At 42.8% G+C, this 71,403-nt stretch overlaps 1 protein-coding gene and 1 long non-coding RNA gene across 5 annotated transcripts in view; both read left to right on the forward strand.

Annotated features, from left to right (window-relative positions):
- Positions 1-12,063: 12,063 nt before the first annotated feature.
- Positions 12,064-39,816, forward strand: AZIN1 (antizyme inhibitor 1). Of its 4 annotated transcripts, none has more exons than XM_064476916.1 (13): positions 12,064-12,428; positions 16,604-16,741; positions 23,307-23,464; positions 28,569-28,766; positions 30,261-30,434; positions 31,228-31,400; positions 32,871-33,005; positions 34,395-34,476; positions 34,913-34,987; positions 35,583-35,745; positions 36,603-36,718; positions 37,043-37,257; positions 37,484-39,816. In XM_064476916.1, exons 4-13 carry the CDS (start codon positions 28,665-28,667, stop codon positions 37,593-37,595), a joined length of 1,347 nt encoding a protein of 448 aa, XP_064332986.1. In that variant the 5' UTR covers positions 12,064-12,428; positions 16,604-16,741; positions 23,307-23,464; positions 28,569-28,664; the 3' UTR covers positions 37,596-39,816. The 4 variants fall into 4 exon arrangements, with proteins under 4 accessions (XP_064332986.1, XP_031295287.1, XP_031295285.1 ...); XM_031439427.2 differs by having other exon boundaries at positions 23,307-23,452; XM_031439425.2 differs by lacking the exon at positions 23,307-23,464.
- A 27,138-nt stretch (positions 39,817-66,954) lies between these two features.
- LOC135318695 (uncharacterized) overlaps positions 66,955-71,403 on the forward strand; it is a 17,144-nt gene continuing 12,695 nt past the window's right edge. The window contains exons 1-2 of the long non-coding RNA XR_010376972.1: positions 66,955-67,087; positions 69,640-69,739. This is a non-coding gene — a long non-coding RNA (uncharacterized LOC135318695). The remainder of the gene's footprint in view (positions 67,088-69,639; positions 69,740-71,403) is intronic.

The raw sequence follows: 71,403 nt of genomic DNA on the forward strand, positions 1-71,403 counted from the left end.
ATATATAACAGGAGAGTAAACTTTTAAATTTTAACTATCTTTTAGCTCACAAAAATAGTATGATAACATTTTTTCTTTTAAAATATTATCTGTATAGTCTGGATATTAATCCCTTATTAGATATATAATTTGCAAATATTTCCTCCTATTTTGTGAATTGCCTTTTTATTCTGTTGATAGTGTCTTTTGATGCACAAAAGCTTTAAATTTTCATGAAGTCCAATTTGTCTGTTTTCTCTTTTTATGACTATGTCTGGTGTCATATCCAAGAAACCACTGCCAAACCCATTGCCATGAAGATTTTTCCTATTGTTTTCTCAAGAGTTTTACAGTTTTAGGTCTTTGGTCCATATGAGCTATTTTTTTTAAAACAATCTTTTTATTTTTTCTTTCATTTATTTCATTTTATTTGATTCTATTTTGAGGAGGAGGTAATTTATTTATTTATTTGCTTATTTATTTATTTATTTTTAGAGAGGTACTGGGGATTGAACCCAGGACCTCACATATGCTAAGCATGTGCTCTACCAGTTGAGCTATATCCTTCCCACCATTTGAGCTAATTTTTATACATGATGTAAAGTAAGGTCCAACTTCATTCTTCCTCAGGTGGATATACAATTTCCCCAGCAATATTTGTTAAAAAGACTGTCCTTTCCTCATTGAATGGTCTTGGCACCCTTGTTAAAAAATCGCTTGACCATATATTCAGGGTTTATTTCTGGGCTCCCTATTCTCTTCCATTGGTCCGTATGTCAGTCCTAGGCCAGTACTGTATTGTTTTGATTACTATAGCTTTGTAGTAAGTTTTGAAATCAAAAGATGTCAGTCCTCTGACTTTGTTCTTTTTCAAGGTTGTTCTGGCTACCCCCCACCCCGAGATTCCATATGAATTTTAGGATGGGTTTTTCTACTTCTGCCCCAAAAGCCACTGAGATTTTGAAAGCGAATCTGCAGATTGCTTTGGGTAGTATGTACACAGCATTTTGAATGCACTAATTGCCACTGAATTGTACACTTTAAAATGGTTAATTATATGTTATGTGAATTTCAGCTCAATTAAAAAAAAGATTGGGCAGTGACAGGTATGGGGGACACTGCATGAGGCAGCTGAAAGGCAAAGGAGGTTGTGATCAGAGGGAGGAATGCTGGAGTTGAAGACCCCAAAAGCAAACACTTTAGGGTAGGTAAGGGCCCCTGGAGTAAAGCCGCAAAAATGCTTGACAGCTAAGGTGATCCAAAGGTTGTCTACAAAGACACTGACATTACAAGAAGATTCAAGATTACAATTTCAGAAGGATACATGCCCAGCTAAGAATGGTGATTATCACTGGAATGGGGTGGGTATAGCTAGAATTACAGGGGAATTTTATTATTATGGTATCTTTTTAAGAAAGAAGAATTAAAGTTGTTTTAAAGTTGTAATAAAGGAAATTTAATTTAGGAAAATAAGACAATGAACTAAGTGCCTTTTTTTTTTTTCAAATCACCGTGGGAGTGGCAGGAAGGTGTTAAATGATACAGGCACGGATAGGGAGTAGGCATGCCAGCTGGCTTAATCTCTTATTTATTTTCAGAGTAATGGTCTGGCAGTAATATTGTAGAGCTGGGAAATGGCCAATCCTGCCTCCCAAACTTGAAGTATACGAGTCCTGGTAGAGTAAACACCTCTCAATTCAAGACTGAGGCAAGGGAAGCTCTGTTCCTGTATGATAGCCAGGTTTCACTTAAGGCAAGGAATGGGGAGTCAGGCTGGTGCCAGGGAAGGATTTGTTCATCATGAAATTGGGGTTCCAGAGAAAACAGAAAAGTGTGAGAAGGAAAGGAACAGCTGCAGAATGAGTGTGGAAAGGCACAAGGCAGCCTGGGGACCGGTGTTCAGGATATGACAGAAGACCAGAGGCATTTACATTTTAGGTACTTATGTAGTATGGGAATAGGTGGCTCAGTGAGGAATAGTGGCCTTAAGGGCCCAGAAAGACCTGTGTTGTCAAGATTAATAACAGTGGAACAGGCCTCCTGGGGTCTAAACAGGATATTGGACTTTAGCAGACCACTATGGGTAGTAGAATTTGGGTAGACAAGAAAACAACAGTAAGAAGTCCCAGAGGCAGCCAGTAGCATGGATAACTCAAGGACGCATGAGCAATCCAGACAGACTAAAGTTGAAGATTTGTGTGGGGGATTAGAAGGCTGGCTCCCAGGGGGTGGGGCTGAGTTCTGGAGAACCTCATAAGCTAGCAGAGGAGTCCAGACATGATTTGTAAGAAACAAAAATTCATTATGGGTTTTTATCAGTGGAAGGATGGACAAAAACCGCATTTAAGGAAGATTAATGTTAGAAATATCCATGCAAAGTGGACCAGAGCAGGAAAAATTGGGCTTGCTTCAGATTCTGCAATTATCCAAACATGATGTGGGGTAGAATTAGACTAGGGAGGAGAAAAAGAGATAATTGCAAAATAAAAACAAACAGAACTTGCTTTACATATGGGAGAGAGAAAGAAAAGAAGGGATTACAGTTTTTCAAAAATTTGAGCCTGGCTGAGAGTTGTATCAAGCATGGGCAGGGGAGACCTGAAAGAGGACAATAAGTTTAGGGTGAAGGAGTGGATGGTAATGAATTTAGGTTGGGATCCAGATTCCTTTGAATCTTACACTAAATGAGACTTTGCATCTAGATAAACAAATCTTGAGTTTGAGATAGACACAGGACATCCTAGAAAAAAATGTCCTAGAGGCAGCTGGCCACTCATAGCTGCACTTGAATGACAGAACAAAACTAGTGATACCAATTTTGGAGTCATAGGAATAATTTTGTCAAATAATTCTGTAAGAATGGATGAATTATCCAAGCGAGAGGAAACAGAGTGAGAAGACTAAAGACCTAGGAGGAGATCGCAGAGAACTGAATCAAGAGGCAGAAAAGAGCCAGGAATTTTGGCTTTGCTATTTCCTAGCTATATGAACTTGACAATATATTGATCCTCTCTGGGTCTCAGGCTGCAGTCATATCAAGGCTTGATGGGGTGGAGGTAGGGTGGGGGTGGGGTAGGATCTGCTTCCAAGCTCACTCACATGGCCTCTGGTCCTTGGCTTTGGCTGGAGATCTGGGTATCTTACCATGTAGGCTTCTCCATAAGGGCACTTACAACATGGCAGATGGTTTCTCTCCAAAAATGGGTGATTAAGAGAGGATGTTTAAGACAAAGCTACAGTCTTATAACCTAATCTGAGAAATAACATCTCATCACTTTTGCCAAATTCTATTCATTACAAACAAGTCAGTAAGTACAGCCCATATTCAAGGGGGAAGCAGACAGGATGGAAGAGGGCAGGGCACAACCACTCAAGTAATGACAGCAATTTAACACCAAAATGGTGGAAGATTCACCTCCTTGCTGGCTTTAAGGATTAAGACGTTTAACTTCTAGTAAACCTTGAGCTTCATTACATGCTCATTGTAACAGTGTGATCAAATAACATGCCCGCAGGCACCATGACAGCCCCAAGGCTAACCACAAAAGGCCAAAGAGTGGGCGTGGCCCAATTCCTGGTAATCTCAGCACCTTCCCTAGGGCAGTTAGAATGGTTTTACCTATAGGGGTGTGAAGCTACTGAGCCCATAAAAAGTGGTAACACCATGCTTAGCAGACTTTTCGCTCCCTCCTCTTTGGAGATGGCCCGCACTCTGTCTATGGAGTGTGTACCTACTTTTACTTTAACCTGAGCACCTAATTCCCACACCTCTCTCCTTGCCTTTCTCTTGCCTTACACTCTATGCAGTATGTTATCTCTCTAAATAAATCTACATTTACTCAATGGTGGCTCGCACTTGAATTCTTTCCTGCACGAAGCCAAGGACCCACACTTGGCGTGGCACATCCCAGGGGCTCAACCGAGACCTGGGACACTGCCCTCTTCATACCCCACATCCGTTTTCCTGCATTATCTCGGTTATACAAGGGTGTGAATACCAGGAGGCAGGTTTACTAGAGGCCATTTTACAGACTGTCTGCCATAATATCTAACATTTATGTTCTTAGACACTTATACTCGTTTCTTTACTTTTGTAGCTAGTTCACCTACATTGGCAATTCAATAAATACCGAATCCACTGCCCTGGCCACAGGCACAGCTGGGGCACAAAGAATGCAAAAACCAATCTTACTTAGAGGGAAAGACACAGAAATTTCCAGGAAGGAAATTATGCTTGCACTGATTCATAAAGAATAAACAGGAGTTTATCAGGAGACAAGATGGCCAAGGTAAAAATTACCCGATAATTATAATTTTGACTGTGGAGTTCTTACATAGTGATTTTAAAGCTGAGTGGAAATTGGCAGGCATGAGTAAAATATTTCATAATTTGAAAAATCTCCAATCTTATCAAAATGTAAAACACTGAGTGAGTCACAGGATTTTATCATTTGATTTCAAATACATCTTCAGAAACCCTAATAGTTTCACTTCATCTCCCAGAGCTTGATAGCATTTACAGAACCAGCACTCTTCAGCTTCATCTGTTTTCTAAAAATATTTTTATGAGCATACTGATCAACTAAAAACTTGCATGAAATAGTTCAGAAATTTCTTTAAGATTACAATTTAGAATGCACCTAGGAAAAACACAAAGGCTATTCTCCCATTTTCAATGCTATTATTCTTAAAAATAAAGCTGAAATTCTAGTTTTAGTATTCATTGTTCATCTTACTAATTCTGGGAACTCTGTGGGGCCTCCATAGTTGACCCACATTCTAGTACCTTCTTGCTTTCTTCACCTATACATTCAATATTTTGGATGCTTAGGGTGAGGAGTATGGCTGAACTTCAAATAAGCTGGTTTGGCAGTTTCCCAAAGTGGCAAAAATGACAGAACACTAAGGAAGTTTCCCAAGGGCTTCTCTCCCCATGACTAGGGCCGTCATTGTAGAAGAGGTACTCCCATATTCTTCACTGTTAAGTCTGGATTTACTCTCTGGGGCTGTCTGATCACCCAGCCTTTGGCCCAGTCTCATCCGACTCCCCCAGATCTAAGTAAGTAATGAGAGGGCAGAACAGTGATGGGCGGCCCTAAGTAAGGCCAACTCATCATATTTGGAAGAATATTGATTTTGCTTTTCTGACCATTGTTCTCTAACAAGTGAAAGGTTTGGTTCATCATTTTACTGTAGTATCAGCAACCAAATGTTGGATCCCAGTGCTTGACAGTCATGTGACTCTGCTGCCAGTGGGTACGGTGCCTGGGAAGCAAGAAGCATGCCACAACACAGACTCTCTGTGTTCAGTCATCTCCCACTCAAGGGCTGCTGCTGGCAGCTGGAAATTTGATTCAGGAATCAATGCTCTGTTAAGCACTATTGTTTTCATGTACAAAGAACAATGGCTGAGATTGTTTTTTCTTTTTAAACCACTCTTGATGTTATACTATTATAGTGTCCCTCGTTTTCTATTCCTTCACTCTCTTTGAAAAGCAAACACTCTTTTCTTGGTAATTAGGCACACAAATAAACATGAAACATTCTGTTTTTGTTTGACAGTTATCTCCACTTTCATGACTACAGTTTAAAAAAATACTATTCATTCCTCTCAAATTAGATACAGGCATTTTCTTTTTCTTTTCTTTTCTTGTTTTTTTCCTATTGTGGGCTATTGATTTCTGTGGGGAGGAGGAGGAATCAATAATGGCCAATCACAGATTTTAAAAATCCTAACTTTAGTATGAACAGGTAAAGAATTATAAAGAAATAGAACGTTTTAATATATTAATATGCAATCATCACATTTAAAGTTAAAGTAATGCTAAATTTTGCTGGTTTTAAAAAATAATATTTAATGACTAGAAATGAATATGTTTCACCTTTCATTGTGGTTAAAAAAGGAAAGTGTCTAAGAGGTCCCTCTTCCCCAACATCCTCCCAGGGCAGAAATCCCCTCTCTCTGAGCAAGTCCAGTGACAAGATAGCTTTCTGCTCTATGAGACAACCTAGGCATTGCCAGTTACTATATTGATAGGAAGTAATTAGAGGTCTATTGCAAGGCACCGTGCTGAGTATTCTGTGAGATTAAAAAAAAAATAAGAATCAAAATCCTTGCCATAAAGCAGCTTAGTATCTTGTTCACAAAGTTCAGACAATAATTACAATAACATAAGAGAAGAAATTAAGAAGACACAAACCAAAGCTTGTGGAAGCTTAAAGGGAGGAATGAGACAGCACATCTAGTCAAGGGAACCCACTGGTCCTAGCTCTGCCATCTGGACTGACACTGTAGTTTCTCTCGTCTACTTGTAGAGCTGGACGTAGTCTATGGATGAGTCCAAAGAAGCTGAGGGGCCTGAAGCTGGGTATTGGGCATTCAACATTTTTGGGTATGAATCTGGACCTTCTCTTTTTTAGCTGGGTAATCTTTAGCAAGTTACATTCTTCACTGTACTTCTGTTTTTTCATTTGTAAAATGGGCATTGTCAGAACTACATGAAAAGCTTTTTGGAGGGTTAAGCAGTAATAGAAAAGGCTTTAGCATAATGCCTGGCACTTAGTGCATTAAAAAATAGTAGCTTTTGCTTTTACTTTTTTTTCATTTTCCGTCTTTTTTTCCCCCCTAATCTATCTCTAACTTTTTTTATCATTCCTAATAATACATGGTTTTCTAGACCTTCTCACCTTTATGGCTATCCTCCTCCAAACTATCTAGTTTTCATTCTTCTGTACAATGTGCTACCTCAAACTTTATAACAAACCTTTCCCCCAAACAGAAGACTACAGTTGGTGTCTGATCAAAATAGTAAATAAAACTGTGACCTCCCTCTGACCTGTACTTTTATTAATGCAGCCCCAAATTATTGCATTCAAAATTTTTTTTGGTTTTGATTTTGTTTTTTAGCAATTCCATGCCTTTGTTGGTTCACGGCAAGTTTGTGGCCAACTACCTTCTCTAGGTACTATTCAGATAATGAACATTCAGGCCTCTCCTGTCTTGTGCTTGTGCAACTGATTTTCTGAACCTAAATGAAGATCTCCTCCTTTCCCTCTCCTGTGGAGGCCTGGATTCTTGGCTGCAAGTAACAGAAAGCTAGCTGAAACCAACTTAAATAAGAAAGACGAACTTCTTTGTTGGTATATCTGAAGAGCAAGAAAAATGGGACAACTGGAATGCTGACTCTCTCTTCTTCGTGATGCGCAGTGGCTTCATTTTCTCATAGAGATCTCTTTTGGGACCCCTATGCTGGCAGCTCCTGGCTCATTCTGTCATAACTTGAGCCACAGGAGAAATGATTCCCTCATCCAGTCCTCCTCCTTCCAACCAAGGAAAGAGTGATCTGAATCAAGCATGTACCAATCGTTATTGAGCTGCCTCTGCCCCCAAGATAGGGTGAGAAGTTGTCAAACCTTAAATCGGTTACTGTGTCCAGGGAAGCTACGGTTGAGAAAATGGTGGTTCCCAGCAGAATTCAGGGTATGGCAGGGGAGACATTCTCCCAAAGGAATGAGGAATACATTTTCTAAAAGAAATGGAGGTTGCTTAGAGTTAAGTGACCTAGCCAAGTAGGGCCAAGACAAAATGAAGGTTTTCAAACTACTATTAAATTATAGATTGTTGAATGACACAAAAAGCTTAATCATTTTTGTGAAATCAAGCAATTTATATTTCTTCTCCCTATTTTAGTAAAGAAAGAACTAATCTTTTATTGTCTTTACTGAGTGCACTTTTCTCCTTCTAGTTAATATTAGGCAAAGCAAATTTAGATTGATAAAAATGTTTATAAGAGAACTTGTAAAACTTCAAATTAAATGACAAAGAAATCCAAAAATTCACATTAAATAAAATGAACCCCAAGTTACTGTTACTAACAATCATTTACGTGCTCATGTGACAGCACTTAGGCTAGGTTATTTATTAAAACAAACAAACAAACAAACAAACAAACAAAAAAACCAGAGCAAACCGTGATTCAAACTGGACAAGAATAGATTTCAGAGCTCCTATTTTCTATGACCAAAAAGTTTAGGATATCTGCCAGGCAGTTGTTTTGGGATAGAAGAATACAAGCCTATCTTGCCATGTATTACCCAACATACAAAACACTACTATCTGGTAATGCCCGGCAGCAAAATGAAAATGAGGTTAATTTTCCAAGGATTTCCAAACTTCCAAGGATTAGATGAAAATATAAGGGAGCAAATTCATGGGTTATATCATGTTTATTCTAGTCATGCATGTTATATTTATTTGTAAAACTGGATCATTGCTTTGCCCTCTTACTTAGGTTTCAAAATAGTCCTCCTAAATTAACAGTGAGTAATCTGTTATTTTTCAAAGTAATAAAGATGTCAGTGTATTGCTTATGACTTGCTTATCTAAGAAATCATGCAAATACCAGCGAGAGGTAAAATGTTGACCTATATATTCAATGACATACAGAGGCGGTGAAATGAAAATAGAAAACAAATCTTTTCCCTTATACCTGGGTTTGTATCTGGGCTCTATCACACCTCTACTTGCCAGACATACCACTCTATAGTTCAAATTATCCTGTGGACAAAGATAAGGGTGATAGATGTGAGCGACTTCAGGTCAGTGCTGGGATACAGGGCACTTTGTCTGGAATGTTGCATTACCCTGCTGACCTAAATTTTGTGAGAAGAAGAATTAACCATGACAATAAAAAGTCTCCTTCCAAATAAAGTGATACCTCATCTGAGGTGAAAATCAACCTAGGTAAAGGAATTACAACTCTAAAAGGTTATAGCAGATTCTTAGCAAATAAAGGATAGCCCTTTATATCAATTCTGTTCAAAGAAAGAATGGTATATAATCTGAACTCTGTACTTAGCAAAGTAATTCAAAAACACTCATTTTTACTAGCACGTGAAAGTTATAGCAGCAGATTCCTGATATGAAAGTTAGGTTTTTGGAAGATTATTAGTGCACAAAAAGATGTAGTGGACAACTGAAATACCACAACATTTTAAAAATGTGAATGTTTTAACTATTCAAAACCTATATATTTTGGTTTTCTATATAAGGAGTACTCTAAGAATGTACTTTAGTAGTAGAAATTCTTATTAAACTCTCTTTAAACATTCTCACTAAATTAGGATTTTCTCACTCAATTACCATTGGACTCTATTTTGTCACATTTATATATGTGACTACAAGATATTTCTATTATAAACTAGTGTTTTTAGGTTTGCCTATTGTCTTTTGAGTGACTTTATCAACAATCTAATTTATTCAGGCCTTTATACCTATTGGCACAAAAGCAAACAAGTTTCAATCAATACATCAGGATGATCTAAGTGTAAATGGTATTATCTCATTTTATCTTAAAGCTCTCTGTTTAGTGATAATACTTTCTCTGGCACTACCTGTGTTTTTGTGTATGAGTAACCTGACTTGGCAAAAGAAACAAAACCTCAAACCCCAAGCACAATTAAATCTGCTGTTCTCATTAGGAAGATATCACTCTGTTAAAGTTACATACTATGTTGTCTAGTTCACTGCAGTACAGTTTTTAAGATTCAACTGTATTCATTAGAAGCTACCATATTCTTTAAATCTGAATAACAAATACTAATTGTGAGGGCACATAGTTCAAACAATAAACTGTTGAGTTGCTTTATGGTGTAGTCCCATACTCTCCCCTTTTCTAAAATCTAAATCACTGGGAGTTTACCCAGGACTTGCCATTTGCCAAAAACAAAACCCTCTTTTCAGCCCGTTTCTGGCATACGACATCCTGATCATTCATTTCATCTTAGAACATCCTCCTTGGATGGCTTGCCATTGTACTACTCTGATTTTCCTTCTGCTTCTCTGGTTGGTCCTCTTGCTGGCCTCTTTTCTCTCTGGCATTTCTCTAGGTCCTGTGCTTATATCCTTTTTCCTGTAGACCTTAACATTTCCTTAATTATCATGTCTGTAGGAAAGGATCCCAAAGTCACAGCCAAAAGGGCTCCAAATTTCCCCATTTCCAGGAGCCTATGAACCATCTTTACATGGGCATCTCATCAACAGCTCAAACTATGCTCAAAGAAGGCTCATCTTCCCTCCAAAATAGGTCCTTCTATTTCTATCTCTGTCCATGATTCCAGAATTCTCCCTGTTGATTACTTTGATATCCCCAAATCATGACACCTTCTCCTCTCCCTTGACATTCAAGATGACCTTTACCTGTTCTATGCCTTTTCCCTCCCATCCATTCTGAATCATCTTGTACTCTTCTTAACTGCTGTTAAGTCTCCTTCACTATTTCTCTCCCTTTCTATCTTCAATCGTGTTGATGCCAGAGTAATCTTTTAGAAGTATCTTTGAGTGTATCATGTCCCTGATTAAATGGTTCCAGACTGAAGTCCAAGCTCTGACCCCTTCTTGATCTCACCCTAACCCACCTTTTCAGTCTCATTTGCAACCATGCCCTATGTTGGAGCCAGAAAGCTCACTCACAGTTCTCTGCACTTCTCTCACCTATTTCCCTTGTCTGGAATATCTGCTGTCAAAATCATTTATTTCCTATGTCTGTAACGTCTGCTCTCAAAATCTATCTCTATGTTTCCCTAGCAGCCTTTCTCTCACTTAGCTGCAATCATTTCCTCCTTTACCAGGTTCCATGCAGCATTTGATCTATTTATCTGTCAACAATTTAGTTATTTTGTGTACTTGTCTTATTTCCCCTGCTAGACTGTAAGCAAGATTTCAAGTGGTGTATTCATTCCTAGCCCTCCTCTCTACACCAGGGGGTCTAGTAAAGTGCTGTGCTTATAAATGTTCTGAATTGGAAATGATTTTTAAGGAATGAAAGAGAAAATTAAGAGATAGCAGAGTGAAAAAAATGTAAATACAATAGCAGGAATAGATTTCACAGCTCCTGATTTCTATCTAATACTTTCACCCCAGGTTCCCCATTTCAGCGTTGCTACCTTTCCACTCAGGAATGCTCTCTCGCTTCCTTTTTAATTCGATGATTTATTAATCAACCATAGTGCTGTCTACAAAGTAAACAGACGGTGGGGAAGTATGAAAGTGAAAAAGTCAGGGTCTTTATTTCAAAAGATCTTGATTTTGATCTCGACGGGTGTGTCAATACACATTTCGTTTGTGCCGCTGAGTCTCAGTCTCAGTTGCAAGGCATTAGCCCGGGAGGACTAAAGGTTTCTATCAGCAGTGCGAAGACATCTTAAAAACATGAAAATAAATTAAAATCTATGTAGGTCGTCCTAGGTTCGCCAGTAAAAATGTTTGTTATAGAGTAGTAAAATTAAAATGACCACAAAACAAGACGTAAGGGGATTAAAATAATCCCCTGGTAACATCAGTAATGCCCTCTCCAACACAGGTCCTTCACCAATAAGGACTGGGTCTGACTGCACCAACCCTTTCAAAAACGAAGACATAAAAAAATTTCTACTGCACCATACTGCAACGTTCGAGCACTGGGGACATTCCCACGCGGTCACGAGCCTCTGCAACACCCGAGCTGTCCTGGCCATTAGGAACTCACTTCCAAAAACGAGCGCCGCATCCCGTGGGGGATGGAGTCTCATCCTGGGAAGGCAGTCCCCAGGCGTACCCCACAGAGTTCTCACAAAGCAGAGAGCTCTCGACAGGGGAAACTCCGAAGATCGCCCACACAGGCCGCCCTTCTACCCTCTCTAAGCAATGCACGCGTCGCGCCGCCCCTAGCCCGGGACTGCGATCCGCGCCGCGACCGCTGGGCCCAGGTCCTAAAGCGCCCAGGCCGGCCTCAGGAGCGAGCGTAGGCGCCGGAGGAGCGGCCGCGCAGGCAACACCGCGCTCCGTGCGAGCCACCTCCCTCCTTCCCCGCCCGCCCCCGACCGCGTCGCTGGGGAGCTATGGAGGGCGGGAAGCCGCGGGGTGGCGGGCACCTGCACCGCGGGGTCGCCCCGCCCCGCCCCCTTTAGCTCCCTCCGCGCGGTCTCCCCTTCTCTTCCGCCCCCTCTCTTTCGGAGCCGCAGCCCCGATCCCTCCCGCTCGCGCGGCAGCCCGGCCGGTTGTGACGTCCCCAGACCCCGCCCCCTTACTATAAATACTGGCGTCTCCGGTGCCGCCTTCCCACACTCTCTGGCTCTTTGCTAGGCTGCGGTGTTTCCTTTTTTTCGCCTTGTCTGCCTCTTCTCATCCTTTCTCGCTCCTCTGCTCTGCGGTGTGACGAGGCCGAATCCTCTCCCCACCTAGCCCTCGCCTTTCTTCTTGTACCCGCGCCGTTGTTCTATTTCTCTCCTTCGGCTGCCGCCGCCACTGCTGCACAGCTGGTGTCGGTGCCGCGTTTTCCCCCCTACGTCTCCCCGCAGCCTATGGCCCAGGCCGCCTTGGGTATTTCTGCTCAAGGTAACCACATCCCTCTTTAAAAATTCCGCCGAAAAAGAGAAGACGCTTTACCCGACTCTTTGGGCCGTTATCTCACGTGAGTACCGATCTGACGGGCGCGGGCGGGCCGGGTCGCGGGACTGGCCTCAGGGAGCCGCCGGGGACCTCGGGTTGGGCCCCGCCGCCCGGCCGGAGTCCCCTCAGCGACCCGGGGCCGGCCGCGTCGAACATGGCGGACAGCGGCGTGTGTGGCGGCTGCCGGTGCCTCGGCGGCGGCGCGGCGGCGCGGCGGCGCGGCGGGCTGGGGCGGCGAGCACGCCTCGAGCCCTCGGGCCGGACCGAGCCCGAGCTGCCGCGGTTGGGGCGAGGGGGCGTGTGCGTATGGGGGCGCGCGCGGGGGTCTCGGCGTCGCCTCCGCGAGGCGTGCGGCCCCCACCCCGCTCCCGTGGTGCATTGCTGTTTCCGGGGAGGGGGCCAGGCCGCAGCCCTGAGGGGCCTCGGTCCCGCAGCCGGGCCTTGAGCGGCGCCTCGCCTTAGCCTCCGGGAGCCCGGTGGGCGGTTCGACCGGCTGCAGCCGCCACGGCCTTAGGTTATGAATGGAGCGGGGCGGGCCCGTCGCCGGCCTCCAGTGACAGCTACGGGAGGAGGACGGGTTCTCGAGGGTGCGGGGAGTGCGGCCCCCCTCTGCTGGAGGAAAGTTGACGCCGCAAGGGGCCCGGCGGCGGGGAAGCCCCGGTGTCAGGTAGCGAGCGAGAGGCCTTTGGCCCCTTCTGGAAGCCTCGGGGCTGCTGCTCCGCCCCCTGCGGTGCTCCTGATTGGGCCGAGTCGCCTTCACTCACCGCAGCCACCTCCTGGAGCCCGAGGATTAGTCACCATGGCTTCGTTTTCCCGTCCGTGCCGCGATTCTTGGGCTAAGAGGGAGAGCGGTAGACTTGGGTGGCTTATCAGGTTCTATTTTGGCAGCTAACAGTTAATGATGGTGTCGTGTTCTACCCAATATATTATCCTGAACGTATGTTTCTTCGGCTAAGATGCTGGCTTGGAAACCTGAAACGGTTGGGGACACAGTTTCCAGCCCCATGATGTTTCAGCAGATTGAACTGGATTTTGTGGCGGCATATTGGATACATTAAGATGTTTTGTCTCCATCGTATTTCCACCGTTGAGCCCCCAGGTTGGATGGGAACTTGAGGACTCTTAGAAAGGGAGAGAGAATGAATTGATGTGTGATCAGGAAAGGTGGTTGTGGCCGAGCCTGGCAGAAATACAGCTAATGGCTGTAGGGCGAGGCCTTAACAGTCCTTTGATTTCTTTTGCAAATGTAGAAGAATGCAGATGCTGGTTATGAAGACAAATAAAGCCTGAGGAGTTTACATTTAGTAGAAAACATAGGCTTCTAATAATTATAGGTGATGTGGTAGGTGCAGCAATAAAGTGCCCTCCCTCTTGGCACTCAGGTTTAACTTTGGATTTTCAGATAGAAGGTGAAAGAATTGTTCCCTCCCCTAGAGTCTACTAATTTACATTTCGCTTTATTTGCCATCTATCTAATCCATCTTCTGTACATGTCAAAGTAAGTTGGAGACACCAGAACACGTCATTCCCTTCAACCTAAGTTTGCACACATTATTAAATAGAAAACTATTTTTTTAAAATTTTGGGTAAAAGTCTCAGAACAAAATGCACAGATCTTAAGTAATCGTTTGATGAGTTTTGACAGAAATACAGCCGTGTAATCCAGACCTCTCTTAAGGTGTATAACGTTGCCATCAAACTCAGAAGGTTCTCTTTTGCCCCTTCAAACTCCATGCCTCGCTACCCACAGGCAACCACGGGTCTGATTTTTTTTTAATTAACCGCTGATTAGTTATTTTATAGAACCCTATTCTAGAACTTACGTATAAATGAAATTGTACTGTATGCATTCTTTTATGTAAAAGGGTTCTTAATTCAGCATATTTTTGATAGTCATCCATGGTGTATTCATCAGTAGGTTGTTCTTTTAACTAATAGCCCATTATATAAATATCTTGCTTGATTTTTTTTTTTAAACAACTTGATTTTGGAATAATTTTAGATTTACCAAGAAGTTGCAAAGTGCAGAATTACTTCATACTTATCACCCAGTTTATCTCGTTATAAGAGGTGGTACACTTTTCAAAACTAAGAAACTGACTTTGATACATTATTATTATCACCTAAACTCCAGACTTTTTTGGGATTTCGCAAGTTTTTAATGTCCTCTTTCTGTCCTGGGGGCAGTCCAAGGTACCACATTGTTGTGCCACATAGTTGGCATGTCTTCCTAAGTCATTTCTGATCTGTGACAGTTTCTCAGTTTGGTTTTCATGTCTGACAGTCTAGAGAAGTGCTGGCCAGTAAAATGTCCCCCAGTTTGTGTTTGTCTGATACTTCTCTTATGATTAGACTGTGGTTTTGGGTTTCTGGAAAGAATACCCAGAGCACTTTGAAAAGTTATTGGTAAAGGCAATGTGAATTTTCAGAGAAATACTGATAATTTGGGGATACTATCACAATGATTGGAGGTCTTTTTATGACTTACCGGCCAACTGCTGACTCAGTTCTAGCTCTCCTGTGCTAGTTACCTCAAGAGACTCTAGCGAGAAACATTATCTTCAAACAAGGAATTTAATTACAATGTTGTACACAATCCAACTTACATACCATTCTAAATGAGAATTTCTCTTTTCCTGTATCTCCTTTTTCATTTAACATCATCTCTTGGTTGATCTTAATTGTACAAATGAACATTCTATTTACCCTGTATATAAATGGCCTTTTACCCCTTTTATTTTTATTAAAAATGTGCCTTTCAAGGTTTAGGGCCCTCAGTTTCCGACTAGTATCTTTTTTGTTAGGTAGAAATGTTTTAGAAGTCCTGCTGAAGAACTTTCTTGAATGTCTGAGAATTAATGTCCTGAACATTTCACAGCACTGCTGTTGCGTTGCACTGAATAGCAAAATAGCTATGTGTATATAGTGTGTGTGTGGAGGGGGAATGAAAATGTCTCACCCAGGATAATTTCCTATTCCTTTGGACAGTTGAGTATAAATTCTGCGTGTCTCCAGCATGAGTCAGCTTTCAGTTAATTTTTAAAATTACATTGATATGGGAAGAACTGGAACCTTTGTTTTGGAGCACTTACGTGGAGTCTAACAACATTATAGTCACTGTTGTGTGTTGGTATGGGTCCTCATCATCTATAAGTGTCATGTTAGCATGTGAGCAGATACCTCTAGTAGACTGAAAGAACATTTTATCTGCCCTAAGAGTGCCTCCATCCTAATTGACATAAGATACGCTGACAGTATACCTAAGAGTGCTTCTGAAATCTTAGATTCTTATAATTAAGTTACATCATTTTCCTGGTTTCCTTCTTACCACCTCTTTTCTAACAACTACTATCAGGTTGTATTACTTTAAAATAGTAATCACTGAATTACAAATAGAAGTATAGATGTAGTGGTTTAGATTAGAGGTGGTAGTCTATCCAGTCAAACCATAATAACTTAAAAAAAATTTCTAAAACTTATTTAGCATTTTGTAGTGCACTAAGCACGTTCACTCACATTCATGTTCCTACTGGTAGTAGGGTGACTTGACTTAGATCTAGATAGGTTAGGTATGAGCAGGAGGTAAATCTTAAGAGGTTACTTATCTAATACATAAGGCAGATCTCAGAAGTTACTTCACATGTATATATAAAGTATTAGCTAAGTCACAAGATGTTTATCATTTTGATACGTAGTAGGATTTTACACCTAAGTAAAGAACTTGGAATTTGGAGAGTAGAAGCAGTAGTATGGATAGTTTCAGACTACTTGATCATGCTAGAACATTATACATAGAAAGTCTTGAATACACACCAGGTTAGAGAGGGTACTTGGACATGATGAAATTTTAAACCACTTAGAATTTTTTTTTTTTGAGGACAAATAAAAGCAAAAATGAAGTTAGGAGAAGGCAGGAAACTGAGTAGGTAGATAGAGCAACTTGGTAAGATGACCATGACGTCAAATTCTGTGAATTTTGTACTCGGCAGCTTAGAAATGCTTACTACATAAAAGAATACATCGTACTGTGGTAAACCCTTTGGAAACATTATTTTGTGTAATACTACCTTAATGAAACACTCTCAAAACCGAAACAACTTCTGGTAGTTAGCCTTTAAGTCAATTCAACCTTCTTGAAGCCCAACCTAAAGTTTTAAAACATAGGAATTAACATAGTACTTTTATTTTCTTCTTTAGGGCGAACTTTCTGACCAAGTATACAACTATCCAGAGGGCCTAGGAGAAGTGCTGTATAGAGAACAGTTCGACTTCAACGCTGAGCCACCTTGGGAACCTAGCTGATGATAGGGGGGTTCCATCTCCTAACTTGTCCATGTAAGTATTTTTCACATCTGTGCAGGGGTTGGAGAGAGTCTTGAAAAATAGAAATAGAGTTCTTGTTGCTCTGTCTTTTTAAAAACCTGACATTGTATTTACCACTTCCAAGTACAGTGACCCTTAAAGCTCTTTTAAAAGTTTTGAAATAGCAGCATGATGGATACATTGATTCAGTTGTATGCATTGTTTACTAGTGACTGGATCACTATGTATTATAATAAATACATACTGCAGGCTAAGTTTCAGGAAATTTATTAGTCCACTTTTTAATACAAGTTGGAGAGTTTTGTTGTTGTTTTTTAAAATATGGGCAGTTGTAGAATGTGGCCATTTAACTCGGTGGATTCAAGTATTTGTGCTTAAAAATCAGAAAAGAAAAAATCAAAAGATTCTGCTCTCCGTTTCACTCACTGAAGCTCTACCCCAGAGCCTGGGATATGAGAGGTGAATCTTAGTTCTTGTTTTTCTGGTTATGAGCATCTTGACAGATACAATGTGATTTCTGGAGTTCATATTCTTTTTCACAAAGTGAGTTTGTATAATACTAATCTGGTGGAAAAACTGGTTGTTTTTAAGGGACTTACTAAGAGGTGATATGTGCTTGACTCCCAACTTGCTGCCTTCCCAAGAGATTTTTCAGGGATAGTTTTTGGCTATACTTCTGTGTATGGATTTGACTTTGAATTAAATCTCTGTGCAAAATGCAGTTTCACAGTAAACTGTTTGAATTTGTGCTGCTAGATTTGTGGTTCATTTTAAATTTTTATTTGTAGATTTCTTGCTATTAAAATTTGGGTTTTGGTATTGAAGTTTAAATGTTTTTAAGTGGGCCAGAGATTTGGAGGGAGTAACAAAATTTCAGGAAAGAGAGCTAACTGGAGAGTACGTTAAAGCAAACCTTTTCAACACAACCTCAAATTACAATTTTAGACTTTGTTTTCATAAGTCTAAAGAGAAAGGGGGGGACCAGTTTAAATAATAAGATAGATTTCTTGAAAGTTCTACTGACTTAGGAAGGTTTTCCCATATTGGCTCCTCCTAGTTATAGGATATTTGAGCAAATTGCTTTTTTTAATATCACAACTGTAAAATGAAGTTGAACTAAAACAGTCCTTTTAGCCCTAAACTGGTAGAATGATTTCTCTTTTATTGAGTGTTTTAACTTTCCTTTGTTAATGCAGTGTGGTCTTTGGAACAGTAGCATTGACATCCCTTAGAACAGAAATGCAGACTCTCCATCACACCGAAACCTGAATCAGAAATCTGTATTTTAACCAGGTAACTTGGATGCATATTAAAGAGATGTACAGTTGCCATCAGTTCAGTGCCAAGCCAATTGTCTCTTAATTTTTGTTAGTTGTCTATTCTATTTCCAACATATCTGAGGTTTCCTCCCAAGTTGGCTTGAAGACTTAAAACTTTTCTGAGTGGAGTGTAGTTGACTTCATAGTCAGGAGTAGATTCTAAAATGGAAATTTAAGAACAATCTTCATGTTTTAAGCAGGACCCTATTAAAAGATAAAGCTTCTTTTATTTCAAGTCTCTTAAATGGAAACAATTTTGCATTATGTTTAATATTTCTAGATGTGTTTCATAGACTTGAGAAACTATCAATTAGCTGATACATTAATGATTCTAGCAACTCAGGGAAAAGTAATCTTTATTTAGAATAAATAGTATTGTAGAACTCAAAGTCTATAGTATCTCTCCCTTTTTTGTGTATGGAGGTGTGATGAGGACGGACACAAACAGAAAATGCTAACAATTTTAATTCTGCAGGTTCTGGCAGCCAAAGTGACACTTATTATGCCAAGGTACAATGTATATTATGTTAAGGGATATTTTAGTTCTTCATGCTTTGCTGTAAAGTTAAGCGACAATCCCTTATTCATACAATTCTGAAATCTGAAAGTTATTTTTAAAAAATTTTTATAGCTTCCTTGGTATGACCTAACCTGATTTGGGAACAAAAAGTTGACCTGAATCTAAGCTGATTTGAGGCTATTTTTATTTAGACTTATCCCATTTAGTGCTAATATTCCTAAATCTTGCTGCAGAGATATTATGATGGGTGTTAACTAATAGCCTCCTGGAGAGTATTACATAATATAAAGTATATATACTAACTTACCATTTTAAAATCAGAAATTTTGAATTCAGAAAGATACCTGGCCCCATATGTTTCCTGACTAGAATTAGTAAAGATGGCAAGAGAAATTCTACATTCCAAAAATGTCCTTAGATATTGGTAGCAGTTTGGGATACTGGACATTGAAATCCTGAGGTTTTCTCTGGAGCAACAATAGTATTTGGAAAACTAGAAGTCGTTCAGTGAACTTAACACACTGGCCTTCGTGGAAAATGCTTGGTACATAGCATTGCAAAATGTCTAGTTACATGAGCTGTATTAGTTACATGAGATAGCTCTATTTGAATCATGTTATACTCCAGTACTTCAATAGAATTTCTCTGCAGGTGGTGTAAGCTCTAGGATTTGGCTTCAGAGGTAGGTTTCTAAATCAGGTAACCATTTAAATTTTGAGATAGTTCATTACATTAAGTGTTTGGAAACTTTGTAACTTGCTTACATAGTAAAATTTTTTTCTTTTGAATATGTGTGTGGTGTAATGTGTGAGCACTATAAAAATACCTCAACATGCTTAAACCAATAAGATCTCAGATTAATGAAGGGTTCTTATTGTGGAAATGTTTTTGAATGCTTTTGAAAAAATTTACTAGGCTCCATGTCTCAGTATTTTTTCCAGTGGACTTGGTTTTCAAGCTATTTTAGCTAGAGCTCTGATTATAATTAATAGATCAGCCTAATGAAAAATTTAAATACTGTTTCAGAATAAATTCTCTTCTAACCAACTACTTCTGTTAGCAGATCTGCTTTGATGAAGTCAGATTGAGTTGATTAGCACATCCCTTTTAACGTTTTGTATCTAAGAATGCAAAAGGCAATTAATGATTTTTTAAAATGGACTCTTAAATTTTTAAATATTCAGATTCTCTCTCTTGATTGTTAATATTTACGTATCCATTAATAGGGCCTGCCTTACCTAGATTGGGATTATTTTAGCTAGGGAAATAGAGTATCTTGTATGAATTTACTACATAGTGCTATTTCTTTCATGTTTCACAGTTAATTGTAGAAAAGGCAGGTTTTGGGCTCATTATGGAGACAAGTTTGGTAACTTAGATTCTGGGATGCAAGCAGATTCAACAGAACCTTTATTAATGGTGGTATTCTTTGACCACAAAGATGACAAAGATGAATAAAACTATCATTGAAATACACAGATTTAGGGACCAGTTGTTAAGGTATGTGTATCCCCTTGGCATGCATAGAGTTGCTTGTGTAAAATTGCAAAACAGCTTTCTATATAAGCCCAATGAGAATAATAGCATGTTAATGTATAAAACAGGGTTTAGGGGACCTGGTATTCTTTCTTTAGGCAAATTTAGATTCTTTTCTGGGAGGGCCAAATAGAATGGATAGCAGTGTAGATCATTTTTTAAAGGGGATAAAATGGTTTTTGCATTTATTATGGAAGATGGTCGAGCTGGAATACACAGAAGTCCCTACCAATCTGTGTATTCCATTATACTTCCTTTGCCAGAGTTGAGTTTGGGGTTCTTCCTCTCTGCCCTCAAAAAAAGCATTTTGAGACACTTAATTCTGATTAGGAGTAAATAAAAGTATTTTGTAAACTATATCTTATAAACTATAAAATCTAGGAAAATGGTAGGCTGCTGTTTTAGGCTGTCCATTGTGCAGACAAGCTTAGGAGGCCGTTGGAAGTGAAATGCTCTCACATTATGGTAAGGCCTAGAAAACGCTAATACTTTTGTCCTTCACCTCCATTCCAGGGACATCCATGCACACTTAATTAAGCAATTTGTCCCAAGCTAACTGAAACAGATTTGCCCATCCTTTTTTCTAATCCAATGAATAATGTGTAGAACATTATAACTTGAATAGGAAATATTGGTACAGCATACTGAGTTGCAAGGATTAGTCTGGTCAAACCCTATCTAGCCACCATGCAGTCTTAAATGCCTGTAACTGAGTGACTTGCAGCAGGAGCCAAGATGATAAACTGTTGGAATGCTCTACTCTAATTGCCTTTCCTTCATTATCTTAGGTAAGCACACATTTTATCTCTAGGATTTACTTGGTGTGGAGTTTTGTTATCTTTTGTTCCTTTACTTTCTAGTTTTATAACCTTGTGAATTGATCTTTGTTACCTTGAGCAAAGTTATTTGGAGGTAGTGGGGAGCACAATGTTTTTTGGTTTTTGAAATCTGTAATGTGTGGGGACGTGATCCTTAGACATTCAGTTGCTTGAGACATTTTGAGTGCTTGGGAACTATGTGTGGCTAATGGCTATTGTTTTGGACAATGACAAAGAACATTTCAATCATCATGGAAAATTCTGTTGGACAGCATCACCCTATGGTAATTGTCATCACCCTAGGATAATTATTATTGTGAATGTGATTAGTATTAGCCATATCGATCTTTTTTTTACTGCAAAGATTTTCTGATGCCCAGTTTATAAAGAGCTTCTAAATAGTATCTTTTTAGCTCATCAACTAGGTTCAGCATGATTAGCATGTTATTATTTGTCATGACCAAAAGTAGGGTGGGCTGTCCTAATTGTTCAACATAGGCACTATAAATAACAAGATAAATAATACTCAGTTGAGAGAGATTTGCTATCCTAAATTCATGAAGAGCACCTACGGGTCAATAAGAAAAAGCAAAAAACATGATAGGAAAATGAACAAAAAGCTTGAAAACCATTTTTCACTAACAGTGTAGCAGTTTCACTCCCAGGTATGTGGCCCTAGACTCCAGCACTTAGACTAGTGCTACCTAAACTGCTAGTCAGCAAGATAGACTCTTGTGCCTGAATGTCAGGTAACACGCTGCTTGATTTTAACTTGTGGATCAGCTAGTTTGCAGATGACAATGTGAGTAGTGCTGCCTTTTGGTACATAAATAATAATAAGAAATGACAGTGTTTTGTAAAATGGCAAAAAAAAAAAAAAAAAAAGAACCCATAGGTCCTATTTGGGCAAATAAACGTGGTACATCTACAAAGAATACCACGCAGCAATGTAAAATAAATGGACTTCAGTCTTATCTATCTGCATGAAGGAATTGAAACTGTAAGGCTGAGCAAAAGAAGTCATGGTAAGAAAACAATGATTCCAGTCATAGATCAAAACCAGTAAAGCCAATATTTTAGGGGCACATAGAGGAATAAAAAGATTAAATAACAAGAGAATGATGATTAGAAAAGTCTGAACATGCTTCTTCTAGGTACCACTGCTACCTGGTGAAGATGGTTAGAGGCTTCTAAGGTTTCAGCCTTCCTTAACCTGGTGTTTTATTGCAGTAATTGTAATACACACATGCTTTATATAATAGAAATAAGTTTTCTTCTTGGGGAGGTGGCAATGAGATTTGCCTGAAGGTAATCAAAATAGTAGCTAAATGCATTTGTTTTAAGGGTTATTTCTTGTGCTGCACTGGGAAAAGTAAAAAGCTTGTAAGGTTACTACTTTCTAATTATCAAAGAGATTTATTTATTTACTTCTGAACAGGTACATACTTCCTCGAGAAAAAAAATTATTTAGTCTTCACTTCAAATAGTCAAGACACTTTTTTTTTAAGGGAGCCTGATCTTGTCCCTTTCACTCACAAACATATTGCTATGAAAATTCTGTATTTCCATTTTCTCATTAAAATGTATTTTAGAATTGTGAATTATTTCATTGGGCAGCCTTTTACATGGGTATTTCAAACTTAGCCATGTTGGGCTTGTTTCCTTTGGGATTTCACTGCCCTGTTACATTCCCTATTCATTCTTGTCTATTTTTTTTTTAATTTTTTATTTTTCACCTTTAATATTATTCCTTTAGAGTTAGTTTTTTTTTTCAACTTTGTCACCTAAAAAAATAAAACTTAAGGGTGTCTATTGCCATTATTGGCTTACCTCTTAATTGTCAATTGACGTAACCCCTGTTCTGATTATCCTAAGTTCTCAATGTAGGTTATTATTATCCATCACTTATTTTTGATCCAGTATGGCAAGAGTTTATATGGTCTTATGATCATCACACAATTTCTACCTACCAGTTCTGGTGTGTACCTTCCTGAAACTACTTTCCTGGAGGCCTGCTCCAGATCTCATGTTTGCAGTACCAAAGTCATCCTTCTGTTCTTCTGGCCAATTATTTCTAAAATATTCTGTGTGGTAAGTAACATTTTTCTGTCAGATGTGGAATGTAGAGGTGACTCTAATAGCATTGTGTCTGTTTTTAAAGCTGTGAGCTGAGTTCTAAGTCATCAAATGCCAATGTAAAAAATAAAAGTGGAAATGCCCTTAGGCTTCTTCAGAGTAATAGTAGTGTAAATTTCAAAATATTTTAAGTTCTCGTTTTTAATGAGTAAAAATCCTTTTAGAAAACTGGTGTTGGTTGGGTTTCCTGCTTAGATGTCTCTGAAACAATACTCTCAACCTTTCAGCTCTCCCTGTTCTACTTCCAGGGAGGTCTTCACTTCAGAAATCCAAGACTCATATTCATCCAGCTTGGTGTCAAGTGGGCTGTTGCTGCCAGAATTATCTTGTGATTATTTGAGAGATGTATCAGTTTCTTCTGAAGTACAATCAACTGTAGAAGCCTTTGTAGCAGGTGTGTAACAAGGCAAGTGCCCAGCTGCTGTAGCCACTCCTCTTGGAGCTGCCCTCTTGATGACATGAGGACTCACGGCCTCATGAAAGGCTCCAGGGAGCAGTGTGCAGTTCTTGGGAGCCTTTTCTTTCCTTGGCAGCTTTTCATGGAAAATGTATTATCAAAAACACCAATATGAAGCTGTGAATAAGGAATGTTAAACAATTATTTTCTTCCCAGCTATGATGTCCAAGAGGAAATTACTTATAAAAATAGTATAGTGATTGCAGTAATTGTATTGGTGTAAAGTAAGCCAAGCTTTCTTTCACCATATATTAAGGTGTTTGGTTGTGAAAATAGCTTAAAGGCTCTTGTGGTGAGTAAGAGGACACATCCTTGGTAAAAATAAACTTCGGAGCTTTTGTTAAAAATAGGCTTGCTTTTAACTTCTAATGCATTGTGAAGAAACTCTAAGATTAAATAGGATTTTCTTAAGTTTAATGTAAGTCAGTGTTAAGCAGCAGTAGACAATAGTATACAGTGGTCCATAATGTGTTGGAGTCAGTATATCAGTCCTGTTTCTGATTTATAAGCCATAAAAGAAAAAATGGTGCATTGTCTTAGGAATTACACCCAGGATTGGAGCATGGGGGAAAGTTTATCATCACCTGGGTTTGAGTCTGCGTTCTTAATAGAGAGGTTCCTGGAAATTCCCTGTGGTGTGGATTGACTTGGTAGATCTGGCATACAGTATAGACTCTCCTTACCCCCAACAACACTTGCACACTTATTTTCATTCTGACTCCCTAGAACATGCAGTGTGTCATAGATTTTTGGCTTAACATTATCACCAAGTGACTTCAGATGCCTTTTAAACATTTTAGTCAAATTATTTCTTCACTTCAGTGCATTATAAAGCAGAAATGTAGAACATAAACCTTTTTTGCAACAGTGGAGCTTTAAAGTATTTTTGCTTACATGTTAAGAAAATTGCAAGCAAAGCCTTCTAGGGTTATGGTTATGAACTGCTTTTTAGGACTCTGAGATATTGGGGGTGGGAAAGACTCAATCAAGATCAGCCTACGCTTAGCCACCTGCTTAAACCTTTTCAGTTGTTCGGAATATTGGGCTTTCAAGTGACATTTCACTTGAACAAAGGGTTTATTGGCTCAAAACTCTGTTTCCTGAAGATTTTTTGTTTTGGATTCTTTTGAGGAATTAGTTTTTTCTAGGCATAACTTTTAATTTTTAACTGACAGTTGAGCTTTTTTGCATTTACATGTGGCTCACTTGTGTATCAAGGTTTGGGGCTACTTTTAAGGATGGACCATCTTTTTCAACACACTTCAGGGAGTTCTTTGCTGTTAACCACTCCAACTGTAAAGAATTCCCCATTCTTACAATCATCCTCGTCCTCCTGTTTCTCAGCACCTACTATGGGCTAGGAATTATGGGAATCTCAAAGCCTTCCCAGTGAGCATTGAAAAAGATGGACCAAGATAGAGCTCACTTATCTCCACATTTATATATAGACTTTATTAGTATCGGCTTTAGTCAACTATTGCAGTGCTCAGTATAGTTAAAGTAAAAAATACCACGTTTACATCTGTTTTAGTGGTTTCAGGTGTGTTAGTCCTGTAATCCTTTTTGTCTGATATTACCAATATAATACATTTTATTTTTCTATCACGGTCCTTTTGTGCGTCAGCTACAAATTGGTAAACTAACCCTACCGTTACCTCAGAAGTGAGACCTCCAATTCAGTGATGGTAATATAGCCACCCTGCATGCATTATAGCTCTCCTTTAGAGCAGGGCACACTTTTGCATGTTTTTATTCATGTTGGTAGTACAGTTATTTGTCAGCTGTTTTAGTTTGGTCCTCAATGTTTAAAATTATTTCACTTCTACAGAAGTCTAAAAATTTATAGTGATAGAAAACAGATAAATTGTTACCTGAGGTGGACTTGGGGGTTACTGCAAAAGGGACTGGAAGAAATTTATGGTAGTTGTGGTTACACTGGTGTGTACATTAGTCAAAGTAGGTCCACACTACTTACTGCATGTAAACTGTTGATAAGATAGGTGAAAAAGGAAAAAATAATTTCAAGTTTAGGGTTTACCTGAGAATTTAGACAAAAGATTCAGAAGGAACAAGGTTGAAGTGTAAAAAATAGTCATAAGAAAAATTGAAAGGCTATGAGTAGGCACAATAGGACGTTTTGGTACCATGTATGTTTATTTAAAGAATTTTTTTGTTAATTGGTACCATATGTGAATAAACTTTGTAGAGTTTATTAACAACTATGGGAATTTATGTGTAAGAGAAATGGTTAATTGATTATGGGAGTTTCATTAAAGCTCTGTCAAAAAGACTGAGAGTGGTATTGCATTTCCAAAAGAGGACCTGTGTTTTCTAGGGGACTGCTGGGAGACCAGTGTTTCCTTCTAACATATAGGCATACCTCATTTTATTACATTTGGCAGATATTACAAAATTACTTTTTTTTTTTAATAACAAATTGAAAGTTTGTGGCAACCTTGTGGTGAGCAGGTCTATCGGTGCCATTTTTCCAACAGCATTAATTTTTAGTTAAGATATACATATATTTTTTGCACACTTAGTAGACTACAGTGTTGTTTAAAACATAACTTTCATCTAAGACTGGAAACCAAAAAATTTGTGTGACTCAGTTTATAGCAATATTCATTTTATTGCAGTGGTCTGGAACTGAACCTGCAGTATCTCCAAGGTATGCCTATAATTTGGTCATCAGCATCTCTCGAGATAGCCTAATTAGTTGTTCTGTGCTGTAGTGTCTTCATCCATAAAATGAAATAATACCAACTTTGTGGTTTTAAAGGTTTACAGAATATTATATAAAGTATTTGGTACACTGCTATTAAAAATAAAAACTTGCGTTTAGATTTAGGCTAGTTTAGCAGGCAGTGGGAGTTGAACTTGTACATTAATTTGCAAATTGTTGGAAGGAAAGAATATTCTTATCCCTGTGTACTATTCTAGAAAAAGCTCTGAAGAATGTGGGCATTCAGTAGTTAAGATTGGACTGAAATGGGCCTGATGTTTTTGTAACTATTTAGAATCCTGATAGTAGAGAAAAACTAGCCTTTCTGTAGACCCTGTAGTTGTAGGAAATTGAGCTTCATCTTGTTCTGGCTTTAAAAGCTTGTCTTTGGGGCGGGAGTGGGTGGTGTCTATAGGTCAGTGGTGGAGTGCACGCTTCGCATCCACGAGGTCCTGGGTTCAGTCCCTAGTACCTCCATTAAAAAAACAAAACTAGAATTTGCGTTTAGTAGCAGTTGTCTGTGACAGTTTATAATTGATAACCCAAGGTTCCCTAGTAAATACTGCTATATATAAAGTAGAATATACTCTCGTGAGCTGAAGTACGAGGCTAAAGATCTTAAGTATTTTTCATCATTAATAGAATAAGTGATCTTTTTGAATGACTATCTTTTATCTTTCCTATTTGCTTTAGTGCATAGTTGAATATCCCCCTAAAATTGATGTTCTAGCTGGTCTTAACATTGCTTAAAATAAATATATATCCTCAAGCTTAAAATGTCTACTTTCTGGGCACAGATTTTTTTTTTTTTTTTTTGGTGGTGGGGGATTAAGTAGGTTTTATTATTTATTTTTAGAGGAGGTACTGGGGATTGAACCCAGGACCTTCTGCATGCTAAGCATGCGCTCTACCACTTGAGCTATACCCTCCCCTCTGGACACAGATTTAAATCATTTCTGGTATAACAACCTTTAGAGAATGTCCAGGCTATGATTTGAGTTTACTTGCCGTAAATATTAGGTTTCATGCAGATGTGCCTAAGTTAACTCCTTTGATAAAGTAAAAGTATCTTCACCTTTTGTAGTGTCTACCATCGCAAGAAAGAGATTTGCTCAGCTAAACTGAATGTAGTTGACTTCTTAGAAATAAAGCTGTTAGTGTTTTTAAAATACTGTTTGTGTTTCATGAAATCTGACTAATGCTATAGCTTACTGATGAGTTTGTTTTGGTGCAACCAAAAAGCTGACACTTTTGAGAAGGTTGAAAAGGAGTGTATTTTTAGGACAAGGGATGTTACCCAAGGTGAACTTCCAGCATAGAGCAGAGGGAGGGGAAAGGAGAGGAGGAAATCAAGGACACAGGAAAAGCTGTGCAGGTTTTAAAAGAGGTTGCCGAAAGCAAGTCTATGTCCATTGTTAATGTGGCAACCACAAATCAGTACCAGGCAATGAGTGGCATCCTGTCTGGGGGACTTGTTTTGTTTATGGACTTTCTTTGTGTTAAAAGAAATCTTTGCCTAAAAGTAACCTAAGAACCAGTGAATTCAGCAAAGAAGAGATGTGAAATATGTGTTGCTCCAGAGAACAGTGGGTAATCTGGAGAAAGGGGGAAGGTTTGTTTGGGGGAAGGATTGGATTTGGTCTGATGCCTTTTTAAAAATCAGAGTTCTTAGTACATAAATGGTTTAGGATGTATAGGTCTCGTAAGAGACTTAGATTATTAACTAGTTCCATTTTAATTTAGCTTGTGGTGGGATCTAGGCAGTCTGTGAAAGCTACTGGTTGTCCCCTCAAGTTGGCCTCCACTTTCACCCATTTCTACTACTTACATTTCATATGTACTAGAATTTTACTTGGAAGGCGGTTGTCTGCAGTTACCTGGTAGCACGCTGTTATGTGGCTGGCAGTGTATTGAAGTTCAGACTATTTTGATTTCTTAGCTGAGGATAGTTATTTCACTATCTTTCTTTACTTAAAATGAGTAAAATTTTATGTGTTAGGAAAGAACTACAAAACGAGATGAATAAAACAGACTGGGCCTGCAAATATGTAAATAAGGTAACCATGTTGACTTGTATTAAATTGTGCGTATGTGATGGCTACCTTCTCAAGAAATTGTCATATTGCGCTTGTTTTTAAATGTATGAGTACACATTTGCTTTACAGTGGGCACTAGAGGAAAGGATATCAATGATCCAGTGTTTCTGAAAGTGTTAAATGATCACAGATTGCTCACTAAATTAGGTACTTCTTATTAGCACACATGACAACTCCTACATTAAGTTTGACTAATGAAATAATACTGACTTTGAAATAACTTCTGTTTTGACAGTTTGTTGCATATTCTAAGGACCCAGACATAAGGCTTGGTGGCCCGTCTCTTGTTTTTCCTGGTTTATGACTTTCGGCTTTGTGGAATACGGCTGAGATGAAAGGATTTATTGACGATGCAAACTACTCCGTTGGCCTCTTGGATGAAGGAACAAACCTTGGAAATGTTATTGATAACTATGTTTATGAACATACCCTGGTAAGTGTGCTGTCTCACATTTTTCAAAGTACGGTGTTCACAAATTTCCGAATTCTAAAGCATCAATGCTCTGTTTCCAAGATCTTAATCGAGTAATAAAAGTACTTTGTTCAGATGTTGACTTTTCTAGATTGTCTTAACTTGACAACTCCCCATACCCCTTACATAGTGATGAAGTTTTCTTTCTACCTTTTTTTTTTTAATGCTTCCTGACAGTTCTTTCTCTGTGTGCACCTGACTCTCTTAATTTATATTTCAGATAATCTTGGTTGTGAATGTTCGCTGAGAATTTATTCTGAATGCTTATTCTCCACTCTCCTCCAAGTGTCAACTGATTGTTGAAGAATTGTTTTCATGTTACTGGTTTCAGTAATAGGATACCCAAAAAACTTCTCTCCTTCTTTTGACCTTTATAGATATGCTTCAGTTTCCTCACATACCAGCAAAATCCTGTTATTTTTCTCTTGTACTGTCAAAATTCCTTTTTAGGAAGTGAGAGAGAGTGACACTGTCATATTGTTCAGTCTATTCTACAGCCAAGCCATTCTAGTTTTCTCATGTCACTAGGAACCTCCTAGTGGAAGTATGGTGACCTGTCTCTTAGTCACTTAACAACACTCTTCTTGGGTCACAATGTTAGGGATGGCAGCTTGCCTTTTAAGGACAGGGTAACTTCAGTACAACTGTCCTTTATATGCTACACATAACCTGTAATTTCCAACATGTCTGTTTCCCGGTCAGTATGTTTCAATAATGTACATTTTCAAGTGATGTGGATAAAAAAGTAGAAAACAGTAATATCTTCATGGCTTTTCAAACAATATTTGAATATTATATATTCTAAATAAGATTATTTTGTCTGCCATCTAACATTAGGTAATTTATGTTCTGGCTGACATGCAGTCATCTCTCTATTCTTAGAGTAGCCTCAACTTTGAAATCATTTACTAATCTCTCCCAGATCCCTAATTAAAATCAAGTTTTCTTTCTTTTGAGGGAAGAATATGCTTACTAAGGTTTATCTGACATTTAGCATACTTCCATATTTTAAAATTTTGCCATCTCTGTGCACAGAGACTTAACCAAATGCATCTCTTTAAAAATGGGTTTCTTTTGTTACCTTGTTTTACTGTCTTTAGGTGCAATTCGTAATGGAGATAGTTCTTTTTGTTTGTTTTTGCATTCCTGGTTCTAATTGTAGGTCTATTTTAAACAGTGGAGGAAAGCATGGAGCGAAATAGGTCTTTCCCTCCCCTCTACTCAAAAAGTGAAATTGAGGCAATTCTGAAGTAGAAAGTCATATTTTGAGAAAATGTTTAGATTCTCCTTTGTTTGCTTGATCTATCTTAATTGGTCTTAAAAAGCATTAAATGTGGTAATATGTAAATGTTTATGTTGGCTCATTTGTGGAGGAAACCAAGGGAGTTCTTCCCTACTCATTATGATGCTCTTTTCAATAGCTCTTAATGTTTCTTTTTTTCAAAACCATAATAGACAGGGAAAAATGCATTTTTTGTGGGAGATCTTGGAAAGATTGTGAAGAAACACAGTCAGTGGCAGAACATAGTGGCTCAGATAAAGCCATTCTACACAGTAAAGTGCAACTCCACTCCAGCTGTACTTGAGATTTTGGCCGCTCTCGGAACTGGATTTGCATGTTCCAGTAAAGTAAGTCATTTTCATTTTGTTAAAGTGCAGCATTTCAAAATTGACTAACTTATGGTGACCCCAAACAGTAGGAGAACAATTGCAAGGAAATTTGACTTTTGAATGAGTTTTTAAACTCTTGTTGAAATTTGCAGTCTAATGGAAATCTACAAACTTTTAAGTGTACCCATGAAAGGAAAGTTTCAGTGAAATGAGACTTCATAATCTTTCTTTATCTTTAATCAACAACTTTTATTTCTCATTCTTAGCCTATAGCTTGCTAAAGTTACTTCCGATTACAGCAAGGTAATAGCCTAAAATACGGGATTTCTCTGATGGTAATTACAGGCATACCTCTGATGCTGCAGGTTGGGTTCCAGACCACTGCAATTAAGCTAGTCACATGAATTTTTTGGTTTCCCAATTCATATAAAAGTTATGTTTATACTACCCTGTAGTCTGTTAAGTGTGCAGTAACTTCATATCTTTAAAAAAAATACAACATACATAAATAATGCTGTTGAAAAATGATGCTGATTGGCTTACTCAACACAGGGTTGCCACAAATCTTCAGTTTGTAAAAACGCAGTGTCTGCAGGTTGCAATAAAATGAGGGGTGCCCGTATACCTTTTTAAAGGTTTTAAACAGAGTATAGTGTGGTAATCACTACCAGAATCTGAACTATGACATTATGTAATCCTAATTTAACCTTATATAATTTGAATTTAACCAAAAAAAAGATGTATAAGGCAGTAATGGAAAAGTAATAGAAATTTTGCCTTTTAGATGACATTGTTTAAAATCTATTTTTAGACGGAAATGGCTTTAGTGCAAGAATTGGGTGTGTCTCCAGAAAACATCATTTACATAAGTCCTTGCAAGCAAGTATCTCAGATAAAGTATGCAGCAAAAGTTGGAGTGAATATCATGACATGTGACAATGAAGTTGAATTGAAGAAAATCGCACGTAATCACCCAAATGCCAAGTAAGTATAAAACTAAGTACATGGGAATTTATTACTTAGGGTTTGGGTTTTTGACTTTAGCCTATAGGGAGGGGGGCATTTATGCAGAGCAGTGGTATATGTTGTAATTATTTTAACTTATTTGAAGTTCCAATATGGAAAGTGCTAGCATTTTATAGGCTGCCTGCGTCTGATCCTTCATGTGGAGTTCAGATGAGATAAGGGCATTTGGGGATATGAATTTATAATCTTTAATTCAAGGAAGAAAATTTGGTAGGATAGTCAGATTACGGTCACAGCTACATTTTCATAATTATTAATCATGCTAGTTATTTGTCATATTGGGAGCAGGATGTGTTTTGTTGAGCTTTTTTTCCTGGTTAGCTAAGGGTTTAAACTAACCTTGGCCATAGTTTCTTGAATGGCCATCCTTAGTGTCAGGAGTTTTAAGAGGCTAGTCCATAGATTCCAGAGATTTCTTTAAGGCCCATACCTCTCTTCAGACAGGACGTTTAATGATTTTACTCTTAATCACACATGCGTCCCAAGATTTTTTTTTTAATGGAGGTACTGGGGATAGAACCGAGGACTTCGTGAATGCTAAGCATGTGCTCTACTACTGAGTTATCTCCCTTTCCCCCACCAAGATTTTTTTTAATTAAAAACTTGTGAAAAATTTTAAGGCAAAATTCATGTTGTCATGCACTATCATGAGAACTTCAGACTATACTAAAAGTATATTAATACAAAATTGTTTACTTTTTTAAGTGAGTCTTTGTGTATGTTACATGTTTCTGAAAATGTGTTATCATGTCCATATTTTGCTAATGTCTATAATTTTCTTACTGACTTTAATGATATTCTTAAGAAAAATTGTCCTGATAGGATTTAAGATTGCCTAAGTCTTGATCATTTTTGTCTTGATTGTCATGATTTGGAAGGAAATAACCAAATAGATTTGAATCAGTAGTCTAAAAGGCTACTGTTGAGACACATTAACTTAAAACTTCCCAATTTTTTTGTTAGATGTATAAGGCTAATGAGAGGACTGTTCAGAATAAGTGGTAGAAGTTTAGTTAGCTAAAACAGTTCAGGTAATTTGAAACATTTAAAGCCCCGATAGTTTTTACTGAAAGACAACGATGGCATTGCTGTTCAATTTAGTCTTTCTAGGTGGATTTATGGACTGGTGGACTTCATTTGAAAGTAATGTCTTTCATTACAGAGCCCAACCTACTCTTGCTGCTACAAAAGAGTCTTAACTTCCTGCATTTTCCACATTCCCATCCTTGTAAGCGTCATTCTTTAGGCCCTAATTGCTAGTTTTTTCTCTATACAGGATTGTTTTTCATTAGGTTCACTTGATTCATCCGTCGCTGGATTTTGGAGCGCTGACAGCATAGTCAACACACTTCCTACAATCTTCAGGCCTCACATGTGCTGATGATGATGTAAACCAACTCTGCCCCAATCATCTTCCCCTTCTCTTAGGGTCTTACTACATATTGCAACAGAAGATAATATTGGAGGTGAAGAGGGTAACATGAAGTTTGGCACTACTCTGAAGAACTGTAGGCATCTTTTGGAATGTGCTAAGGAACTTGATGTCCAAATTATTGGGGTTAAGTGAGTATTTGTTTTAAACTTCATTTTGTGTGATAATCTTTGTCTTTATGCTTACTGATTTAGGGTTTCATTTGCATAAACTTCAGTAGATTCAATTTTCAGTTTAATGTACACATTTTCTTCGTTTAGGAAAATAAATATGCTTTATCATTCGTATTATTTTGTGCCTGCCCCTCCCCCACCCCAGAAAGAGATTAAAATAGTCAATAACAATTCAGTTAGTAATTTAAATCACCTCTTTTTAAATTGAATGCAGGGATTTACTAGCATTCTAATGAACACCAAAATGACATTCAACTTCTAAGTTGTAGATGTTATTTCATTTTTTCTTTTTCGTATCCTGAAACTTTTTCTCTTTTTTTTTTTTTTTTTTTTTTTAACTTTTTGTTGTTTGGTTTTGTTTGGGGTTTTTTAGAGGGAGGGAGGGAGGAAAGTAATTAGGTTTATTTACTTTTAATGGAGGTACTGGGGATTGAACCCAGGACTCCATGTGTGTTAAGCATGCACTTTATCACTGAGCTACACCCTCCCTGCTTCTCCTTTTTAATCCCTCAGGGGCACTTTAAAAAATTAGTAGACTTTATTTTACCCTCTCAATTTGTATATGTAAGGAAACTGAGACCCAGGAAGAGTTAATGATTAGATGATAGTTTCAGAACTATGGTCTGTCACATTTGGAGCACAAAGCTCCACATTTTTAAATTGTTCATCAAGATGGTCAAGAATCACTACTTTTTGAACTTCCTGCCTTAGTTGACAACATTGACAATATTTGAGAGTTCTCATATTTCAACTAAGTTTTAACTTTTTTTTAGTTAACATAAAGGAAGGTTGACTTAGGGTGTATTCTTCTGTGAATTTTAACATATTTGTGTAAACCACCACCATAATCAGGGTGCAAAAAACCATATTTCAGTTAAACTTACATATTTGAGTTTTTGAAAAGTATCACTACTGATAAGTCATTCTAACTTATCACTAGTGCTCAGCTGACTTGATGTTCACTTGTATTTTATTTCACAATAGATACATTTTATACTTTTTAGATAAAACATGTATCTAAAGATTTTGTCACCCAATTATTGGTGATGCTTGTTACTTTACCATACACGCATAAAGCGTGTTCCTATCTGATAGCCATGGAGCATGACTGATACCTTATTGTAAAAAAGATTGTTTATAAAATTATATTATCCAAACACTGCCTTTTCTAAAAGACTCATGCTATAACTTGGATGATTAGAGGCTGTGCTTCTAATGCTTTAAATATTTGGTAAGGTTAATGTGAATATTTTTTTGTATCAGTATGGTGAATGAGAATTGAAAGAAGTTATAGAAAGTGCTCTAAAACATGCTGTGACTTCAAATTTATTACTCTATTTCTTTCAGATTTCATGTTTCAAGTGCTTGCAAAGAATCTCAAGTATATGTACATGCTCTATCTGATGCTCGGTGTGTGTTTGACATGGCTGTAAGTTTTTCCCTTTATTTTAATATATGTATGTATATGTATAACTGAATCACTTGGTATGCATAAAACTAATATTGTATATAGACTATATGTCAATAAAAATAACGTTAAGTTATTTTGATATTTTAAGTCAGGATGTTATTTTAAGACTAAGATTCAGTGGTTTTCTACCTCTGAAGTACTCATTTGTGACATGCACATTTTTTAAAATGAGTGTGAAGGGATGATAAAGTAATTTACTTGCATATGTCTAAGGTAGTACAGACAACATAAAACAGTATAAATAACACTGAATTAACCTGCTTCTGTTATTAGAAAACAAAAAATGAAGGTCAGAACAGATACTATTCACCTCCCTGGTTGGGATTTTTTGAAATGTCCCTGTATGCATTATGATTTGGCAGAGCATTTAAAGATTTTCCTCCCCTTTCTCTAGGGAGAATTTGGCTTCACAATGAACATGTTAGACATTGGTGGAGGCTTCACAGGAACTGAATTTCAGTTGGAAGAGGTAAATGTTGTTCAGTAGATGGACGTAACTGGAATAATCTCCCACTCTTGGCTACCTACGTGGTAGAGGCATGTGTAGTTTTTATAGCAGGAACTAAAGCCTGTGGCATCTTTTTAAAATTTGATTCTAAGAAAATGAATGGGCAGTGTAAAGACCTAGCCATCTTCGACAATTTGAACTCTGTAGCATGATTTTATCACAAAAGTTTATTTCAGTACTTGATGGCACAAATGAATTCATAACTTGGACAGCTTGAAAACTGTTTTATCCAGATACACATCACTCTTCACTTTTCCAGTTTGGAAACTGATTTGAAATTTTGGTCCTTGGTTGCTAGTGACTGAATATAGAAACATGACTTTAATCACCAGTAGCTCTTTGCCATTGGAGTTAGGAATTTTTTTTTTAGGTTAATGCTATTCTGATAGTTAGAAAATAAACTTTGATGACTTGAAAGCTTGCTTCAATGCTAAGCTTCCTGGCCTATAATTCAACTACTTAATTTTCCTAGAAAATTTAATAGCTGTTAGTCTCTTACTGTTGTGAATTATCTAATCCAATATTGAAACCTTAATGTGGGGTTTAAAATCCATAGGTTAATCATGTTATCAGCCCTTTGTTGGATGTCTACTTTCCTGAAGGATCTGGCATTAAGATAATTTCTGAACCTGGAAGCTACTATGTGTCTTCTGCATTTACACTTGCAGTTAATATCATTGCAAAGAAAGTTGTTGAAAACGATAAGTTTTCCTCTGGAGGTAAGTTACAAAGTTTATAGTTTTGTTTCTGTTAGTAGATAATTCCAATTAATTTGAAGATGAATTTATCAGATACTACTCAGGTATAAATTATACTGTAGGACATTTTATGTATTATAAAGTTGTAGGTGGTCTTCATCCATTATAGGCAACAGCAAGGGAGCTTTTCAAAATGCCCTAGCCAAAGTCCCACTCCTTAAGACTTTCTGAATCCAACTCTTAATGGTGCTGATGTTTGACAGGTGTATTTTAGGTAAACTTCCCCAGGTGATTGATTTTTTTCCCCTTAAGAACCAGTACAATCTTAAGCGTATAATTTGACAAGTTAATGAAGGCATACACCGACATTCCTATAAAAATATAAATTTCTTATCTTGGAATTTTTTCCCATTTTTGTTCCACTGCCAGATAATCACTATTCTGATTATTTTTCTACCATAGATTAGTTTGGGATGCCCTCGAACTTGTGAATGAGTATACATTTATCCATTCTAAAGTGGCCTCCTCTCCACTGTGCAAGTTGCTCCTCACCTTTACTGATTTTGTGTGTGTGTGTGTGTGTGTTTTAAATTTTATCCATTGAGCAGTTGTGTGGTGGTGGTACCTCATTGTAGTTTTAGTTTGCATTTACTTGGTAACTAATGATGTAGAGCATTTTTTTCATATGTTCAGTGGTTGTCCTTTGTGAAGTGAGTTCTGTATTTTAGGCTATAGTTTTAAAGTATGTCAGTATATTGGTGTTTATGTTTTGAGGAATGTGAAACTGAGTCAGTTGATAACTACTAATTCAAGCTATTTGATATGCCTTTTAGATGTTTTACTATAAATTCATCTATACTTTCCCTGTTTTATTTCAGTAGGAAAAACCGGAAGTGATGAACCAGCCTTCATGTATTATATGAATGATGGTGTTTATGGTTCTTTTGCAAGTAAACTATCTGAGGACTTAAATACCATTCCAGAGGTTCACAAGGCAAGTTTTATTACAAATAATATTAAAACTGCTTATTTGGCAGTTTATGAACTGAGCTGTTACTTCTAAGATGCATCCCAATTTTGGAGTAATACTTTTGGGTGGGGAATGTAGTTCCTTTTTTGAGGATTTGCATTCCACTGGCTAAGTCCCTTTAGTTGCTGCCTCCAGTGGAGTTAAGGAGGAGCACCACTGCCCCTGACTCTAGGGCTTTCTTTCAGTGACACATTGGATCTGAGGTAGTGAAAAATGCTCTTATCAGCCTCAAATTCAGTGCCTACCTGAGTAAAAATTTAATGAACAAGAACTCCTTTTTCCCTACAGAAATACAAGGAAGATGAGCCTCTGTTTACAAGCAGCCTTTGGGGTCCATCCTGTGATGAGCTTGATCAAATTGTGGAAAGCTGTCTTCTTCCTGAGCTGAATGTGGGAGATTGGCTAATCTTTGATAACATGGGAGCAGATTCTTTCCATGAACCATCTGCTTTTAATGATTTTCAGAGGCCAGCTATTTATTACATGATGTCATACAATGATTGGTAAGATGGTGTTGTTTTATTTTAAAGCAGTTTGGGTATTTTAGGTGACATAAAATGCTTGCTAATTTTAATTCTGTAATGAATGCATAACTTCGTAATAGCAAAATGATCTCTTAAGAGTGATTGGAAGACCAGTTATTTTATAGTCCTATTTCATTATTCATTTGTTACGTGGTTGTGTGGTCTTTGTACTTAAATTCAAACGTGTTAATTTTTCCTTATGTAGGTATGAGATGCAAGATTCTGGAATTACATCAGACACAATGATGAAGAACTTCTTCTTTGTGCCTTCTTGCATCCAGCTGAGCCAAGAAGATAGCTTTTCCACTGAAGCTTAAGCAGGCATTAATGCTTCTTTAGATCTGAAGTTGCAGGTTAAGCTTGTCTGGTCTACATTCCAGTGTGGAAAAAATTTGAACAATCTTATTCTGTTAATTCTCTTGGAAACAAAAACTATTAGTAATAGCTATTTGGGACCAGACGAAATCAGCTCTCATCTATAATTCATTGGGCATAATTGGGAGATTTAGATAATGTATCCAGATTTAAACTTACCAGTTTGCCCTACCCCCTTAAGCATTTAAAATAAAATATGCAACAAAATGGATGACTTAGTGGAGATGGAAGCCCATGAATTGGGTTCCCCATTAAACCGTTTACATACAAGTACACAGTTTTTATACTAAGGATTCGTGTTAAAAAGTCTTGTAAAGTTAACGTCTTTCACCCAGATATATCAAATGTCAGTGGAAGACCAGTGTGACTTCATTAGATACGTTTAGTGTATTTAGAATGTGTAAATTTGTGCTTTGAACTGTAGTTTAATAAATGTAAAATTGCATCATAGTATTTGTTGTATTTGACCTAATGTAACCCTTGTATGATTGCAATAAAATTTTGTGTAGATTTTACTGTTTTTTCAGGCTAAAACTTTGGGAAGGGGGCTAGCTAGCAAAGGTAGTTTTGAAATAGATGTGTATATGGACTGTTTTGAAGGTTATTTTCCTTTATAGCCATTTGAGTTTAGTTTGGCTTAGTACTATTTTTCAGTTATTTAATTAGTAATTTAAGTAAATTGTTTGGTAAATCATTGTGAAGTTCAGATTCATTATGGAGAGTTGATGTTCAGTAAGCATGATGTTTAACAATTTTAACACCAAAAAATGTTAATTCTGCATAAACCAATTGTAATAATTAATAGGTGTTTCTGTATAGATAGAATGCATAGAGTACCTTAGTAAATCTCTGAATCAAATCTTTTGGCTGAAATGGAAGATTCTATTAAATACTTTGAATAAACTTTGGGGGAGGGAAATAAAATTGCAGAAAACTGCAGCGCACTAAATCTTAAAGAAGGGCTACATCTATATTCAGAAACTGATGCTCTTTTGCACGGAATATTATTTAAATTCAGAGTTGTGAGGGGATTGGGGTGAAGCACACCTATTTTCAATTTCTCAGTTGCAATGATTTCAAACTTAGGGTTTGTTGTTTTAGCTATTCATTTAGTTTCTTACTTCCCATTTTTTCAGCTTAGTGTAATTAGTTTTAATTCTTTTTCATACTAAAATTTTATGGTGATTGGGGGAAGGGAGTTAGTCACTAACCTGACAGTTGTTGCCAGGAATTCACATTGTTCACTGCTAGTATATTAGTAATCCTAGATCTCAGAATCACAATAGTAATAAAATAAACAACAGGGGTCATTTTTCCTAACTTACTCTATGTTCAGATGTGGAATTTCTGTCTCCCAAGAGGAAATGTGACTTCACTTTGGTGCCAATGGACAGAAAATTCTACATGTGCTACATAGGAGAAGTTTGGAATGCACTTAATAGCTGGTTTTTGCACCTTGATTTCAAGGTGGAAAGAAATTGATCATGAATCTCTAATAAATTTCAATCTCTTAAACCAGTAGGTGCTTAATATTTTTGATTTGATTAATTCCCACTTGAATTTTATGGGTTCTATTAATAAAAAAAAAATTAGGACCCCAATCTGTTGTCATCTAATTACCCTTGGACTTTCCAAGGTATAATGTGGAGTTTTATGCAAAATTCCAAGCTACCATGCAACTTTTTTTATCCGTAACCAAGGAGGAGGAATTGTTCCCAACCTTCTTTACATGTTGTGCTTTTTGGTCCAGAAACGCCAAATCTTTTAAAAGATGGTACAACTTTGAGTTCTTGGCTTGACTGTACAACTTTGAGCTTCATGGCATGTCAATTTTGCCGTATTTTATAGGAGAGCTATTCTGTGCATAACAGCTCAGAGTTGCAAGTACGACATGTGAATGATAGGGTAACTTTAAAACTGTCTGTATTGTATTTGAAGACTGTTTGCCATAAATTTGAAGTTTGAACTTATGTATTTCAATTTGGTATGCTAAAAAAGTACTGAATTACTGTAACAATCTTTTTTTAAAACAACGTTGTAATCTCAGTTCAGAATTTAACTGAAAATATAAAACCCAAATGATTTCTATATAGTAAATTGAACTGTAAAGGTAACTTGTGTGTGATTCTGAATACACAGATAAAATGTTTTTATTCCTCCTTATGTTTTAGTTTTACTTTGTGTCATGAAAGAGTTGTAATTTTACACACAACTTTTTGTATATTAACCTGCATTCTTTCAGAATCTTTTTTAACATAACAAAGTGAATCTGGTAAAATGATTCTGGGTATTACATAATGGAACTCTGAAGGCTTTGATAAAGTCCAATATATATGTGAGTGCAAAGATTTTTCTAAGGCCGTGTTTTCTAGACACGGTAATTCACCAGCTTCCTAACAATTTTAAACTTAGACTTAAATGAAATAGTTCTGTATAAATTAAGCTAGATATTCCAACTGAAGGTGTGCACTGGTACCATTCAGTGCAAATACTGGGTTAAAAAAAGCCACAGTTCTTTGTTGTTAGGGAGTTACTCTCCATTTCCTCACTGGAGTTAGTAGCAACTGGACCATAATGTAGTAAAGAATGCTTGGTTAATTGGCTTCAAATCAAAAATCAGAAAAAAAAATTAGTCTTCTACATTCAAGTTGTGAATAAATCCTGCAAATACTTTAATCCCTGCCTTGTCCACCTTGAAGTAAGGATGGAAGTGTGGTATAGTATGTATGGATGCAGGATTTCGTGGGAATAAACCTGGCCTAGAGGTAAGAAACAAAAAATAGTTCTCGTCTCTACCTGCTTAAAGCAATAAGCTACCAGCTTTAGGATGGCTGTATTTTTGTAGCGTAATTCACAGCTATGATTTCTGGAACCCTTTCCAAACTGCTGGAACTGGAATCAATTAGTCAACTACAGTTTGGATTGGATTGTTTTTTAGCTCTTTGTGTTGCTAATTCGAGGCAGAGGAAGGTCTAGAAATGGGAGCATTTTATGTCTTAAGTTTGAAGAAGCTCTAGTGATGTACAGTCATCCACTTGGGAAGTAAAAGCTAACCTGAAAAGATTTCCGAAGAGTGGCTGTTACCTATTCCTAAAGATAGGAATTTTGTTTTCCTTTGATTAATTGTGGGAGCTGCATGTATCTTACATATCGTCCCCCAGATAGGAATACAGAGAAACACAAACCCATTCCAGACTCAAAGCGCTCGGACTTCAGTGTTAACAGTTTTAAGAATTTGGGTTTTTCCTATTGGAAGCTGGGACTGGGCAAACTTACGTGTTTTTTTTTTTTTTAATGGCAGTGAATAGAAAACTTAATCTACTCAACATGATCATTTTGTGTGTTGTCTTGGAGCAGGTAAGCACCATCTTTCTTACTCCTGAATTTCTTGACCTAAATTTGACTTAAGGAATTCCATTTTAAATGATGTCACATCTACTGTAGTACTGCTTATGCCTGTCAAAACTCTTCATGGTTGATGGTTTAGTGAGAAGATTAGCACTGCATTAATTATGAGAGGTTGAAAAGCTAGTCTACAGTTGACTAACAGATGAAGTGATTGTACATTTGGCAATACAGGGGTTGCATGAGAGTGCAAAAAGAAGGCCCTGCGGTAAACTAGCAGGCTCTTAACGCTGGTTAAATTTAGCCCTAGATTCCAGTTAAAGCTTTTCCTAAAAGATCGTGCCAGACTACATCCTGTGTGCCTGTGCCTGCAACTTTGTCACCACTCAAGTTTTTAGTATGCAGAGGAAGGGGGGCACTCCTGGGCTAAAATTGAGATTTTAATTATTTGAATTCCATTGATTTCCTCCAATCTATTTTCTGTTTCTCAAATTACTTTATGGGAGATTTTCTCAGCTCCACATTCCAAGTCTATTTTTTACCTCTGCAACTTGTACAAGCTAAGGAAGAGTGCACTATCTTATCTCCAAGAAAGCGTTTTGGAAGTTCCCCCAGCCAATCCTTTCCCCAGTCCTAGATAGTATTTTTTTTTTCCCCTAAGTTTCTGTTTTGTCTGTATCTTTCATTATTAGAGTCATTCCTCAAATGTGTGATAACCTTTGTGTCTGAGTGGGAGACTAAAGAGCTAATAGGAAGCTTGAGTGCATGATTGCAGTTTGTCAACTGAGTGTGCTCTGTCCTAGTGGACCAGTTGGGGAACCTGTTAACATATTTGGAAGTCCTTACCCTGTCTCAGTGAATGCTTTTCATATCTGCTGCTTGGGGGATAATAGGCCATCTGCTAGCACTGTAGGAGACATCTTGGGTGAGAGGGTTGGATTTCTGTATTCAGTGTGCATGCAGTAGAGTACCCTTGCCCTCAGTGATGCTCAGTGGCCATTCCAGAGGCCTGTTTACCCTCTTGAGAGTAAATCTTCAGTCTTGCCAAATGAGAGAGGACTCTTGCCCAACTGTTTAGCATAGAAAAGAAGATCTGGAGATTGGCTGCTTAGACTTAGAGAATATCCTTATGTTGCCCCTACATCCAGATGTTGGAACTGCTGCAAATTTCTCTGCACCTTTTAGAATTTGAGTTTTCTGTTTTCCTTGCTGCTTGGCACTCTCCTGCAGCTGCTAAATAATTTACTAATCTGTCCACTTTCCAGCTTCTATTTTTTCCCTCTTTTCTTCTGATTTTTCCATCCTTGTGAATTTTCACCTTTATAAATTATTTGAGCTCAGGAAGAATCGTGTTTCCAGTCCACTGATGTAAATGTACCTCTTAATATATGCCACAGAGTCAAATTAAGAGATGTTTTACATTGGGGGTGACCATTCACACTGTCATTCCATCTGTCTCATGGAGCTAAAATTGGGAGGAATTTTAAAGATATTCTGGCATCCAGAATGTAAAAATTCACAGGAATGGTCATTTTAACATTTGACTTGAGTCCACTCTAAAGTTTCATATTTTTATGGATTGTTGGTACACATACCAATAATAGAATAGAATTTTAATTTCTGCATTTATCTAAAATTGTTCTTTTTTAAGCTTAGTGGGGTGCTTTTAAGTTGTGATTGATGCAGCAGTCAGTACTCTGAGCTTTTGCTACAAACCAGTCTTAATGCACTTAAGGCAAATTTATACTTTCTACTGCTCAGTAATGCCCCTCAGCTTTAGCTACTTCTTGTCTATGACTTAAACCTCTCCTCTTAAAGTCGTCTCTCTTACTGTTAAATTCTCAACAGAAATAAAGGCAGCGAGAGCATTTTCAAAGTTTGTTTTCTCTTTTTCTAATTCTACAAGAACATAAACAACACATGAAGAGCTTGTTAAACCCATTCCAATCATTTTGAAACTTTTATTTCAAATAGTGCAGTGAACGGCCTTCAGGTCCTGCAGGTGCACTGTGACAGTGGACAACATACAGGGAGACCGTCTGAAGTCGCTTCCCTCAGGTGAGCCCTCGAGTACACCTGCAGTGCCTGGAAATGGCAGGTTCAAACTACCTTCCAAAGGGATTTGGCGACTGCCACCCTCCAGATGGTTCTCTAGCGGGAGTGGGTGCGCCTGAGTTCAGGCCCAGCTCAGAGGGCAACTGTAACTGACAGCATGTCCGAGAACCAGTTCCCTCATCCTGAGTGCTCCCCCACCTTTTAAAAATTTCTTTTTATTATTGCATAACAGTTGATTTATAGTATTGTGTTAGCTTCTGGTCTACAGCATACAGTTATACACACTGCACACTACACACACACACACACACACACTCTTTCATTATAGGTTATTACAAGATATTGAGTATAGTTCCCTGTACTACACAGTAAGACCTTGTTTGTCTATTCTGTATGTCGTAGTTTGTATCTGCTAATCCCAAACTCCCAGTTTATCCTTCCCCCACCTTCCCCTTTGGTAACCGTAAGTTTGTTTTCTATGTCTGTGAATCTGTTTGTTTTGTAAATGAGTTCATTTGTCTCAGTTTTCTAGATTCCACATATAAGCTTTATCATATGATACTTGTCTTTGACTTACTGAGTGGCCCCTTTTAATTTTCAACATTTTAACCTCTTCCCGAAACTCAGCCGCCAGACCAGGAGCTCAGAAGGCCACCACCCACTTCCCTGTACCTCACTCACCCCCCCTGGCTTCAGCCTGCTGACTACCCACACTGTGTGACCCAGAAGGTCTGCAGCACCAGATTGTCCTAACAGAGGTGGCCAAAGACCTGGTTCCAGAGCCTTGCCTCCTCTCTCCTAACCTGGACTATTTCAGTGGTTTCTAACTAGTCTCTCTGCTATCAGGGTCTCTCCTTGGGCCACCATCCTTAATGGATACAGAGCAAGCTTTTGTTTCTGATTAAATCACTAGTTGGTTTTAAAATTTCCCTTCACAATTCTGTCTGGGATCTGTGCTTTCTAGGCTCAGGTCAGCCTTCAAAACGTAAGTCTCGTTGCAACTCATCCTGTGAGATCCCTCAGCTCCTCTCAGAGAGTGTGGCTCCTTCACAGCAACAGCTGATGAAGAGTTCAGCTTTATCGTTCATTCATTCATTCGATTGTTCATTTATTCTCCAACAAATATGTTTTGATACTTCGAGGCCAGGTGCTATTCTAGCACTGGGAAAACAGTAAACAAAATAGCCCCAAATCCCAGCCCATGTGGCAGGCCTCTTAGAACCTTCCAACTGACCTTTGGATTCTGAGAGACAGGCCAGCCCCCACTTGATCTTTAGGACTGCTACTGTAAGTGGTCTGACCCTTCAGGTCCCCCATATCCCTCGTCCAGGATGCTGTGCTGGGCAGGAGTCAACTGTGTAGTATTCACACAACTCCAAATACACACCAAGCAACCGCAGGTGGTTCTGTGTTACAGAGCTCCCCAGCTGTGTCTGCCGGTGAGTTCCTCTTCAGCTTGAAACAGAGACTCCCCTATTCTGTCATCTGATGCCCCACTCAGAGTTCATGAAGCAGCAGCAGAGCCTAGTGGTTAAGGACATAGACTTGGGCTTCCTAACTCCATGTCTACCACCTACTAGCTGTGTGACCTTGGATGAGTTATTTAACCTCTCTGAGCTTTAGTTACCTCTTCTGTCTATGTGTAACAAAGTGCCCTCAGACTCTGAGCTTCATTTTTTCACCTATAAAAAAAATAGGATTTTAAGAATTCAATGAGTTTTAACATTTAAAGTGCTTGGAAACTGCTCAGCATATAATAAAGTTTCCATATGGGTTTGCCATTATATTTCCTGGACTCCTGCTCCTTGAATCTCCCTGGGGTTCTGAACCCTCTCACTCCTGATGACACCTGAATAAAATGGCTTTGTAATGGAGACTGGAATTACTGATGACTTACTCCTTCCAAAAATTCTTTGAAATACCTTTCAGAAACTAGATAAGAAAATGGCAGTAAAGTGGAAAACAACTTCAAATATTAGAAAAAATATTTTCTAATATTAAGGTAAGGTAAAGTTAGTCCAAAAGTGATTATCATAAGGTCCTGTGAAAGTCTGACCCCATTTTGCCTCTGGGGTTCCTAGCAGCCAGGGTTAAAAAGGAAACACTTTTAATTCAAGTTTTTAAAATGTCAACAAAATCCAAAGCATCCACAGGATATAAGTAAGGCTTTCCTTCTACAATGAAGATAACAGTACCAGGGCAATGAAGCTCAAAATGCGTTTTCTGGCAAGGGCCCAGATGCAGGTGGCTGGCTTCCCTGTTGATGCCAACATCTCACGAGGCTGGCTGACACTCAAGAAAAGCTCAAGGATTGGGCGGCAGTGGCAGATCTCGCCACTAGATGGTGCACGTGGATTACCTTTACTCATAATGCTCAAAGTTGCAGCAATTGTTTTTCAGTGTACTTAGCTTTCACTTAGTATTAAACCCTTAGATTCTATCATGTTTCTGAACGACTCACAAGCCTCCGCCTGTCTGTCCTTTGCATCACTTACGTAGGTTTTGAGGTGGTGAGAAGCCAGGAGAAAGAGAGGATTCTGCCTCACTTTCCCTCCCCTCCTCTATATAATCGCCCCCCCCCATCAGCAACAGCTTTTACCACTGCAAATCCCAAAGTACAGTTTTCCAGTAACCATGACAACCGCTGGAGCTGAGCCTAATGACAAGTTACCATGACAACTCTAAGCCCAAGGGGGACCCTTGTTCCTGGGTGTGAGACAATATAACTGAAGACTAGAAGTCCTGGATGCTGAAGGAACGTAGTGGTTAAACTTTTGAGTGTGGCTTTTTCCAGATGGGTTTTGAACTCTTTCAAGTTGGGATGTCAGGCCCACCAATGACATGCCTATGGCCACACAAAGCCAAGTTTACTTAGCTTGATGCATCCAGTGAACTCACAGACCAGGCAAGACTTTAGAGCTTCTCAGTCTTTGAGGGTCAGGATGGGCTTTTTGTAGCATCAGGTGGTGGAGGCAGGCTCCAAAAGCAGGGAACAATTATGACTGGTTGGCTGAGAGAAGAAGGACTCTAGTTGACTGGATCAGGTTCAAAGAAGGGATTTTTTTTTATCTCTGGGGAACATTCCCTGTGTAGCTGTGGCTTTGCTAGATCCATGGGTCAGTTCTTGTGACTTAGAAGTTGAGATCTTGAAGGCAGTCAGTTAGCTGGTTTCTCAGTCTGCCATCTTTCAGCAGTTCTTGAGGGCACGGCTGTATCATCTCATATCCCCAGAGCCTGGTGCATAACAGATGCTCTTTGTTGGGTGGATGAATGAACTCACAGACGCCCCCTCCTTTCTGTGCTTCTGGTTCTCCTGGGCTTGTCCCCAGATGGGTGAGCACACAAGGCAGAGGATTCATGGAACACGTATTTCTGAAGCACTTACTTCATGCCAGGCACTGGGCCAGGTGCTGGGAAGATCATGATGGGCAAAGCAGACACGACAGCGTCCTGAGGGAAGCTGGCATGGATCGAACCAACAAATACCTGTAGGACTACAAAAGAGTCGAGGCTTTGAAGGAGCAGCACTGGTGCTAAGAGCACATGATGGGGCACTAGTCTGGGTCAGGAAGAGTTCCTGGTGAAAGGATAGTTGCACTGAGATGTGAATGAAGAGTGGGAGTTGAGTAGGGGAACAGATGGAGGGAGAATGTTCCAGGCAAGGGGTACAGCAGGTGCAAAGGGCAGGGGATGGATATTCAAAGGTCTGAGAAAAAGGCCAGTGCTCCTGGAGGGAAGAGACTCATAGCACAAGCACATGCAGGACAGGGGCAGCCCAGGCATGGCTCTGCAGGCCTTTTTATATATTTCTATTTTTATCCCAAGAAATATGGGGGAGGCATTACTGTTTATAGCTAGGGGTTGGGTGTGTTTCAGAGCTGTCAAACTATTTTGCAGAAATCCTACGTGAAGCCATAAAGCTGGGCAGCTGCTCCTGGTGGTCCTGGGTGTGTGTGTGTGTGTGTGATGTAACTAAGTCTGTGTTTCAAAGGGATTTGTCTGGCTTCATTGTGGAGAAAGGGTGAGAATTGGAAGTGGCAGCCTGGCTAAGGCTCTGGCAGTGGGACCAGGTGGTGGTGATGGAGTGGAAGGCCATTTCAGAGGTAAATGGGCAAGAGGTTATGAGTTGGATAAGAATGGAGAAGGAGGAGGTGGAAGATGCCTTTGAATTTCTGCCTTGTGTAACTGGATGGATGGTGGGCTGGGTCACAAGAGAAGAGGACCAGGTATTGAGGGGAGGTTGGTGAGTGTGGTGTTGGATATACTGCATTAGAGGTGAAACTGAGGTGAGACTAAAGTGGGAATGTCAGAAGGAGGCTAGGCATTCAGTCTAGAGTTCAGAGAGAGGCGCAGCTCAGAGGGTGCCTTTGGCCCTGTGCACCTGGGAATGGCACAGCTAAGGACTGTTAGCTGGAAGGGTGCCCCGGTTCCCGGGCCCGGCTGGAGAGGTCACCGTGGTCCCTTTTTGGTCGCAGTGGTGCTCTAGGTGGTTGGGGGTGTTTAGTGGGGAGTTGGGCTATTCTCTTTCAAAAATCCCCAGGTGGAGTCCACTGGGACAAGCATAGCCCTGGAAGTGAATCCAGAAAGGAAAAAGGCAACCACAAAAGGTTTTTGTGCAGGTTGCTGAAAACTCATTTGGTCTCAAAACCTGACTGAACGGACATGAAGCTGTTTAATAGTGTTTATTTCTCCTGCTTGGTGTGGATAGTAGTACATTTTGCTGCAGGAATGCAGTGTGTTTGATTACAGGGTGTTGTTGCAGACCCTGAGGCCAGTGGTGGTGGTAGTGGTGTTACCTTCTATGTGTACTGTGAATTGTTCTGAATTCCAAATACATTCCTTCAGATTCTAGAAGGGGGCTGGTGGGCCATTTTACCATCAATCTTTTACATACTTAGGGGAGCATGCAAGAAAACTTAGCATGCTAGAAATGACGATCTTGACAATGTGAAAACCACGATTCCACGTTGGTAGGAACAACAAATGGTTTTTGAGCATCCAGAACATTGCTAAACAGTGTTCTAGAAACTGACGATGGAACAGTAACTGAAACAAGATCTATGCGTTTACAGAGCTGACAGTATCGTATTTTTAAAATTCTATAAGGAATGCACACACAGTAGATTTGCAGATATGAAGCACTGAAAGGGCAAACAATAAAATTCTAGGAGTGTTTATGTCTAGATACAGGCATTATGAGTAAGTTTTTCTTTTTTTATTCTCCACATTTCCAAATTTTCCTGCAATGCTCAGGACTCATTTTTGAATTAGGTTTTTTGTCTTGTTTCGTTTTTTAAGAGAATGGTGATCTTTAATTAAACGGTAATTGCTACAAACCAGACCAGAACCCTTCCCAGACTCCGCAGTCCAGTGGTCGCTGTAAGCGCGGGTGGAGTCTCCGTGAAGTTCTAAGGCCTCGCCAGCAGAGGGCGCCGCGAGGCTCGGGGCGGGCCCGTGGCGACGCTTTTCTCCCCAGCAACACCGGCCCGAGCGCCGCTCGGGGGCGAGGCCTCCCGGCATCCCCCGCCGGGCCTCTCCTCGCCCCGCCTCCCGCACGCGGAGCCCCGGGCAGGGACGGCGACTGGGGTGCTACGACCTCGCTCGCGCCTCGCCCCGTGGGCTGGGGCCGACCCGGGCGCGGCGGGCGGGGCCGGGCTCCTCGCAGACCTGCCCGCGCCGCGAGGGAGGGAGGAGGGGCTGAGCGCGCGGTCCCGCCCGTCCGGGCCGCCTGCCCCGCTCCGTCCCCGGCGCCGCCCTCCCCCTGCCCCCGCCCTTCCGCGGGGTTGGCCGGGCCGCGGCTGACTTGTACTTTGGAGCCGGATGGGGAGACGTGACCGGCGAGACACGGGCTGCGCCGGGAACAGGCGCGGGGGCGGAAGGGGGAGGCTGAGTTTCTGGGCACCTGGCGGCCGGGGCGGATGGGGAGGGCGGCGGCCGTCCCCTCCCCCAGCGCCGGGTTCCCAGGGGAGGGGGAAGGGAAATGGGCTCCTCCCCGCCCTCTGGGCCCTGCCCTGGGCCTCGGCTTGTGCGCGCGTGCCAGGACCGTTCCTTCAGCTTTTCTGCCCCGCCGCGCCCCGGGTCGCCCTGCTGCGGGGAGAGTCTGGCCTGGGAGGGCCAGGTTCCCAGTCCTGTCTGCAGTTGGTGGTCGGGCCTACCTCCGAGATGGGGGGAAGGAGTTTAAGCAGTCAGATCTAGCCACCGTCGAATTCCAGCCTCAGTTTCCTAATCTGTGAAATGGGAAAAGGAATGCCGACCTCCCAGTAGGCTTGCAGATTTTCGCACCAGGAAGCTTGTGACGCCACAAGGAGAGGTGCTGTAGAGAACTCCAAAGGAGAGCAGAATTACCCACTCCTAAATCCAAGAAAGGGCCATCTCGAGGTGTGTCTACCGCATTTCCCAAGACCTTCGATAATGTCTTGCTTGCCCTCATTTTGGCCAGGGAAGACCTTAAAATAAACACTTGTTACCCTTCATAGAATTTCCTCTTACGTGATGGGGATTCAGAGGGTGAAGAGTGTGCGAGCATTTCAGTGACACACTTTCTCCTTGGGTTTAATGGCCGAAACCTAGGATTAAGTGTAGCGTTCTAGGGCTCTGATTGCCAGCAAGGCTTGAGATGAAAAACGCAAAATCCCAGGATCTTAGACTCAAAAGGCGGGGAGGGCTTGCCCCACTACTTTTAACTGCTGGTCTTCTCAGTGCAACTGCTCCTGGAGATCCTGCTGTGCCACTTGCTGGCTGTGGCTGCTTCACCAAATTATTTAATACCATTCAGCCTGTTTTCTCAGCTGTCAAATGGGAACGCAACATTGTTTGCTGGTGACAGGTTCAGGTGCCCAGAGTGAATATCCAGCTTTCACAGACTCTCATGGGCCCTTTAGGCAATGTTGACATTTGTCAGGAAATTCTTCCTATAGCTCTAGATCCTCCTCAGGCTCAAGATCATATTTCTGCTTCTCCATCCTGGAAGAGGACTGCTGGTCACCCCCTTGTTAATCCGTATCATTTTCCTTGCAGCAGGGAGGCCACTGCCAAAGCTCCTCAGCCTGACCTTCCCTACACTCGGTGTCGGAAATGGTTTCCAAAGCCTGTAGACTGAGGAGGCAGAGGTGGACAACTGCTAAGAGAGCTGTGAGACCCAGACGTGGAGATTTTCCCTAAATCAGTTGAAGGGGTTACTAGCAAAATAGGAAGAAGAGAATGCTTGCTGAAAACTACCGCCATGCTGGGGTGATTTATCTCAAGGCCTTCATAAGGACCTCTGGGCAGGAATCATCACCTCCTTTTTGCCTATATGAAATCAGAGGACCTGTTGCCCTGGTCCCCAGTCTGTCCTTAGCTGGGTCCTCCACCTCTCAGAACCAGTGTTGCAGGAGACAGTGTCACCTAGGGCCCCTTCCAGGTAGGCGTTGTCGATGGGAAACAGCTGCTGTTCCTACTGACTCCTGGCTCTCCTGCTAGGGAGGTTTGTGGTGGTTATCACTGGCTTGAAAGGCCAGTTGGCTCTTGGGAAACAAACAGAAGCCTTACCCTCCCTTCCTGTTGGAAACTTTGGCCTCAGCGGCAGAGTGTATGTCTGGGAACCACGTTTCAAATCCAGCCTGAGGGAGTCCAACTGCTCCTGGAGACCTGCCAGGGCAGCTCTCAGGGGTTGTTGGAGTTGGGAAGTCTGAAAGTCAGGAGGCCTGACTCCGAGGGTGGGCCTCAGCTGGACACTGTCAGTGGTGACCATCTGCATTAGTGGTTCTCATCCCTGGCTGCCGATTGCAAGAATGCTGATGCTGGGGCTCCACCATAGATGGGTGAAATCAACACTTCTGGGAGGAGGGCCCAAGCTTCAACATTTTTGTTTTCTAAAGCACTCCCAGGTAATTCCACGGTGCTGTAGGGGTTGAGAAACACCGAGGGAGATCAGTACAAACAGACAGTGATCAAAGGACAGAACAGGAAAGTATTTAAAATCTGAACAGAAGAGAATTTGCATTAGATACCAACTAATGAAAGCCATCCAAGGCAGGAAGGCTCCGGCAGCTGTGACAAAGCAGGACTGTGGAATTCTTGGAAAGAATCCATTGTCTGGGAACTGGCATGACTCGATGCCCAGGGGCAAAGGACAGAACCCCATGGCTCCAGGTCCCTCTGGGCCACTGTGCCTACTTCTGAGATCTGCATGGGGCCAGGCCCTTGATGCTTCTGTGAGCCTTGGCTCTTCCAGTCCAACTGGATTGCTTGCTGTTCCCAGAACTCACCCTGCTCTTTTCCCCCTCTAGATTTTGGTTCCAGGCATTTGTTTCCGTCTGGAATGTCCTTTCCCCATCTGTTCAAATCATTCCTCTTCAAGGTCCCTGCCCTAATGACAGCTCCACCAGGAAGCCTCCACTTAGGGATCCCGTAAGCACCTTTACCCCCACTTCCCATTCTGTCGCTGCTCAAGGTGTGCCCAGGGTTGTGTCTCATACCCCTCCACCACCCGAGGCTGAGGTAGGATCAGACTTATGTGTCCTCTTCCTCCCCAGCCTGTCACTGGGGGTGGGGGGCACCTCGAATGGAGGAGCCCCACACATTTCCTGAATGCTACAGAACAGATGTGTCCCTGTTCCAGGACAGGGTGGACAGTCACACAGATAAATCCTCTTTGCTCATGGCCCTTCCTGATACTTCCCTGGACCCTCTGCTCCATTTCCTGAGTGCCAGGGACCTTGTGGTTAGCCGGCAGTGACAGGAAAGAGCTGGGGCCAGGCTTTGACCCAGCACATGGTGTCCACAGCACCAGAGTAGCTTCCTCTGGGGAGGGACGGGGTAGAAATTGTGAGGCCAAGGATGAGAGCATTGAGGCCCTGGATGCTGGTCTTTTCCCACAGACAACCCAGTCTTAAAGGGAGGGGCACCACTGAAGCCAGTGCAGTTGCCTCAGAACCGCCTTCTCCCGTGAGCTACATGGTGAGGAGGACTCCCCCCCCCCCCCCGCTGGGGTCAGCAAGATCTCGGAAGGGAAGTGTGCCCGGACGAGGCTCGCCGGCTGCTGGCGGTGGGGCACTTGTCCCCTCCTTTTGCAGCTCGACGCTGGCCCGCACCGCAGGTGACCCCAGCAGCTGCCAGCTGTCCCTGCTCTCCCCAGCCGTGCCAACCCCAGCGCCCCCGCCGCCGCCGCCTTTTTGGGGTTTTCCGGCTCCAAGCGCCTGAAACGACCTCGGCGGCCGCCGGCCGGGGCCGTTCCCTCGCTCCCCGCCCCGCCCCCCGCCTCCCGGGCTGTGCGGCAGGGTTTTCTGATGAGTCAGCGGGAGCCCGGGAGCCTCCAGCCGCCCCGGGCATCTGCTCCGGTGACGCACCGTGACTCACGGGCGCCCGGGCAGCCGCAGCCGCCGAGCGCGCAGCATCGAGCCGGGACGCCGAGCGCAGCCCCCCGCCGCGGCCGGTCGCCCCCCGGGCCGGCCCTAGTCGGGGCCCCGCGCCGGGCTCCTCCCGCGCTCCCGGCGCCTCCCGCCCCCGCCCGCCTCCTGCATCCTCCTCCCCCCGCTCCTCCGCTCTCTGGCCCAACTCCAAGCTGACATCAGAAGCTGGCCGCCTGGCCACCCTCTGAGTCAACAGTTTCCGTAGCCGAGCCCGCTGCCAGGGGCGGGGAGAAAGCACTGCCTCCGGGGGAGGCGGTGGAGGTGGGGGCGGCCCGGGTCTGGCAGCCGCGGGAGGGCGGCGGTGGGTGGGGACGGGCGGAGCTCTTTACAAGAAGTCACGGAGGGTAGGGGGGGAAAGAGAGGGTGAAAACCACCCTGCAGAGCTGCTGGGGCGGGAGGAAACCTGCGCCCTAGAGCCACGTGCTGGAGCCGGCGCCGGGTGGGTGGCTTGCGGCGGGGTGGGGGAGGGAGAAGCCCTTGCTGGGAAAGGCCCCAGGCCACGTTTCTGGGGGAGGAGAAGAACTACCAGTGGACACACTCGGCCCCAGGCCACTAGGGAACTTTAGTGTCTGGATAACGCGACCCAGATCCCTTTGATGGGAACAATTCTGCCAAGCCTGGAGGGCTGGCCCTGCCTGCTTGGGGTTAGACCTGAAGAAATGCATTGGCTTAACCTTAACCTAACTGCCTCCGCCGACCGCGGTGGGATGGATGCTCCCCCACCTCACCCCCCCGCCAAAGAGGATGTATATCCAAGAGTCCAAAAATTTGAGAGTCTGAGTAAACGGAGGATGGGTTGCTGTCCAGTGAAGGTGAGGGGAGAGAAGGTAGGAAGCAGGAAGGAAGCATAAAAAGAGGGAAGAAGAATTTAAAGAACATGCCAAAGATAAAACTGCAGTCCTTGGAGAGGTGAGTTTAATACTACCTAAGAATTTAGGCCAAAGTCCCTTGAGGTAAGAAATGGATTCGCTGCAAGAAGGAATGAGACGGTTGTGAAGAAGTCTGGGCTTCTTCCTCTGGGTAAGAGGCGGGAGTCTCTGGGCACTATGGTCTGCCTCTGTCAGTGTTCAGTAACCACTTTGAGAGGCTGCATCCTGTGGTTCTAGGATGGTCCAGAAGGGTAAAAGGCCCTTTAAAAAGCGCCCACCTGCAGTAACCTAAGTAGCATCTAGAAGCTTCTTTAACCCTGACAGTTTTCCCTGCCCTTGTCAAACAGGAAGGAAGGGAGAGGAGAGCCAAGGAGACAGAAAGGCAGCAAACCTCCACAGGCGCCTGGGTTTCCTCCCCTCCCATTCCATCCGGCTTCACCCTACCAGCCCGTGACCCCCCAGGATGAGCAAGACACAACTGCCTTTGGTGGGCCTCCAGCTGGAATTCATTCTCAGTCTCTTTCCGGGATTTGACTTGCTGTTCTTTCCAAAGCCATGGCTCAACACGCAATGCCAGCCCAGGGAGGGGGTGTTCTGTCTCATCCTGCAGGCAGAAGTAGCACAACAGATGGGTGAACAAAGCCCATCCAGGTCCGTGCAGAGCTGTTGTCAGTACCGCCTCACAAGACCACGTGAGCTGCCTCTTGTCCTGTATGACCCTCATTCAAACTTAGGCAGAGAAAGAGCCTCCTTCCCCTCCGGCAGCCTTCTCCCAAGTGTGTGGATGGGTGTCTCATTTCTGCCAATCCCACCCAGCTCAAAATAGCATTGAGCCAGACTTCTGGGAAGCCCTGTCCCCCAGGCCTCTGTAGCAGAGTTAAAAATGATAGCTTTGGGGACACTGAGGGGTCTAATTTGCTGAGATGAGACAAGGTGCAGGGGCCCTGTGACATCACAGGGCAGACATTCTGGCAGGGGGTTGGTATGGAAAGTGTTAGCTAGGATCGGAAGGTCTTGGGCCCTGTGTGGTTGCCCTTCGGGGAAGTTGGTGGGCTGGACCAGTGGGGGTTATCCTGGGAGCTAAGGCCAGGTGCAGGAGGATGGCTGTGGCCGGATACTTAAACCACAAACACTGCAACCCCCAACTTCCACTTTTTTTTTTCATGCTGAGAACTCTCTTGGTAGAGGCTGCCTCTACCACTGTTTCAAATTCTGATTTCTCCTGTCTCTGTCATAGAGACAGTTGCCACGGTCTCCATGAAACTTTTTTCTCCCATCCCATCATCTGAGTGCTTGTGGCCTTGGCACCTGCACTGTAACCCTTATCATGCTTTGTTTGGCCTAGGAGGTTTTGCTGTCTTCGGCTTCCTCTCTACCCGGAAGCCTACTGGGAGGCCCAGAGTTGCATCTTTGCAGCTCCCTCTTGAAGGAACTCATGGGGAAGTGAATTAGCTGTCAACTCTGTCCTCCTTTGCCCCACGCTTGGCCTGAGAGGCCTCTTTTGTGTCCAGTGGCACATCCTGTTTGCTGTGTCTGCTTCCACGAGAGCCTCATCCTGGATTTTGACCCAGTCTGCTCTTTGCCTGATGGTTCAGCCAAGCCTTTGGGACCCCAGCTTGTTATCTTGATTGAGTCCTGGCAGCTGTTCAGCAGGAAGAGTCTTCACCCCTTCCCTTAGAAGTTGGAACTAGAGCAGAAGGTCGATGGAACCTAAAAGTACTTCACTAAAGCTGGCCAGCCCATCTCATGAACATGCACACCCAGGAACACAGGTGGACCCCACGAAGCTAACATGTCTGTCACATGTAAATCTACATGCATACAAAAAATAAATCAGGGGCTGCATCCCTTCACGAAACTTTTTGCAAAACAGATCATTAAATATGTGGTTCTTTTATAGGGCTCATTTTCCTTGCAACTTCTTGGGAACAGGTATATTGAAACCGAAATACAAAATTAGGAAATGAATTAGCAGAGATTAGACTATTTTCAGGGGTCATGTAACAAAATTCTATATTACTATGGATGCCAGAAATGTTGGAGATGAAACTGAGCTGAACTAGGAATATCTGCCTCAAAAATTTTGGCACAAACTCCTCAAAACATCTGGCATCCCTTGATAGCGTTTATCACTCCACTGAGAAGCTAACCTTCTCTCGTTGTCTTTGACCACATAGTGGAACAGAGAGCGGGGGACTCTGTTAGAAAAATCTTGGCTCCATCTCTGGTTTTGCTGCTCTGCTGTCTGAGCTCTGCTGCCCTGGGCCACCTGCTGATCTGTCTGCCTTGGTTTCTTTCCCTGTAAAATAGAGATCCTTAGACTTACCTCTTAGGGCTCTTGTGAGGACCAGAGGAAGGAAGTGACACCCAGTGGGCACTCAGTAAAGCGTAGCTTAAAACGTTTTGGACTAATTGTTGGGATAACAACATCCTTAAGTATACGGTCTGTCCATGAGGGGTTCTTTAGGTCTAGGTTCCGTGCAGGGTCAGGAAGGTCAAACTGGGAGAGCACCGAGCTTTTTTTCTGAAGCCATTGGAGAAAAGGCCAACATCTCCAGGAGAAGTAAGGAATTTAAGATCAGCATAATCTGCCAACCAGTCGTGGGTTTAGGGCCTGAGAGAAGCCTAATAATGCATCAGTCTGAGGCCCAATCAGTGACAAAGATGACCTTTGCCCAGGCACTAGGCATGTCTTAGCTGCTGAATGAGGCTTTAATGCAGATGTTGAAAGAGCCTCATAAATACTTATCCCATTGAGTTAAATGCAAGAGTTTGAAGAAAAATGCAAAGTTTCTATTTTGTGTGCCCCTCTACCATATGAGGTGTGATCCCAAGGGAAAACACTACGTCAGACCCTGTGCTAATGGATGTTGGGGCCTGGGGCCCCTGCCAGGCCCTGGACTTTTGCTCCTGTGAATGTTCCCAGGAAGGGTAGATTAATCTCTGCACTGACCACCCTTTGGAGAGGAAGTAAGAACTGTCCTTTGCACCTCACCGCATCACTTTCTGGCCCAGCTGACACCAATCCAGGGAACATATGGCGTATTAGTCTCCTAGGACAGCATAACCAAGCACCACAGCCTGGGTAAAACAACAGACATGTATTTGCTCAGAGTTCTGGAGGCTAGAGGTTTGAAACAAGGGTATCAGCAGGGCCATGCTTCTTCTGAGACGTGGGGTAGACTCCCTCCTGGTCTCTTCCTAGCTTCCTAGCTTCAGATATCTGGCAATCCTTGGCATTCCTTGGCTTGCCACTACAGCACTCCAGTCTCTGCCTCTATTAGCACATGGCATTCTCCCTGTGTGTCTGTGACTTTATATGGCAATCTCCTTGTTACAAGGACCCCAGTCATATTGGCTAAGGGCCCACCCTTCTGGCCTCTTCTTAACTCAATTACACCTGCAAAGACCCTGTTTCCAAATAAGGTCGTATTCACAGGTACTAGGGGGCCAGGATTTCACAGTATCTTTTTTTAGGGAAAACAATTCAACCTATAACATATGGAGAGAGCAATACCTTTGACAGACAGGCTGCGGCTGCCACTCAGTCAACACGGGCATTGCTCTCTGTGCCGGGGAGGGGGCAAATTGGGAGAGCAAGTTGGCAGTCTATCTACGGAGCCTCAAAGCATGCGTGTCCTTTAATCCAGTGATTCATTACTAGGACTCCAGCTGTAGGAAGTCATCAAAAGTGCTGCTAACACTTTGTGCACAGAGAGGTTCATCTCAATATTGTTTATAATAGTGAATTATTAGAAACAACTTCAACGTCCACAGTTAGGGATGGTTATTAAAATAAGCCACATCTAAAAGAGGGGGTGGTGTTATGTAGCCTTTAGAAATGATATTTCCAGAAAAAAAATTAGTAATATGGGAAAAGATGAAATGAAATAATATATTCAGTATATTGCCAACTTTATAAAAATATATATAAGGAAGAAAAAAATCAATGTAATGTAAACAGTCTCCCCTCTTCTTGTGACAGGATTATGGGTGATTTTTAAAAAATTATTATTATGGCATTATATACATTCTCTGCATTAGCTTTATCACCAAGGAGGAAAAAAACCTTAATGTTCTTTTAAAAATAGACATATAAATAGTTTCCTGGAATATACATTCCAGGAAAGTTCTAGCTGGGAGGAGAGTAGCAGCTGCAGGGTGTCCAGCTGATTTCTGGGTTTATAAGGCACAGCCGTAACCCCTCTAGAGTTTTCCAGCGTGTAGTTGGATTGCTACTTGCCTCAGAGTTACCCATGTTGCTTATTTTAAAATGCAGAATTCTAGGCCCCACCCCGGGCCTACTAAATCAGGATCCCTGGATACGGGGCCCAGGAATTTGCATTCTCACTGGCTCTGCACACGTGAGTTTGAATTCCCCTTGCCTTAGAGGCTGTGGACAACCCACTCATCAGTAATCCAGTGTGGTTAGCCACACCAGTCATTTTTGCTCAAATAAACCAAATAAACAGAGAAATTATTCTTTTTATAAAGCTTGTTCTTGGTTGTGCCTTAGACAGGAAGCTGCAAAACACAATATTCAAAAGAATAGGAGGTTCATAATTGTATTTTATTTTGAAATTCAGTAACAGCAGATAGTGTTTCTTACTTGATGTTAGCCTGATGCCTAAAATGAGTTAACATTCCCAGACGCTACTCCTAGATTGGAATTAAGAAAGGTAATTGCAGGAGGCCGTCAGACCACAAGGAAAGCTTTGCCCCATTGACAAGTGAGTATTTCGTATGCCGTTAGTTGAGAATCATGATTATAGATGTGATTACTTTTTTAAACTATTATTTTTTTAGCTGAAGTATAGTTGATTTACAATGTTGTATTAGTTTCTGATGTACAGCATAGTGATTCAGTTATACATATATATTCTTTTTCATTATAGGTTATTATAAGATATTGACTATAGTTCCCTATGCTGTACAGTAGGACCTTGTTTCTGTTTTATATGTAATAGGTTGTACCTGTTAATCCCAAACTCCTAATTTATCCCTCTCCCACCTGCTTCCCTCTTTGGTAACCATAGTTTTGTTTTCTGTCAGTGAGTCTGTTTCTGTTTTGTAAATATGTTAGTTTGTATCATTTTTTAGATTCCACATGTAAGTGATAGCATATGATATTTGTCTTTCTCTGCCTGACTTACTTAGTATGATAATCTCTCGGTCCATCCATGTTGCTGCAAACGGCATTATTTCATTCTTTTTTTATGGTTGAGTAGTTAGACATGATTGCTTTTAACTCACAACCTGAGGTTTCCTTTTTTTTTTCTTTAATTTTTAAATTGAAAAGTAGTTGATTTACAGTTGAGATTTCCTTTATTGACAGGTTTCAGGGAGTGATATTGGAGGACAGTAGAAAGTTCTCCACTTTGAGGTGTGTGTTGGCTCCGGGCAGGGGCTGGCTGAGAAATCCCTTCCAGGTGCTGTGACTTGTCAAGACCGAGGGGAGCTGTAAGCATGTTTGGAGGGGGCCCAACAGCTGTGCAATTAGCCATCTCATCAGTAAGTGAAACTCAGCACCGCAAAGAGGTAGTAGCTCAAGGTATTAGTCCACACTTGTTGCTTCCGGAGTTGGTCAGAGCCTCCTAGGAGAAAACATGAGCCAGCCTGAGAATTAAATAGCCCAAGAATGAAGACAGCTACGTGTGGGAGCAATCAGAAAAAAGAACCAAGAACAGCAGTGGTGAAACCCTGCATCTAGCTTCCTGGAAAGGGCCATATACTTTTCTGTGCCCTCACATGGATGGCTTCAGGGAGCATGGCGCCCTGCCCCTGCCCACCCCACCCCCCCCCCGCTGTTGGGGAGGGAGAGGGTGAAAGAGGTAGGCGAAGTGTGGAGCACCTTTTAATAACACCTTCCATGTGTGCTTTGCCATAATCCCCAGAGCCCTGGCAGGAGCTGGATAGCCCAGCGGTCTGAAATGAGACCTGGATGGGTAGGGCCATCGCCAGCTCACTAGCTCAGGGAGGCCTTGAGCAGCCAGGCTGAGGCCGGGCTCTGGGGAGCGCAGGGCAGGAGGTCAGGCCAGCTCCTCCTCCCAGCCTGACCTTCTTTCCTGTAGCACTGGGAGGAAGCAGAGGAAGGCAGCCAAAAGGGTCAGGACCCATCAAGGAGGAAAAAATGTAAAAGGAAGCCCTGTATCTTTCATACAACATGTAATTAACTCTCAGCAGAAGATGCCAGGGATTCATAATGGAAGCCGACAGCGGGGGAGGAAGGCTCTGACAAGCATGAGATTTCTCGTGGGTTTTTTTCTTTTAATTTAATTTTTAAAGGAACATGAACGATTGCAATTTTAATTGTGGACCTTCAGTGATAGTGTCTCCCCACCAACAAGCCAGATTAGACAGTCATCCACCCTGCCCAAGGCAGGATGGCCAGGAAGGGCTTTCTGCCTCAGAGCTCTCAGGGCCCGAGTGCCCCAGGGTGGGCCTGTCATCGGCTCCACTGTCAGACTGCGCGGTGCAGCCCCAGAGCCCTCTCCTCTCCAGGACAGCTGTCCTTGGAGTCACCCTGGTCTCTCGCCAGGGGCTTTCAGGGTCACCCTTCTGGCAAAGACTAGGCCTCCTCCCAAGTGCTCTGCCCTCAGTAGGGTGGCTGCACCCCATGAGGAAGGGAGGTGCCGCTGGAGAGGAAAGGCGGGGAGCCCCGGGGTGGGGTGGCTGCAGGTAGGCAGTGCCTGGACTTCCGCCAGAACAAATGGGGCCAACCCCCTCCCAGGCACAAAGGGCTCTCTGTGAGGGACACGCCCAGCCCCGTGTGCAATCCAGGAGGCTCACGTTTCCTAACACAAAGGAGGCCCATTCCCAGACTGGCCTGGGTGTGGCCTGTAGGCTGAACCCTGCTGGGCAGGGCTCTGTGGACTCCTGGTGACCCATCTGGGTGACTTCAGTCCTCACTGTGCGCTGGTCTGTACATGAAGATGGAGGCGCTGGGGCAGGCTGCTCAGCTCCACAGGACATGGGCAGCTGCCTCTTCTTCCTCTGGGAAGAGACTCCCTAGGTCCACCACCAACACACACACACACACACACACACACACACACACACACACACACACACACACACACACACACACACACACACACACACACACACACATACACTCTCACACACACACACTCTCTCTCATGTGCGCACCATGCACTCAGATGCACACACTCACATTCATAGCCAAATGAGCGATCCCTACCTAACCATACTTAGACGAGTTAGCTCTGTTATGCAGACCCTTCCCCCGTCCCCCCAGGCCATTGCCACAGAGAAATTGGACTAGGCCCCCCAAAAATCAGGCCTGGTAGTACATAACAAGAGCCACTGTATTGACCACAGGCATAATGATCACTTCTCTTCAGAACTCAAAGGCACTCCCTGCCAGGAAGTGCCCCCTTGGTGTGACCCTGCTATGCATGGGAAAAAAAAAGGAAAGAAAGGAGGAAACCCCTGGGGAGGCAGGACGGCATGGAAGACAGACGGAAGGGGTCAGAGCTGGTGCATCCTCCAGCCGAGCTCTGAGCTCACTGTGGTGGCTGCGCCATGCCATGGAAAGGAACCTGTCAGGGAGTTACTTAAACCTTCGCCGGGCCTCGTGGGCTTTGTGTTTTAAAATGAAAGAGTTGGAGTAGGATTTCTAAGGTCTCTTCAGCCGCCAGTCAGGCCTGAGAGCCACCCGCAGCCTCCAGCCATGGCCAAGGTCCATGGTGATGGATGAGAAGTGGCCAGTCTTAGAGTGCAGGCCCTTTCTCTGTCCTGTGCGCCCTGTGCTGTGAACTGTGAAGAACACACTCATTTACTGAACATTTATTTCTTGGGCACCATTTATGTGCCAGAAAATAAGACAGACGAAGTTTCCTGCTCCCAGAGCTTACATTTGATGCAAAAACACAGGAGTTTCCCCTCTGTGTTCATTTCCCAGGGCTGCCGTAGCAAAGTGCCACAAACTGGGGTTGGCTTAAGCAGCAGATGCATCTTCTCATGGTTCTAGAGGTTAGAAATCCAAGATCAAGGTCTTGGCAGGGCTGGTTCCCTCTGAGAGGCTGTGAGGGCTGTGAGGGCTGAGGGAGAATCTGATGCAGGCCTCCCTCCTAGCTTCTGGGGGGTGCTGGTCATCTCTGGTTTTCCTTGGCTTATCGCTGCATCACCTCAGTTTCTGCCTGCATCTTCATGTGGTGTTCTCCCTGTGTGTCCAAATTTCCCCTTTTTATAAAGACACCAATCATACTGAATTAGAATCCACCCTAATGGCTTGATTATTAACTTTATTAACTTGATTATCTCTGGAAAGACTATTTCTGACAAAGGTCACCTTCTGGGGTACTAAAGCTTAGGACTCCAACATATCTTCTTCTCAAGCCATACCAGCCTCTAGAGAGGAGCGTAGGGAAGCCTGGAGGAGAGTCATTTGCCTCTGAGGTGCCTGAAGGAGTCTCCTGCTTCCTCAAGCTCTCACGTGAAGGCATCTGATTGGTGGAGCCTAGGTCATGCGAGGCAGGCTGGGAAATTGAGTTCCTGGCATCTACCTTGGGGAGGATGGACATCTAATGTGGAATTTTACCAGGTAGAGCATTCAAGGCATTCATGCAAATATATATATATATGTTCATGTATAACTGACAAATTGTGCTCTACACTGGAATTTGACACAGCATTGTAAAATTATTATAAATCAATAAAAAATGTTAAACAAACAAAAAAATGCACAAAAGATTCATGCAAATGTGACCACAAAGCACAAGAGAAATTTACTGTGCAGGTGCTTGGAGATTTTTCTCCAAGGGGACCCACGAGCAGAGAGTGAGAACGAGCGTCAGTCAGTGTGACCACAGAGGACACCTGGCAAGTCTAGATTATAGCCAACGAATAACGTTTGGTAGGCATTCACCGTGTGCCAGGAAGTTTTCTAAGCTCCTCACGTGCATTGCCTCATTTAATCCTCACAATAGCCTTAGGAGAGAGGGATGATCAGCTCCCTTTCACAGATGAGAAAACTGAGGCACAGAGAGGTTAGGTAATTTAACCTAGTAGGCAAGAGAGGCAGGATTAGAACGCAGCCATTTTAATCTGAGACTGAGAGCTTAGCCACTGTGCTTCCTAAGAGATGGAAGAAGATGATGAGAGATGGAAGGAAAGCCTCCAGCCAGGGTTCAGGGCAGGTGGGTGAGTGCTACTAAGCCATTGCCTTTCTGTCAACCTGGGAGCTCGCCAGAGCCGCCCCTGGGTGGCATGTACATTGTCTCACACTCTGAGCCACAGTGGGTGTGATGTTGGCATGGGGCACCCTGACAAAGTCCTTGGGAATCCTGAGAGGGAGGCGTGGGAGGAGGCAAGAGGGAGGAGGGCGGGGAGAATTTGCAGCTGGGGCGCTGCAGGGCCAGCCCAGGAGGCTCTGCCTGGTGTGGCTGAGGACAGCCTGCGTCAGAGGACGCAGCAGGCTGGGCAGAGGCTGGATCCCCTGTGAGCCAGGGAGGGCCCCAAGCTGGGCCCTTGCCAGGTGCTGCTCAGAGAGGGCGGGATGTTCCCAAGGTTTCTTCCCAAGTGATCTGGAGGAACACTGGGGCCTTGGAGGGATGAGGCGGCTGCCAGGGGAGACTTTCCACATTGAGGTGCACTTGGAAAGTGGTTCAGGTCCCTGCCACACATCCAGAAGCTGACACCCAGGACCTCTGTGCCTGCCCTGGGGAAGCCTTGGCCACATCCTACTCCTGTGACCTTGGACGTGGGAACATTGCTATTTCTAATACCTTGGGGGTGGGGTGGGGAGGTGGGAAGAGGAGCAGAAAGAGACAGAAATAGATGGGACACATGTCCACAGCCCCAAGCATACCCACCTGGAGATCCCCTGTGGCCTGGGCCCATAGGATTAGGCCTTGAGCCTCACACAGTCCAAGTCAAGGGCGTAATTTCAAGAGTGTCCATCCATCAGGGCTCTGTCATTTACCAGTGAGCCCCACTCTCGAGAAAGCTGGGACCTGTCTAGCAGCTTCCGTTTCCAAAGGGAAATAGGGTACATGGTGGTAGCTGGGCTTTTCTTAAAAGGAAGAGAAGAGAAAGGTAAAGAATATTTTCCTTCAACAGCATTGATAATAAGGTAAGAATAAGGTGGTTTCCTATAAACTAGAAGGATATTTCCAAAACACACAAGGGTAACAAAAATAAGAAAGAAAAGTAAAGGAAAAGAAATTATCCACTGGAGGTTTTTATAACAACAGATGACTGTGAATAGATAGTTAATAAAACAGTTCTGTTTAAGAAATATTTGCAAGCATCTGTAGTGTTCCAGAGTTTTAAAACCAGAGTCATATCCACAGTAACATGAAAAATACAAATGCCTTGCATGTGCCCTGATGTTCGAGTATCTCCCCACAGATAAGAAGCTGAGAAGAGGGACATTCTGAGAATTTAAAGAATGAGGTGGGGCCAGGGTTGCCAGATAAAATACAAGATGGCCTGTTCCACTTGAATTCCAGATAAAACAACAAATAGTTTGTTTAATATAAAAGCATGTTCCAAATATTGCATGGGACATACTTATAATAAAAAAATTATCTGTCATTTATCTGAAATTCAAATTGAACTGGCCATCACATAATTTTCATTTGTTCAACCTGGCAACCTTCAGTGGGCCTCTTATTCACCCCAGCAGGGGAAGGCAGAAAAATGAATTCTGGAAAGGAGGCTGGCAGGGGCATGCCTGGTGCGGGGGACTCCAGGGAGACCAGGCCTCCGGCTCCGGCTCCAGGGCTGCCATGTGGGGCCCTGGGGAAAGGCTCTGGGCCTCCTCTTGAAGCTCTGTCTCTCCGGAGGGAGCAGGCAGGGCCCAGCAGCTGCACAAGGAAGCCTTGAAAACAACCTGAAAACGATTCAGGCTTCTCCGGGCAGCTGCCAGCACATCTTCAAGTGCGCCAGGGCCCCCAGACCACACGCTGGGCCACCTCCCATGGGCTTGACAGGTTGCCCTGACCCCCTGGGGTACAGTAACACCGAGCCACACCTCAGCTGACCCTGTGGCCGCCCCAGCCTGCACTGACCTCTCCTTCAGGCCTGTCTGTCAGCCCTGCCTCCTGCTGAATTTCCCCACATTCCCTGGGGCTGAGGTCACTGAAGAGCCATGGGCCTGTCCTGCAAGGCTGAGTGCCAGTCCGCGGGCATTAGCTGCACGGCCGGTTGTTTGTGTGCTGCCCGCAGGTGCCCTGGGAAGGTGAAGTGTGGGCACTTGCTCCCCCAGGGCCCTGGTGGGAAATCACTGGGTGAGGGTCCAGCGGTCTCTCCCAAGAAGGTGAGTGGAGCCTGCCTGCCTGGAGGCCCCTGGGAAGCTGCAGACCCTCCACCCCTGCGGGCCCCCTGCGGACCCCCTGCTCTGCTAGCTCTGAGGAGGGGCAGGCCTCCTCAGGGCCTGTTCTCAGGCCCGTGTGGGAGCTGTTCTTGTGTCCTTTCCTAGTGAACAGGGAGGGGACAGGGAGGGAGAAAAAGGGCCTGCCCTGGGAAGTCACAGCTTAAGTGGTGGACCAGAGTACTCACTGGAGTGCTGAGAAGGGAAGGAAGGACAGCCTGTGAGCAGAGCATTGCTTTGATAAGCATCTCCTGTGAGGTGCTTTTACTCCCATTTTTACAGAAGATGAAACTGAGGCCCAGAGAGGTTGTGGAACTTTCCTCAGGTCACACAGTAAGTGCTAGAATCAGAACTCCCACCCAGACCACCCTGACTCTTAAAACCTGGGCCCATTCTATTCCTCTTTGCTGCCCAGGAAATTTCTGGCCTAGCTCAGGAGGAAATATCTACTGTCGACTCTGTTGTTCTTCTGTGTCAGGTTCCTGTCTCCCCCGTTGCCCCCAAGACTTGGCTCGTGACTGTGAAATTTCCACTAGAAAATAATTCTGAAAGGAAATAGCTGTACTTGTCTGTGTCCACGCCAGGAACCCCACTGCCATGCTCTCAACCCTCCTCTTACAGAGCTGAGGGAGCACGCAGGGCCAGGCTGTGGTGGTCTTGGTGGCACACTGGGAATTGGCCCCAGCCTCAGCTCTGGTGTGGTGCATTTGGTAATTCCTGACAGACTGAAAATCAGCTTCTTAAACCTGGCCAGTGTGGTTGGTTGAGTTTGGTGAAACAGTAGGATATAAGCCCCTGCGATGCCCCACCCCCACCCCTGAGGGATCCTGTGAGTTGTCCTTGTCCCTTTAGCCCTCCTCAGATGTCCCCCACAGAGGGCTCAAGCCTTCCTTATCTTGGGCATTTCTCACGTCTCTGACACTCCTGCCCGCTGGGTCACTGTTCCTCCCCGTCAACACCTCAGAGCAGTAAGATGACATGAAACTTCTGGGCGTGGTGAGGAGAGGGCCAGGGCTGGGGCTGGAGAGGCTGGGAGGGAAGAGAGAGAGCTCTGTCTCTTCTGGTCAGGACCTCCACGCGTGTATTTCTTTATTTGCTCTCACACACGCGTTGGCTGGATGGGGAACCACAGGAGGAGACGGAGGCTGGCCGTGGTAATACCAACCAGGTCCCCGCACAGCCCAGGCTCTTGGCCCAAAGTCTGTATTCCCAGAGGCACAGCTTGTTAACCAAACGTCCTTAAAAAGGGCTTCCAAGCTCTGCTTGCACCTCCTTTGCTGAGGATCGACTCAGTAGCATTTCTCAGAAGCACTTCTCTCTGTCACATCTTGCAGCTCCTCTAAGTCTCCAGAAACATGCCGCCTACATGATATTTTCTCTTGGCTGAAGTGTGGCTGTTGGAGCCAGACTGCCTGGGTCCACATCCAGGTTCTGAACCTTCTCTGACCTGAGCGTGTTCCTTAATCCCTCTCTGACTCAGATCCCTCGCCTCTGTTGTGAGGGGCTATATAAATGTTAGTAGCCACCGTTATTGTTACTTTTATGATTATTCTCCTCCCACATCGCCAGTCCACTCTTTATCAACGTGCTGTCTTCCTGACTGAGCAGAGCCATCCTTACGGGGTGGCCTGGCATGTTGGAAGAATATAGACTCTCACGTGGAAATGAACCTGTGCCAAATGTTTGAGGTGTGGAGACCCCTAGAGATGATTCTCAGGTGGGAAGAAGTCGCACGCTATTGCACTGAATGGAAAAGGGACCTGCCTGCAGACAGGGGCATGTCTCCTAGTGGTGGGCGAGCTTCTGCTTTAGGTCCACACAGTTCAGTTCAGAGGAAAACTCATCAGACGCTTGCTGAATGTGTCCAGATGGAGACTGCAATTAAGACACTTGCACAGTAGGACTTTAGTGGGTTGATGGGTGGCTCCCCAAAGATACGTCCATGTCCTGGCCCCCTAAACCTGTGAATGTGACCTTAATTTTGAAAAAGGGTCTTTGCAGATGTAATTAAGAATCTTGAGACAAGGTCAGTCTGGATTACCCAGGTGTGCCCTAAATCCAATCACAAGTGTCCTGGTAAGAGCAGAGGAGAAGTCATAGATACAGAGGAGAAGGCAGCATGAAGACCGAGGCAGAGAAAGCCTGGCGCCACCAGAAGCAGGAGGAGGCAAGGAAGGGAAGCTGGAGAGAGTGCAGGCCTGAGAACACCTTGACCTTGGGTTTTTGGTCCCTAGAACTGTGAGAGAATTAATTTTTGTTCTTTTAAGCCATGTAGTTTGTGGTAATTTGTTTCAACAGCTACAGGAAATTAATAACAAGGACCAACTGCAAACCACAGCCCCCACCCACACCGAAAGGAGAAGATAAGGGGGCCATGGTCTGATGTGATGAAGACAGAAGTGAAACTCTAAGGATCAATGAAGGACTTTTATCAGGTTTGCTGCCTATGATGGAGTGGGTTGTGCACTGCACAACATGGGGCGGGGGCGGGTTGCCATGTACAGCACGGTTGCAGATTTGAACATTGATTGCTTTGTTTTTTCCTGTAGGGGTCAGTAAGGTGTCTTGAGGACGAGGTGCCTCTTCCTAAAACACACAAACGTACCCTATGACTTGTTGGGTTTTGGTGAGAAACATCTGGATAGCCCTGTCCAATAGAATTTTCTGTGAGGATGGAAATGTTATCATTGCACACCCAGTAGAGTAGCCACGTGTCACACATGACTCTGGAGCACTTAGAATGTGGCTTGTGCAACTGAGGAGCTGAATTTTAAAATTTATTAAATTTTAGCTAATGTGTATTTAAAAAGCCATGTGTGGCTGGCTGCTACCATATTGGACACGCAGCTCCAAGACAAGAAAATGGAATCTCAGGACTGCTTGATGCAGAACCGAGTCACCAGGGCATGGCCACTATTCATCTGATATTGTTCAGGGGCCCTCTGCAACTGTACTCCTTGTTGAGTGGGGGTGAGGGGGTTAGAGACCAAGACGGTGGCAGAGGGGGTGGCAGACAGTGAGGAGTGCCCAGGAATATGAGAAACGCCGAACTGGATGGGAGCAAGCATCCCACAGCAGAAGGAAGAGAGAAATGCTTGCCAGAGGAGGCAAGAGATTCCTTTCCAAATTGCTAGCTTTCCCCCCTCTTAGTGACTCTTTATGAATCTGTCATGAAATTAGCTAAACTCTTTAGAACCTATTTTTGCTTTTATCTCTCAATTTGGAATAGTGAACTTTTATATGGAGATAATCATAGACGTGCACGGGGGTGCTGTCTGGGGGCTTCTGGGCCTCGGGGTCATTCATTCCTTGAAACTGGGCTCTTTGGGAGCAGGTCTGTTTAAGCTCTCCTTCAAGTCTGCTATGAGAAGGTGGGAGCCCTCCCCATTTCCTCCACCTCACGTTGCCTGTGTGCAGCTGTGTGTGAGCTGGGTGTGGTGTCCAAACTCCTGTCTGGAGAGCAGAACTTTTGCCTGGCTAAAGGTTCATCCCTTGAAGGGACCTAGAGACTTCTCCGAGGTGGGAAGAGAGGTCTGATACATTTGGTGATCATCATACTCTCCCCAAATGTTGGCAAACAATGAGAGTGAATTTACGGGAGACTTTTAGGGGTAAGTGCCAGCCAGACAGTGAGGACCTGGCTACTCTGGCAGCATCAGCATCGCCTGGGATCTTGTTAGACTTGCAGACTCTCAGACCCGCCTGTTGGAATCAAGACTCTGTTGTGAGGACCCCCAGGTGATTGGAGGCTTGAAAGCATTGCACTAGAACACAGCCCATTTCCTGGCCTTGATTTATGGGCTCGAATTAGTTAACAGAGTTGAACTGACCTTGCTGTTTTGGAATTTTGTTGGCTTCACTACCTTGGAGAACCTTCCTGTAAGATATAAATCCACCAAAATGTTTTCCAAGCTCGATTACCCTGGATGGAATCCCCTCTGAGGCAGTGGGTGTTCTGAAAGCTGAAGATCCCTGATCTTTGAATGGGCGACACTGGGAGTGGCGGGGAGTGTGCGGACCTCCTCTCAGGGTCAGCTCTGAAGCTTGGCTCTGCATCAGTGGCAACTTTTCCTGCCACACCTGAGAGGACCTTGGCTCTGCTCCCCGGAGAACAGTTGCAGTATCTCCAGCCTCACCCGTGGCTTCCTTGCACCAAAGCCTGGCAAAGTGGTGATCCCTCTCAGGATTTTCTGAAGAAAGCCAGCAGCCCATGGCAGATATCAAAAAAGCATATGAGCCGACTGTCAAAAAGCTTAAAGACACACAGAGTCACACGATTAGAAAGTGGACTTAGCACGTCCACAGCATCCATACAGCAGGAGAGGCAGCTGTTGAAAATAATTTTCTTAAGGGGTTGTTAATTTCACAAAAAAGTAGATCGTAAAATAGAATTACAGTCTTTTTCATTTTTTCAAATAAAGATATATCTATATTCAGAGAAAAAACATCTGGAAGGATATGTTCCAAAATTATGGTGTCAGTGCTCTATATCCCACCAGGAACAAAGTGCAGTCGGGTTTACCGGCAGCTTGGATATTTTCCTCTTATAAAATGTTCTGGTAGTGGGAGGGTATATCTCAGTGGTAGAGCGCATGCTTAGCATGCATGAGGTCTTGGGTTCAATCCCCAGTACCTCTATTAAATAAATAAATAAATACACCTAATTACCTCCCTCCCAATGAAAAAAAGAGACAGAAGATGCTAGAAAGGAATTAGTATCAGTGTTGAGCTTGCAAGCAGGGCTGTGCTCTGGATTGGATGCTACCAGGAAACAGGGGTAATTTTGATTGGATGTCTTAATAATTCTCATCAGGATGAATGAAATGAGGCTATAATTGGTCAAAACAAAACAAAACAAAAACAACAGTCACTGATTTGCCAGAACAGGTGGATGTTTGGTTATTTTTGGAGTTTGGACGATGCTCTTGTTTTTGTTTCATTCAGACACAATCACAGAATGGTCTTGTCTTTGTCCTGCTCTTCACAGTGGCAGTGGCCTTGGCTGATGTTGGTGTTCTGTGGAGCTGGTTCTGCTCAACAGGAGAATGGCAGGCGACATTCTTTGTCCACAAGACCAAGGCCTGGCTGTGAGTACAGGCCAGCTCCAGCCATCAGGAGCTGCTCTGTTCTTTCTTACTGGGGGCGCCTCTGGGTGTGGGGATTAAGGGTGATTTTCACTTTTTACTTCATATTCTGGAAAAAGATTTAAAAAGAAAACCAATTATGTATTACATTTATCTTTAGAAAAATAGCAATTTCCTTTCTGGAAAATAAAAATCACCTGCATGAGAAAATGCCAAGCTGGATAAAGCACTGGCTGGCGCTTTTGGTGGGAGGGGCAGAAGGCCAGCTGAGTGCCCAGGAAGGAGAGCCACAAACAGCTGTCCAGCTCCACACCCTGCAGAGCAGCTCCACCCACTCTCCCAGGAGGCAGGCTGGGCGTGCTGGCGTTAGAGTTTAGATTGGATGGAACTTGGAGTTGCTCAAGACCTCACTCCAGGGTCCAGGTGGTAAGAAACATGGCTGGCTTGTCAACACTGGGTGGAGGCCACCTGGAAACTTTGGACACCTGCTTGGTGGGGTTGCCAGGCAAGACTGTGACAGGACAGAAAGCTCTGGCTCTCAACTTGACCTGCCCATTAGAATCACCTGGGTCACTTGATGCCTGCCCCGCCCTCCAGGGCTCAACCACCTGGACCAATTAAATCAGGATCCCTGGGGGTGGGGCACGGGCAGGAGCACTTCTTGGCTTCTTGGGAAATTCCTCCAGTTTAACCCTGCCTGGGCCGTTGTTCACTCTGCTTACATAATCTCTGCCTTCGTCTTTTCCACTCACTCACATCACCTCTGGGCCGGGTCAAGCCTGACTTCTCTCTCCTAAATCATGGCTGTCCTCCACGCTCCCTGACTGATCTTTGTAAAAAAATATAATCGAGGTCACTAGTTCTCAGCTTTGGCAGGTACTCGAATCACGAGGGGAGACTGCAAAGCACTCCCAGTGCCTGGCCCCACCCTGTGAGTTTCCATTGGTCTGGGGTGGAGCCCAGGCACTGGTATTTTTAATAAGTTTCCCCAGGGGATTCTGTGGGCAGCCAAGGTTGAGAAGGCCCTCCTGAAGTTCTTTAACCCCCCAGCCCAGCAGGGGCAATGTAAAGGTGCTAACCCTGGAAACTGAGGCGCAGGAGATCTTTACAGCTCCTCTAGGGAAGCGGGTCACTAGGGGAGGGGACTTTCTCCCCAGCTTTGCCAGAGAAGACGACGAGCTTTGTTCACGTCTGGGCAGTCAGGTGGTGGTGGGGGGTAGGATTTCAGCAGCTACAGTGATAGCTAGCACCTGGTGATGAGGTGGTCCCTGGCAGAGGAGACCTGGGAGAGGAAAGAGGTGGAGGAAAAGATGGAAAATTATGACCTAGCTGATGTCTTGAAACTCTTGAGGGGAACTTTCAGAGGGCTGGCACTGGCAGTAGCAGATGTGGGCAGAAGCTGGGGAAACAGCGAGCATCTCTCTGAACACTTAGCTGCAAAGAGCTCTGAGCTCCAGGCGAGGCCTGTAGTGGATGCTGTGGGGCCCTCGTCCAGGTCTCCCTTCAGGGCCCAGGCACTCCCTCTGCAGCTGCGGGGAGACTTGCCTGCTGGCTGCTTAATGCTGAATCCTTCCCCAGGAATTGCACTTGGAGGAAGGGAGCCACCAGGTTCAAGGCTCTGCCCTCTCCCAGGGCAGCCTGCATCCAATGGCTAGTCAGAGAGGAGG

This window comes from Camelus dromedarius, chromosome 20 (genome assembly GCF_036321535.1).
Source record: "Camelus dromedarius isolate mCamDro1 chromosome 20, mCamDro1.pat, whole genome shotgun sequence".
Lineage (NCBI taxonomy): Eukaryota > Metazoa > Chordata > Mammalia > Artiodactyla > Camelidae > Camelus > Camelus dromedarius.

Bases quoted from the DNA above. Each gene is read 5' to 3' on its own strand.
- AZIN1 (XM_064476916.1), top strand. From the start codon at position 28,665: ATGAAAGGATTTATTGACGATGCAAACTACTCCGTTGGCCTCTTGGAT. The intron at 31,401-32,870 runs GTAAGTATAAAA...CCCTTCTCTTAG, and splicing joins CGTAATCACCCAAATGCCAA to GGTCTTACTACATATTGCAA. The intron at 35,746-36,602 runs GTAAGTTACAAA...GTTTTATTTCAG, and splicing joins CGATAAGTTTTCCTCTGGAG to TAGGAAAAACCGGAAGTGAT.